Genomic DNA, 72,089 nt, shown 5'->3' on the forward strand with positions numbered 1-72,089 from the left:
TGTGGGCCTATATTCACAATATGATGAATGAATTGTTGCTTATTTGGTAGCATTTTGTAATGTGTCAGATTTTACTAATTGCATGACTGTACAAAGTTAGAGGTGCGCTATTTGATAGATTCCCCCATTCCCCCTACCTCGGGCTTCCAGTGGGGAGACCTGAGGCCTACATATCCCCTCCCCCCTCCCCCTCTCGTACTTCTGAGTGGGAGACCTGCAGGCAGCCTGCCTAGCTCCCAAACTAGATTCAGGGCGCCCACAACGACCAGGTGAATTGACCCACAGTCCCACACGGTGACATTATATCATTTTGACGTGACGTGCAAATGAGCGATAGAAAAACTGATGTGCAAACTTCACCATTCCCCCCCAAAAGATCTGCGGTCGGCTTGTGTCGTTCCCGGCAAAATATGGCACCCTATGCCGAAATCCGCCACTGGGGCCCACACAGTATACATAAAACACTTCTCCTTACTACACAGAACGTCCGCACTCACAAAGAGAGTAAAAGGGGTGAGAAGAAAAGAGTAAGACAATGTATGGAGGGAAGGAAATTAAAACAAGACCAAAAGGTGGAGGAGAAGAGAGGCTAATGAAAAATCATACTCATAAGAGTTAATTTGCCTTGTTTTATTGTCTTCTGTTTTGACTGAAAATACAGCCATCTCAACACAATGATGTTTCTTCCTTCCTCTACTGCATCTATCACAGGCTCTCTCTCTGTCACTTCCTTTATGTCTTGCTCTCTCACTTTTTTCTCTGCCTTTTTTATCTATTTTTCCCTGTCTCTCTCTCTGTGCCCCCTCACACATTCACGGAAAGCACACAAGCCCACACACTCCCTCTGAAACTCAGACTCACATTGACATTATTTTCTTCTACCTCAGTTATGTGTGTCATGGCAGTGTGTGTGTCAGTGTGATGCATATTAATGGTGTGTGCTTGTAGGGATGTGAATGTTAGTGTGTGTGTTGGTAGTGAGTGGATATTCATGCACAGCAGAGAGAGGAAGCCAGCCTACACAGGAAGAGTAGGAGGCTGTGTGGGGCTGGCTACACACTATCATATTAACACGCTCCAACACACCCACACCCACAACTTTAATCAATGCATCCTACAGATTCAACTAATTCCTGCTAGAATTATTTAGGGTCATTTACGAAGTAACCCAGTGCAGTAACTGCATAATATAATTAATCTGATAAAACCTTCTTTATTTGTCACATTGCAACAAACACATCTTCTGAATATACAGAGAATAATGTGTTAATTTAGGGAGTCAGGTGGCTGAGCGGTGAGGGAATTGGGCTAGTAATCCGAAGGTTGCCAGTTCGATTCCCGGTCATGCCAACTGACGTTGTGTCCTTGGGCAAGGCACTTCACCCTACTTGCCTCGGGGGAATGTCCCTGTACTTACTGTAAGTCGCTCTGGATAAGAGCGTCTGCTAAATGACTAAATGTAAATGTAATTTAGCAGATGCTTCTATGCAAAGTGACATACTGGGGGTATTTGAACCTGGGAGCTCTTGATCTGAAGTCAAATGCTCTGACCACATAACTTAACCCTGCCATTTTGCAATGCAATGTAACAAATCAACAACAAAATTATATCCAAAACAACAGTCCACCAGACTGGTTTGATAAATTCGAATCCAAGATTTTCTTTTTTACAATTTTCTCATCATCACAACAATTCATTTATTAACTCTATTTTGCACAGCCTCTATCTGTACTAACAATGTATATGTGTGTAATGACCTGAGGAAGAGCACAGCTCTTTAATGACAAGACACAAACAGCGGAACTCCATCAAGCTCTCTGGCTGCAAAGCCGATGATGTCATCAATTGTGTTGCTCTGTAGCAGTGAGGATCTCCATACACAAATCTCACATCCTTTAACTCCATTACAAACTACCTCAGTCCTGGTATTCAGTATTAAATACAATCTACAAAATGTCTCTGCACAATAAAAACATAAGTAATTTGTTGTCTGTGTATGAAATTTCAAAAGAAACATTTTATTGTATCCTATCACTTAACCTCTGGTTTTGCAGTACTTACCTTGGTATGTAAAAATGCTGATGATACTCTATGTCCTGGCTTACTTTGTCCTCTCTCTCCCCTCTCTCTGTTGAGCTTCTGTTTGCTGTACCAGCTCACAGCATCAGCACCACAACCAGCCCGGCAGCATGACATCACCTACCAGAGCTCCTATTGGTGGGGCAAAACTGCTCCCTGATAGGCTGTAGAGCTGCTGGAGGAAAGAGGGAGAGTGGGCAATGGGGGAAGGGGGTTGGGGTGTGTGTGCTGGCAGTGGAGGGGGTGAGTGGGTGCGTGCGTGCAAGGAATTAACCCTTTGTCTGCTGCTAACTGTGAAGTATGATGCAGCCCAGTCTAACAGATAGAGCAGAAGAGACAGTAGTACATGCAATCTGCATTAACACAAACAATCTAAAGGAAGATTCGTGAATTGTGGTTATTTCCTTCATCTTTACGGACGCACCCGTGGTGGGTGTTCTGTGTTTTATCATTCTAATGTACAGTATTTCTTTGTTAGTGCATTTCTTCACTGTGCTTTGATTAAAAAAATGCTGCAACATCTTGTTGCAACAAAATAGATATTGTTCTTGTTTAATTGTACTTTGTGAAATAACATCTATACAGGTTGATTGTACATCAACATATTGCTTAAAGCAATTAACTTTGGACTTTATTGGACTTTACGATTAATCTGGGCAAATAAAGACATGGAAGATGAGGGAAATCTATCATAGTATTTGCATGTTTTTCTCGTCAATGAACAAACAAATAACAAACAACTGTATTGTGATTATTAATCAGGTTCAATGTAGGATTCAATATATTCTTATTGTGCCATGACAGTTTCTCATACCTGCAAATATCATGAGTTTATTTGTATACATGTCAAAATGTTATCCTATACAAAGAATGTAACCATGTTCATACTGGTTTGGACTGGATTGTTCAGTCAGGTCTAACATCGGTAAATGTCAGATCTAAAATTATCCAGTCAGTTGGAACTCTTACTCATCATCTTCTGTTCCAGGGATTATAAAACACTGGATGACTAGGCTGCATTCATGTCACCAGCACACACACACACACACACACACACACACACACACACACACACACACACACACACACACACACACAGTGACTGGGATTAGCTATCAGCTGTCTCTCCGTTGAAACTGTCAGTTGCAATGAGAATCAATCTGCTGCTGTGGGGAACGGCCAGGTTCTCAGGGGTTCTGATGGTACCTTAGGTTACAGTGTGAATGAATGCTGCTACACTATATTTCCTACCACTGCCTAAAAGCATACTTTGAACCCAATGAAAATTAAAGTTGTTTAAGTGTTTTGGGAATCGTTAACTATAATGTGTATATGTGGGGAGTGAGCAGAGCTGGAGGACTAGTTGGAGAGAATGAGGGGGCTTCTAGGAGGGTTCCCTATAGGAACAATTTGTCAGTCAAGAGGATGTGATAGTTGTTGGTGGTCATTTGATTTGTACCATTGAACCCAAGAAAAAAGCAATTGTATTCCTGCAATAGGGCAAGGATAGATACATTTTCCACACTGCACCATTAAACTGGAGATACCATAAGACTACATGTCCCATGGTGCACTGAGGTAGGAACAATTCCTGGAAGAGAACATTGAGTGCTTTCTGATTCTGAGAGCACCATAGTGAGGCCTTAAAAGACGCACAGACAAATACACATAAAGCGAGAAAAAAAGCAAATGGCAGAAAATAAATATTTACAAAAATATTTGTACCATTGAACCCAAGAAAAAAGCAATTGTATTCCTGCAATAGGGCAAGGATAGATACATTTTCCACACTGCACCATTAAACTGGAGATACCATAAGACTACATGTCCCATGGTGCACTGAGGTAGGAACAATTCCTGGAAGAGAACATTGAGTGCTTTCTGATTCTGAGAGCACCATAGTGAGGCCTTAAAAGACGCACAGACAAATACACATAAAGCGAGAAAAAAAGCAAATGGCAGAAAATAAATATTTTGGGAAAAAGTCACCATACTAGAAATATAAAGGTAAAATCACAAGGATTTCGTCATTTTGTCAAATATTGTAGGAAGTTGAGAAATCAAATACACAAATTTGTGTAAAGTTATTGATAGATTTCATAATTACTAATATTGTATTTATAAGTCATGATAGTTGAAATATATAGGGTGGGGAACAGCAAGGCAGCAGTTCAGTGTTTTGAATCAAATAAATGCATGATCAACAATGCTGGTGTGAGAGGAGAAGGGATGATCCTTTCATTGTCTGGTCAGCTTCAGATGCAATGTGTGACACCGGCACCAACACACACAAATACACTCATTTGATATTCTTCTCACCAGCCTAGATGATGTAATGCAGCTGAAGGCCATCAGAGGAGACATGTGCACACAGAGAGAGAGAGAGAGAGAGAGAGAGAGAGAGAGAGAGAGAGAGAGAGAGAGAGAGAGAGAGAGAGAGAGAGAGAGAGAGAGAGAGAGAGAGAGAGAGAGAGAGAGAGAGAGAGAGAGAGAGAGAGAGAGAGAGAGAGAAGGAAGAGAGAGGAAGGGTAGAAAGGGTGGTGAGGAGTGGGAGAAACAAAGAGGGGAAAAGGGAATGGTTTGTGAGGACTGTAGCAGGAAGGAGGGGTAGGAAGAAGAGAGAGAGAGAGAACTATCGCTGTGCTCTCACACATGCAAAAGCAGCAGGGTGAAGGTAATCCCCCTTCATTCTAGATGCACAGAGGCACATCTGCACACAGATCTGGAGTGAGATGAGCTCACTCCCTCCATGCAGCTGGCAACGCCCCCATACCTAATAACACAATACATTATTCATGAACCTCTAGCGCTATCTCTGTGAAATAGCAAGTAATGCTTACCCCTCTCATCTCTCTAAATACTTGTCTAAATACTCTCTGTCTCCTTGTCTTTAAGCTCCCATTTACTCAATCATTCTCCCCCCTCTCTCCAACTGTCATTTAAGGTTGCATGCATCTTAACTGAAACTCAGGATTTCTAGGAACCTCTCTCTCTTGGACTGGTATGACATAAAAGTGACATCATTTAACCTCACTTCAAAGCCAGAGACCAATGATGTCATCATAATGGGTCATGCATTTAATGAGAGGATGAATCATCCACTGTGTGAGGCCTGACTATTAGGCCACATGACCACTGTTTAAATAGATAACACTTTCTAAATCCCCAGACAGGGAAATGTTGGTGTTTCAAAAACAGAGAGAGCAGCAAAAGATACAGATAATCCAGTAATGAATAGAAAAAACTAATACAATAAATGTTCACAAAACATAACAAACATAGCTCTATAGGTCTACAGTACAAACAAACAATTACAACATTCAAGCAATGAGTGTGTTTACATGCACACTAATACGCCGATCATAACCCGATAATGGCAATAATGCGATTATTAAACTGATCATGTGAACATCTTTATCTGATTTCCAAAGTCGGGGTAAAATCTTAATCGGCGTATTCATAACCTGATAAAGACACCTGGATTTTTGCCCAATCTTTCGATTCCTTTCCAGCTAGCAAAATGAACAACCCCGAAAGTTATCAGGACGCTATCCCCTAAGTCAGTGGTTCTCAACCCTGGTCCTCAGGCACCCCCTGTCCTGCATGTTTTAGATGTTTCCCTGCTCCAACACACCTGATTCAAATGAATGGGTCGTTATCTAGTTATGCGGAAGCCTGTTAACGACCATTCATTTGAATCAGGTTGTTGGAGCAGGGACAATACCCCCAGAAATAAGAAATGAGCGTAGCAAGTTCAGGCATGGCACTCGGGCAGCACGCGCTATATCACCCATCGCCGTGTTCTCAGCCCATAGGCTTAGCTTGATAGGCGGCGCTATAAAGTCGCACACATGCACGCACACGCATCCTCGATTACCTTTGTGTTCTGCGCTTCTGCCATTGCTGGTAGCGCCCCGTTCTCTGTGTTGTGTTGGCCTGTCTGTCGCTCGCGTTTCCCTGTCCGTCTCTTCGGTCTCGGACGGCGTGTGCGTGTTTTGGGGATCTGAACGAAGGTTTTGAGCTGCTTCCTGATGATTCTCCATCCGAGGAGCCCTGCACCGATGGGGTCGGTGGAAACTCGGGGTGCCGAGTCAGGCGCAGTTCCCGTTTGGCCTTATCGGCCAACATTAAGGACTGTCCGTTGTACAACATGGGGTTCGGCCACTAGGAGCTGTTTGTTCCTCGAGTGCGGCAAGGCCGTTCCATCCACTCCCCTGCATGCTGCCGGGGAAGGCTCCGGCGAAGGGCGGCTCCGTTTCCCGTGCTGCTGTTGTGCTGTCCAAAAAGGGGGCTCGCGTTCAGAAGCCGACCACGAGCACTCGCGGCATATCTGGCATATCCGAGGAGCAACATTTGCAGGTACTGTCGTGAATCATGGCCTGTTGGACAGGCGTCTGATCGATTGCGGGGTGAAGGGTTGGCCATATCGTGCAAGGACAATGCAATGTGCACGCTTCTCAGTCTAATAGCAGTCAACAATAATAGGGGCATTAATTTGCTGCACAAGCCCACATTCGAAGAAGCAGCCAGAGTTCGCTAGGTAGCTACTTTAGCCATTAGTAGTGTAACGCCTGGGACACACTGGCTGCGAAGCGCCTGGACGCGCCGCGCAGCGCCACGATCGGCTACGATCGGCTACGACTGAGCAAAAGCTGTTCACACCAGACGCGCATTTCTCTGCACCGGTCACCAAGCCTTTCTGCTACTCTGAGCTTTCCTTTACGCTGACATGGTACATAAACATGGCATTGACTATATCCCAGCATTGATCCTTATCTAAATTGTTGCTGGGGGTCATACAACAACTCCCTGTGCTTTTCACCTTCGAGAATTCATTTGATGCTGATTTTAGAAATCGACTTGGGGGTTCTCTCTCGGTAGGCTATGTCTGCACGCGTGTGTGTTGTGTGCACCGCGTGACAACTCGTTTCTCTCAAACAAACAAAACGACTATGGGCATGCTAGCTCAACAGATCAATCCTTTTTTTTTTTTTTTTTTTCAGGGTAACCACATGTAAAGGCCGTTCGTTACCAACATTGTGTAATTATAAAGTCTACAACTTTACAAATGTTCACCGTAGTCTACAATTAATGGAGTAAAATCTTAATAACATGTTTTTTTATTCAAATATATCAACTAATATGGTGTATTTCATCATCCTGCAGCCGATTTCGCAAGCGTCTCACGAAAGAATTCGACCAGCTGCCGAAACGATCGCTGCAGATCGCAGGCAATCGCGGCGCTTCGCAGCCAGTGTGGTCGGCCCCATTTGATAACATGGGCGCCGAAAGAAAAAAGGCGGCGCTTCCAGGCGCATCGCAGCCGATTGCAGGCAGTGTGTCCCAGGCGTTACTGTTACTAAGCTGCCCTGTTTGTCAGGGCTTGACCGAGCCGAACAGAAGTGCTTGCTGTATTCGTGCCGTTTAAATTGGTTGTTAGAATCGTGGAGCAGATCCAATCTACGCGCTCGCATTTGATGACGTTTCATTCAATTCCGAGCAGCGGTATGATGAATACAGCGGAAGCACTGGAGTACATCGTCCTAGTGACATTTGAAGTAGCCTAACAATGGAGACAGCAAACGTTGTTGGTTAATAGCAGTAATAGTTTAATAGGATGTGTCCTGTAAAGGAATGAATCTATGATGCTAATCCTGCTGCTATTTCATATACTACTAGTTATGTCTCTTACTTAACCCTTGTGCTGCCTTCGGGTCACATGACCCAAAGGTTCATAACGAACCACCGTTGTTTTTACCCAATACAAAAACAAATAACAATTATTTTCTTTTAACCATTGCAATGTGGGGGGTCTGAGACAGCCCGACAGTTAAAAGAAAATGCTTCACTTTGTTTTTGTAGGAGGTAAATTTGTCGCAATACGACGGTGGGTCACAATGACTGATGGGTCAGAATGACCCGAAGATAACACAAGGGTTAAGAGACGCATCTTAAGGTCCCATGACATGCTGTTTTGGATGCTTTATACAGCCTTAGCGGTCCCCAAATATTGTAGCCTATCTGGTCTACGGTCTAAGGCTGGAGGAGAGACTTGGGCTCCGTCCCAATACTACCACTTCACCCTTCCCCTTCGTTTGCGCGTTCGCGTGAAGGGGTAGGGTGTCCCAATTATTTTAGACCGAAGGGGAAGTGCTGTTCAACCCTTCAAACAACCCCTTCAAACGGAGTGCGATCACAGGCAGACTACGGCTGAAGGGAAAGATTACATTTCCCAGGATGCCTTGCGAACACCTTGGTAACCGACTGACTCCAAACATTTTGAAGAAAGATGGCTGCCAGTGCAGAAAAAGAAGTTTACAAATATAAGTATATCTTCGCAAATAACTATTAAAAAAATGTGAAACACATCGGGATATCTATCTGATCATTATGCAAAATAATATTGCTTACAGTTGAGTAGAATACGATTGTGAGAAAAAAATCGCTATTTCACAAATGAACGTCTGTCTATGCTGCTGAGAGTAGCCGAGTAACGTTAACGTTAGCTAACATTCAGATGTAAAAAACGCCATTTTATTATGATAGGTGGGTAAATGTTTGCCAAAACCTGAAAACCTGACGTGTGTTCAAATTCGCAAACATAGGAACACTGTTTGCCTTGAGTTTTTGGCAAACGTAGACTACAGTGGAGCTGGATATGAGCTAGACAAAATGTTACCATTACAATGGTGTGTAACTAAATTCATTTAAATGTAACTGTTGAAAGATACTAGTAGTTTGGTTGCGAGCTAACAGACAGGTGTCTAATGTTACAATGTTAGGGACTCCCGACCAGACCAGGGCACTCATTAGGTTCAGGACAGAAAATGAGGAGCAATTTACTAAAAAGAAATATGCATCCAAGCAGCTATATGAGTGAGTGACCCGGTTGTTGTTTTCCAATGAACCATGAATATCTGATCATTCCTGTAACCAGAGCCTAATCTACATCATTGTTTGTTGTCTGAGACAGGACACTGATCAAACAGCTGGGCCTGGAGGGAAAGGTCAATGTACAGCAGGTTGGAAAGAAATGGGAAAATGTAAAAAAGAAATATAAGGTAATTATTTGGTGAGATATATGCTGCATGTTATCGCCATCTGCCTTTTCAAATGAATGCGTAATCTATATATCAGCTTTTCACGTGTGTGTGTGCACGCACATATATGTTTGCTATTGCAGGATCTGAAAACGCCAAAGACTGGTTCAGGGACCGAAAGCGGGGAGAAAACAGCTGCCAACTGGCCTTTCTACGAGGATATGCATGAAGTTCTCGGTGCCAGACCATGCATAGAGCCCCCTGTATTAGTGGCATCTTTTAATGAAGGCAGTGATGCCACAACATTACTGATGGTAAGTAAGGAAAATACACTAAAATTGATCACTTACATTTAACCGGCACCAACATATCTAAGGCCTGAAGTACATGTCATGTCTGTATATCTCCAAAACATTCAGTCTGAATGGACCTTCAGGCCCTGGTTTACTGCTGTGGCATGCTTGCAGTGTGCACAGGATGTTACTGTGTATGGTACTGAACCAATCTGGTTATTCATTTTCTATGTACAGAACATCATTGAACCAAGAGAAGATTCTGCCTCCAGTCCTGGTCCTCCAACCACTCCCACTGCTCCTGATCCCACAACACTGTCTCCCAGGAAGAAACGCACGAAGACCACTCATATACATACTGGAATTTCTCAAACAGGAATCCGCAAAGGAGCAGAAGAGGCACGAGGAGACTGAAGCCAAAACGGAACGTTTCCTCAGCCTATTTGAGAAGCTAGTTAATAAAATGCCAGAGCAGTAATTTCTTTGTTCTATTCTGTTTCTTACTTATTTATATATGTTATTGCAGATGTGTAAAAACCTGTGTAATAGCAGACCCAAAATCCCAAACAAGTTGTCCAAACATCATAGGAATGACATTATTTACATACCTGTAAAACAAAGAACTTGCAACATGTTTTGCAAATGTTTTATCTGGAACAAATATAAAAACTATAAATAAGAAAGTACAGCACAAAATTATTGAATGAGAACATGTGCATATGAACTATTTACAAGTTTATAGAAGCATTCCTACTGAGGCACTTCTATATTGTTAGTGATCAGGGCAGCAAGCCTGTCCCTCGTGGCATTCCCTGGCCTTTCATGTGGTGCAGGGGCTTCCTGCAGAGGTCCTGGAGCCATGATGTCCTGTGCCACATCATCATCAGGTTCAAGGACATCCCCATTGTCTATGCACACATTGTGGAGGAAGGCACACGATGCGATAACCCGAGGCGCAAATGTGGGCTTCACCTCCAAGGCCTTGAAAAGAGTAGACCTCCATCGGGTCTTCATTACACCAAACGCTCTCGACTATCGTACGCCCCTTTGATTGATAATTAAATCGCTGCCACTTCCGTCCATTCACTGGTTCCTTGTATAGCGTGATTAGGCAGATTGGAGTCTCCAAACAAGGATACCCACCATCGCCAAGCAGAAAGTATCCATCGGGAGGGTACCTTTTAGACAGGTACAAGGGGCTATTTTTTTTTAAACCGGGTGTCATGTACAGATCCTGGGTATCCAACAAATACATCTAGAAATTTCCCAGATGCATCACAAATGGCCTGCATGTTTATAGAGAAAAAGCCCTTGTAATTCAGATAGTCCAACCGATGTAGTGATGGGGGCTTAATTCGAATGTGACAGCCATCAATGGCACCCACAGCTTTATTGAACACTGGATTTCTAGATAGTTGGCCAAATCCAGTCCAATATTGTCCAGATCTGCAGGTGTTGGGAAAGAGATGGCTCGATGTAGGTTGCTCCAAATGTGTTGAGCGGTTTTGTGTATGACTCGGTGGACTGTTGATCAGGGTACATTGAATACCCGTGACACTACACAATACGACAGTCCATGAGCAAGCCAGTAAACATATATGAGTACCTCCAGTTCATGGCCCCAGCCATGATCCAGCTCGCTTTTCAGCAGTCTCTGCAGGGCATGTATGGCCCGTCTACACAGTCTGAAGTCCTCCATTAGCTCCAGCTCTACATTCAACCACAACTGCAGGATGGGCACGTTGATATTCAGATGACAGTAGGTCATCATACGGCCACTCTGAAGAACAAACAATAATCAACATTATTGGACAAAAGTCACCAGCTTCAACATTGCACAAACAGAGGCCTAGGCTAAACTTCACAGTTTTTACCAATGAATTGTGATGTCTCAAATGAAAAATAAGTAGGCCTAATCTAGTTGAACTGTTTGTTGAGTGCTTGTGTTTATGTTATTTTTACTTCATTTCCAACACAGGATATGGCAATAATAACATAGAAGAACAAATAACTTTTTGTTTTTATTCACATTAACCATGAACGTCACTAGGATAACGTTACTACTAAACAATATCTCTTCGCGAGAAGAGAAGGATAATAGCTAACGTTACGATAACTAGGCTAACTGTTTACACAAAAGTCATTCAAATTTTAACTGTAACTGTTTCAACAGAAACGTTCGCAAAATGTGTTCCATACACTGTAACGTGATGATGTGAACGCACCTCTTGAGCAGGTTAGACTAATGTTAACACATCGACATCATACCAGCTAAGTTCAGTACAACGTTATATTTCTAAAACAAATTTACATACCTGAAAGACATCCACCATCGCTAGTTGGTGTCGAAGCCGTCTTCTGTTCGCCTCATTTCTTCTCCGTTGGTTGGTTAAACGGAGAAGGATGATAAAAGCTAACAGAACAGCTGGAGCCGGCATTTTCATGAATGGAATTACAACTACTACTTTCGTTGATGCGTGTGACGTAGGTGAACTTGTTGGCTACTAATGACGCAATGACGCATCGAGTGGTGTCCCATTTCGCAGGTAAAGATTTCAATCCCTTAACACTTCTCACTCCGTTGTGAAGGGGCACACCCCAGTGAAGGGCACTTCAATGAAGTGGTAGGGTGAAGGGAAGATAATTGGGACAGGGCCTTGATGTAGTCGGGTGCAGTCCCGTTCACTGCTCGGAAGGTCACTACCAGAGTCTTGAATCTAATACGGGCCGTGATGGGAAGCCAGTGGAGGGAGGTGAGGAGCGGGGTTACATGGGAGCGTCTGGGTAGATTGAAGACCAGACGGGCCGCCGCGTTCTGAATCCTCTGGAGAGGGCGGGTTGCGCATGCTGGGAGACCGGCGAGCAGCGAGTTGCAGTAGTCCAACTTTGAGAGGACAAGTGCTTGGACTAGCAGCTGGGTGGAATGCTCAGACAGGTATCTCCTGATCTTCCGGATATTGTAGAGGGTGAATCTACACGCCGGGGAGACTGCAGCAATGTGGGCAGTGAGGGAGAGCTTGTCATCCATGGTAACCCCGAGGTTCCTGGGAGAGGATGAAGGGATCACTGTCGCCGATCCCAGGGTGATTGAGAGATCGTGGGAGATGGAGGGTTTGGCCGGGATGATGAGGAGTTCTGTTTTGGCGAGGTTCAGCTGGAGGTGGTGCTCGGTCATCCAGGCGGAGATGTCTGTGAGGCAGGCCTCGATCCTAGCTGAGATCCCCGGATCAGTCAGGGGGAACGACAGGTACAGCTGCGTGTCGTCAGCATAGCAGTGGTAGGAGAAGCCATGGGTGGTCCAAGCGAGGTGGTGTAGAGGGAGAAGAGGAGGGGTCCAAGGAAGGAGCCCTGTGGGACACCAGTGGAGAGCTGGCGGGGCCTGACACTTTGCCTCCCCAGGAGACCTGGTAGGATCTTCCCAACAGGTAGGATTAGATCCACTGAAGTGCAGTTCCAGTGATGCCCATCTCAGAAAGTCTGGCCAGCAGGATTTGATGGTTAACCGTATCAAACGCTGCAGAAAGGTCCAGCAGAATGATGACGGATGACCTCGAAGCCGCTCTGGCAGACTGGAGGGCAGTGGTGACTGACAGGAGGGCAGTTTCTGTGGAGTGGCCAGTCTTGAAGCCTGATTGGTTGGGGTCAAGCAGGTTGTTCTGAGAGAGGAAGTTTGACAGTTGGTTAGATACAGCGTGTTCAATTGTTTTAGAAAAGAAGGGTAGTAGTGATACCGGTCTATAGTTCTGGAGGACGGCTGGGTTAAGAGAGGGTTTTTTGAGTGGAGGGCTAACTGGCCTGTTTGAAGGCAGAGGGGAAAGTGCCGGAAGTAAGAGAAGAGTTAAGGACATGGAGAAGAAAAGTTATGATGGAGGGAGAGATGGTTTGAAAGAGAGGGGAGGGGACTGGATCAAAGGGACAGGAGGTGGGGCGATGAGAGAGAATGAGGTCAGAGATCTCTGCCTCGGACAGGGGAGAGAAAGAGTTTAGACATTTAGTTGGGTCAGTCATAGAGGGTGAGTGGGTAGGAAAGGTGGGTTCAGGGAACCGACTGCTAATGTCAGCAACTTTTTTCTCAAAGAAGGAGGAAAGTAGTCTGCTGTCAGGGTGGAGGGGGAGGGTGGGGGAGGTGGGTTAAGAAGGGTGGAGAAGGTAGAGAAAAAGTTTGTGAGGGTTTGAGGCAGAGTTAATTTTGTTCAGGAAGTAGTGGGTTTTAGCATCAGTTATGCGGGCAGAGAAGGATTTGAGGAGGGAGTGATACTTATCGAGGTCCAGACCGTCTTTGGACTTGCGCCATCTCCTCTCAGCTGCCCGAAGGATGGACCGTTCTTCACGAATCACATCCGTGAGCCACGGGCAGGAGGGAGAAGATCGCGCAGGCCTGGTTGACAGGGGACAGAGAGTGTCGAGTGATGCAGTTAGTGTGGATAACAGGGTGTTGGTGTCAGTGTCAGTGGGGTGGCACATAAACTTGTCAATGGGAGGGAGGATGTTACAATGGAGGAGAAATGGGAAGGGGATAAGGAGCGTAGGTTGCATGTACACAGGGTGAAATGTATTGTGCTATAACATGTATAGTAGGCCTACAAAATGATGTAATTAGTATGTGGATACAAGAATGTATGTATGTGGTACGTAATAAGATGGCTCAACAAAATAAGTCAAGTTGTGACCATCCTTGTCGTCTCATAGAAACAACAATAAGACAGGGGACAGTTTCATGGTTTGCAGATGAGCAGTACTGAGTCTACAAATGTTGTTCAGATGTATGAGGATGTAGTTGATCGGTTTGCCTCGAAGAACGACAACTCAACAGTGACTTTGACTAGTTTGTTTTTTTAAAGGCTTCTCACAGAACAATGGCAACAACAAAAAAATTGAGACTGGAGGGTTGGATGCTTTTCAAGCAGGACCAGTCTTGGTATGGCCATCAGAACTAGACATTGACTGGAAAGCACAAGTATGCTACTATAACTAGAGCTTGTTTGTGGGAGCAGAGATCATTTAGTCATTCTCCTTTTTTAATTCAACCTAATCAACACAATAAAGTAGGCTTGTTTTGTCCTTGGCTAATGCATGGACCAGGGGCGTCGTTAGACCCTTTTTACTGGGGCACGTGTGCTGTGAGCACAGCACACCGTCACTTCAGGAGTAGCTGTGTACAGGATCGTGAAAGCGACATTATCAGCGGTGGAGCCTACATGTAAAGATGTGTTATGCCAAAGCAGTATCCCAAATCAATGCTTGTAAAATCAAACCAGTTAAACCGAAAACTCAAACCGATGCCCACAGAATTACATGTCAGTGCGCTCCTCTGAGCTTGCCAAATAGCCACTGCAGCATGCACACGGAAGTTCAGGTGTCGGACTCGGCACACAAGTCAGAATTGAGGTACGCTAAGAAAACATTACAAAACTAAACGTTTCTAAATGATAGGCCTACCGATCATCTTATTTTGACTAAACCATAAAAACAATATTACATGAAGCTCAAAAAAAAGTATTTGTGCTCAAACGAATGCGAAAAAAATGCACACGCTTGCATTAACTGTTGATGTCCCTGCTAAAGCTGTTATCAAACTTGCGTCTCTGAACAGTTGTATAGTGAGTTAAGCAAGGTGAGTTTCTATATAGGAGACTAGTTTCCGGTTGGCGACCAGGTCCAGCGTTGGCAAACCGAGGACCAGGCAGGTGTATCATACTCACTCATCATGTCTTTGTTTTATTAAATCTTTCTCAAAAGATTCCTACCAGTGCTGTAGGCCTGTTGTAGATGTTGACAACACCTGTTTTGTGTCTTAGAAGAGGTACCTTACACCTTAGAAATGTGTACTGTAGCTACCATCACTGCAGTTACACTGGTGTCTGTCTAGTGTGTGATTCAAAGTGTCGTTTCCTAAGCAAACTAATACAGCATATTTGAGACTACACAACACAGATGTAGTGTCGCTATTTAACCCTTGTGTTATCTTCGGGTCATTCTGACCCATCAGTCATTGTGACCCTTCAACCTCATACAAAAACAAAGTGAGGAATTTTCTTTTAACCAATGATGGTTCGTTGTGAACCTTTGGGTCATGTGACCCGAAGGCAGCACAAGGGTTAAGCAAATCCACCAAAAAACTCAAACGTAGAATTCCATAGTTGTTTAGGAAGCTATAGCACGGACAAGCTAGCACACCCACTTCTTGAGTCAAAAGTCCCAGATCAGTTTTTCAATTGATGAAACAAACTATCACTCAAATTAGAGCCAATGCCTGTGTGAATACCGTCCCGAATGTGGCACTGGGGTTTTAACAGTTTAAGACGTCTGTAATTAGCCGAGTGGTCTTTACACCCTTGGCTACTAACCTGAACTTCAATGCCACAACCTTAACTTGATGTCAATCTCTTCAGGAAAATTTCCTCTACAGGACTGTGAAACCACTAAACACTTTCCAGTTGGGACTTTTGAGATATTTGAGTTTATGCCCGATGGGTGCCCCCACCCAGGGGCGCCGTATAGGGGTGAAAGGTTAGGACGATTCTAAGGGCCCCTGACTGACAGGGGCCCCAAAAAATAGGCAAAAAGTAATATAAAATTATATTATATAAACCATCATCGAGTATATAATACATTTAAAATATAATAATACAATGAATGATCTCTTTGTTTTTACTTGTGTTTGGCAATAAAGGTTAAATATCCCTATTGATCAAAAAGTAAACATCCATATTGACCGACCATCCCCCTGTATCTGCATGAAATGGTTTGATCCTGCCTAGCGCACTTATCGGTGACGGTGTTTAGTTGCAGTCAGTAGATGCGCTAGTCGCTAGAATGTCGGGCCGTAAACACAAATCAGGGTTTCGGAAAAGATCAGAGGAAAAAGAAAGAGAGGAGGTGGGTAGCCAATCTGTGAGTGGTATTAACCTGTTGGTTTAATGTCCATATAAGCTATCTAACTACCCAGCTAACAAGGGACGTCCTGGGGACTCAAATCAAATCAAATGTATTTGTATAGCCCTTTTTACACGCAAGCATGTCACAGAGGGCTTCACATATGCCCATAGAACTGCCCCTCAACCAACCTAAACCCTCAAGGAAGACAAGGAAAAACTCCCAAAAAACTCAACAGGAGAAAAAAATGGAAGAAACCTTGGGAGGAGCAATTCAGAGAGGGATCCCCTCCTCCAGAGACGGTTGGTGAGAGAGAGGAGCAGAACACAGGCTAAACATAGTCATACAGTGTCGATGGGTTTTTAAAACACCAAAATCCATTATTCAACTTTATAGATGTAGGACAGGACCGGGAGACTCGCGACCAGGTCCAGCGTAGGCTGACCGACGACCAGGCAGGTGCTGACAACTCAAACCCCCCACACCACAAGGGATGTGTGTAGGGGGGGGACAGAGAGAGGAGAGCAGGGATTAGAGAATGCCAGGAGCAGCTAACAGTTACAGTCATAATAGAATGAGATCCCCACCGGTCAAGTGTGGACAGCAATTTAACAGAGCAAAAAAGGGGAATTTGATGCAACCCCACACACCAAGACAGCGACAGCCCCCCTCATTTGGAACATGAAATCTGTTCCAGGGGAAGAGAACTCTAAAATAAGTTATACTTAAAGAATAAGGATGGAAACAACCCGTCCCCCGTTGCCTCCAACTAGTAACATACTTACCTTTAACAGTCGTAGAATTGACTAAACAATAACGTTTTTAGCCTAATTTTAAATGTCGAAACAGTATCAGACGGGTAGTTTATTCCAGAGAAGAGGCGCTCTATATGAGAACGCCCTACCTCCAGCTGTTTTTTTCTTAATTTTGGGAACCACCAGATAGCCGGCATCTTGAGATCTAAGTGTCCTTTGGGGCACTGTGGGACGTCATTTTGTTAGCTGGGTACAGTGTTAGCCTACATTTCATCAACAGTTAATCAGTGCATTGAAACATTTAGCAAGATATTCAGATTAAATCATTGTCCCGACTCCCTGCCCCTTTTAACAGACCTAACAGATGAGTCAGCAGCACCCCAGTCTCCCCATTACTATCGAACTCCAAGAAACAATCCATTAATTAACCCTCCCGCACTACCAGCAGAGGGCGCCAACCGCAACACGTCATATGTCCGCCCACTTTGAATTTTTGCCATGGGGCCCGAAATTCCTGGTGGCCCCCCTGCGCCCACCCATTCACTGCAACGAAATAGCTTCATGGAACTCCGACTCGGAATCTGAGCTTCAGGGACGCTTGACAAAAAAAGACAACATTTGGCGTGTCAGGCATTTCAGAATTGTTAATGTGATGTGTTCCCATCGTATTTAAGACGAAATATTTTACAAACAAGAGGTTTGGTAATGTAACTGTATACATATCTCACTCATACTGGCTAATCAGCTAACATGTTAAAGTAGTCTACGTCCAAAGTCGCTGTCGTGAAACTAGCCTCTTTTTCACAAACTGCTGATTAACGGAAGTAGCTTCGAGGTAAAATTAAAGGGGTCATTGATTGCAGAACCGATTTTACCTTGTCACAGTTTAATAACGACAGTTCAGTGGGTAAAATGGACATACAGTGAACCTCAAAGTCCATTGACACCTCTTTCCTATGTAAATCTCACAATTAAAAAATGTAGCTGTAAAACGGTAGGTTTTGAAAAACATTTTTTGGCTCTAGTCTGTACCTTGGTCAAGCCCCAAAATTTGCTGCGCGCTGTTCTGTGTACTTCCACAGAATTACAAACGACCCAGACAGCAAAATGTGTTTGGGCCAGATTTGGACCAGGTCTTCATTAGCATTTGGCGCAGATCCGCTAAACGGACCTGGATCGGGCTCATCCTTTCCAACGGCCCAATACCGGAACAGGTTCGAATTACGGATCAGAGACAGATCTGGGCCAGAAGTGGCCCAGTACAGTCATTAATGCCATGACGTGTGGTGCGGATCTGGCCCAGATCCGCGACTCACATCAAGAGCTCATCTGGCCCTGGTCTGTGATTCATACTTAGGCTATTATGGGCCAAACAAATATCCACGCAATTTGTAATTTTCAAACGTTTTATTTTATTTTAAAACAGGCAAAAGAGAACATTACAGCATTTAAAAAAACACGGGAATTGTTACGGGAATATGCACCGGTTCATTTAAATTTAATTTCATAGTGTGTTGATGTTGAAGACTATATGTGTATAATACAGTGAGACTTTAGATATGGTACTGACGTCCGAACTAGTTAATGTATTTGGACGTGAGAAGTTGGCGCTAGCAGTAGCTAGCAGCGATCCCCGCAGGCTACTAGCAGCTATGCTAGCTACAGACAAAATTGTGGGTATAGTGGCTAGCGCTAACATGGCTACGATGTTGCAGCTAACACACAATGGACACGATATTCAGCAATGTTGGTAAATAATAAGCAAAGATAACCGTTTTGGCCTTATGTTCACATTAGTTGTGTAGTTGTGTTGTGTTAGCTAGTTGTGTTGTTTAAAAGAACCTACTGTACCAGCTAACCGTATATGCTACTAGCTTGTCTAGGCACGTACGTCTGAGGTTGTCAGAATGTGGTGTAAACTAAGTTTGTAAACTTTTATGTTTAATATAAATATTTAACAGACTAACATGACATCAACACCAGTTAACTTTTACATTTTTATATAATGCACTTACCAACAATCACAACAATCACAAAGACGGTGCAGCCTGCGGTCTTCCACTCTACAGTCAGATAGAGTGGCAGGTTTATGTGGGGGAAAAGCTTTCCGTTAGTTGTGGCGCGTCTGGTCTGCCCAGGTCCCGCGTATCCGGCCCACACCCGCCGGGCGGACTCGATTCAGTTGTGGCGCGTCTGGTCTGCGCAGCTCCCGCGGATCCGGCCCAGAGCCATAGAAAAATATTTGTTATCGTATTTGTATATGGCTCTGATCCGGCCCACACCCGCCAGGCGGACTCGATTCAGTTGTGGCGCGTCTGGTCTGCGCAGCTGCCCCGGATCGGCGCCGCAACCGCCGGACGGAATGTTACAGCCAGAATTGCTATAGAGGTCTGGCGCAAATTTGGTGCAGATCTGCATAGTGAGTGCGACTGCTGCGCGAATCTGCTGATTCGAAAACGGATCTGGCACAGATGTAAATGCTGTCTGGGGAACGTTTTTCTAGCATATTGAAAATGGACTATGGTGGTAAATGAAGTGTTCCAGGCTGCACAGGGAATGCTGACACTTTTCAGAGTCTTCCTAAGGAACCAAACACTCGACGGGCTGTGATGTTTGTCTGTGAGAAGATCCCTGTGCAGTTCGACCCTCAATTACAAATTTGCTCGAACCATTTCACCGAGGACAGTTTTGAATGAAAACCTTGGACAATTTAACCCTTGTGTTATCTTCGGGTCGTTCTGACCCATCAGTCATTGTGACCCACCGTCGTATTGCGACAACTTTACCGCATACAAAAACAAAGTGAAGCATTTTCTTTTAACCGTTGGGCTGTCTCAGACCCCCCACATTGCGAAGGTTAAAAGAAAATTTTTATTTGTTTTTGTATTGGGTAAAATTGGGTAAACACAACGATGGTTCGTTATGAACCTTTGGGTCATGTGACCCGAAGGCAGCACGAGGGTTAAAGAAGGATTTGCTAAGCCGCTGTTGCTGAAAAGAGGTGCTGAAAAGAACGGTATGCTCATCACAAACGCAAGCTGTAAGTAACTAACAGTTAGCCTATTAGCAATCATACTTACAGTGTAAGTATGATTTTGTCAATAACAGTTAGCAATGCTAACGTCTCCTGTATCTAGCATAGGTAGAATGCTAAATACGTTTCTAAACACATCAACATACCTTAACCCTCGTGCTGCCTTCGGGTCACATGACCCAAAGGTTCATAACGAACCATCATTGTGTTTACCCAATTTTACCCAATACAAAACCAAATAAAAATACTTTTCTTTTAACCTTCGCAATGTGGGGGGTCTGAGACAGCCCGACGGTTAAAAGAAAATGCTTCACTTTGTTTTTGTATGCGGTAAAGTTGTCGCAATACGACGGTGGGTCACAATGACTGATGGGTCAGAACGACCCGAGGAGAACACAAGGGTTAATTAGCAAATGACTCTAGCTAGACTAGCTGTAGTCGGCATTAGAAGGGAAGCTTCCGAAAAAAATTGCCAGAAAACGAATAGCAGTCTAGCCTATTGCTAACGCCTGATTATCTATTTGAAAGAACTGGAGAAAGGCAGGTGCTAGATACAGGATACGTTAGCATTGCTAATAACTGTTACCAACAAAATCATACTACAACTTGCGGTTGTGATGAACATAAGGTCGGAACGCACCTCTTTTCAGCAACAGCAACAAATCCTGCTTTACATTGTCCCAGGTTTTCTAAACCGTCCTTGGTAAAATGGTTCGCGCAAATGTGTCGAGAGTGGAACTGTACATGGATCTTCTACGCTACGGTATAGACAAACATCATGCCCGTCTAGTCAATGTTAGCTAGACTCTAGCTCATCTGCTTTTTATTTACGCTGATTTGCAAGGAATGCAAGAACAGCTAGATAGTGAAAACACCTAGACTGTAAACTAGTGTAGCTTGCTAACGCAAGAGCATAGGTAGAATGTGTGATTATTTAGCCTAGTTTATTGGCAATGGGGCTAACGTTATTTCATGTTCCTGACTGTTTCATTCAAATAAATAAAACGTGTTGTCATGTAAATCTACAATTCAAGATGCATGTTTGTCCAGATCTATTTTTCAGCAAGATAGCTAGAGCTAACTGAAGCTGAGTTGAATCACGATAGTTTGTTTGCTAAGCTGTAGTGCTAACGTTGCCTAAGCCTATAACATTTCACTGGGTTTGCAGCTGTTTGATTAACTTAAATTATTATGAAATGTTATGTTCTACTAGCCATTTGCTTACTTTAGCAGGTCACTGTATTTCCAAGCCCTGATAGTGTAACTGAGAAAACAGTAAATAATTCCTCTTTCAAGTAATAAGCCCCCGTTCAAGTGTTGAGCATAAAATTAGCTGCACGGTCAGTAGAGATCCACTTTTTTGTTCTAAAACCGGACTATAAGCCGCTTTGAAATATAAGCCGCACAAGCACAAGAAAACTGTAAAATCGGAGTACAAGCCGCGGCTTTTTTTACGTAAAATATGGTAGTGCTGACGCTTGACTGCCTCGTTCAGGTTGCAAGGATCCAAACACACCCTTAACCCTTGTGTTATCTTCGGGTCATTCTGACCCATCAGTCATTGTGACCCACCGTCGTATTGCGACAAATTTACCGCATACAAAGACAAAGTGAAGCATTTTCTTTTAACAGCTAGGCTGTCTCAGACCCCCCACATTGCAAAGGTTAAAAGAAAATTATTTTGTTTTTGTATTGGGTAAAATTGGGTAAACACAACGATGGTTCGTTATGAACCTTTGGGTCATGTGACCCGAAGGCAGCACAAGGGTTAACCCTTGTGCTGCCTTCGGGTCACATGATGGATCAATAGTTGCAATAGTCCAACGTGGAGAGGACAAGTGCTTGGACTAGCAGCTGGGTGGAGTGCTCAGACAGGTATCTCCTGATCTTCCGGATGTTGTAGAGGGTGAATCTACACGACCGGGAGACCGCAGCAATGTGGGCCGTGAGGGAGAGCTCGTCGTCCATGGTAACCCCAAGGTTCCTGGCAGAGGATGAAGGGGTCACCGTCGCAGATCCCAGGGTGATTGAGAGATCGTGGGAGATGGAGGGTTTAGCCGGGATGATGAGAAGTTCTGTTTTGGCGAGGTTCAGCTGGAGGTGGTGCTCGGTCATCCAGGCGGAGATGTCTGTGAGGCAGGCCTCAATCCTAGCTGAGATCCCCGGATCGGTCGGGGGGAACGACAGGTACAGCTGCGTGTCGTCAGCGTAGCAGTGGTAGGAGAAGCCATGGGAGGTGATGATTGGTCCAAGTGAGGCGGTGTACAGAGAGAAGAGGAGGGGTCCAAGGACGGAGCCCTGTGGGACACCAGTGGAGAGCTGGCGAGGGCCTGACAGTTTCCCTCCCCAGGAAACCTGGTAGGATCTTCCCGACAGGTAGGATGAGATCCACTGGAGTGCAGTGCCAGTGATGCCCATCTCAGAAAGTCTGGCGAGCAGGATCTGGTGGTTAACCGTATCAAACGCTGCAGAAAGGTCCAGCAGAATGATGACGGATGACCTGGAAGCCGCTCTGGCAGACTGGAGGGCAGTGGTGACTGAAAGGAGGGCAGTCTCTGTGGAGTGGCCAGTCTTGAAGCCCGATTGGTTGGGGTCAAGCAGGTTGTTCTGAGAGAGAAAGTTAGACAGTTGGTTAGATACAGCACGTTCAATTGTTTTCGAAAGGAAGGGTAACAGTGATACCGGTCTGTAGTTCTGGAGAACGGCAGGGTTAAGGGAGGGTTTTTTGAGTAGAGGGGTAACTCTAGCCTGTTTGAAGGCAGAGGGGAAGGTGCCAGAGGTAAGAGAGGAGTTTAGGACATGGAGAAGAAAAGTTATGATGGAGGGGGAGATGGTTTGAAAGAGAGGGGAGGGTATAGGATCAAGGGGACAGGAGGTGGGGCGATGAGAGAGAATGAGGTCAGAGATCTCTGCCTCAGACAGGGGAGAAAGAGTTTAGACATTTAGTTGGGTCAGTCATGGAGGGTGAGAGGGTAGGAAAGGTGGGTTTAGGGAACCGACTGCTAATGTCGGCAACTTTTTTCTCAAAGAAGGAGGAGAAGTCGTCTGCTGTCAGGGTGGAGGGAGGGGGTGGGGGAGGTGTGTTGAGAAGGGTGGAGAAGGTAGAAAAAAGTTTGTGGGGGTTTGAAGCAGAGTTAATTTTGTTCAGAAAGTAGAGGGTTTTAGCACCAGTTATGTGAGAAGAGAAGGATTTGAGGAGGGAGTGATACTTATCAAGGTCCAGACCGCCTTTGGACTTGCGCCATCTCCTCTCAGCTGCCCGAAGGGTGGACCGTTCTTCACGAATAACATCCGTAAGCCACGGGCAGGAGGGAGAAGATCGCGCAGGCCTGGTTGACAGGGGACAGAGAGAGTCAAGTGATGCAGTTAAAGTGGTTAACAAGGTGTCGGTGGCAGTGTTAGGGGGGTGGGACGAGAACTCGTCAATTGGGGGAAGGGAGGATGTTACAATAGAGGAGAAATGGGAGGGGGATAGGGAGCGGACGTTGCGCCGGAAAGTTACAAGGGGAGGGGAGGTAGAAGGAGTTGGAGGGAGAGAGATAGAGAATTGGATAAAGTAGTGATCAGAAATATGCAGTGGGGTTACAGAGGTTAAGTCAGTGATACAGTTACGTGTCAGGATGAGGTCTAGCTGTTTGCCTGCCTTGTGGGTCGCCGGTGTGCTCAGCAGCGTCAGGTCGAAGGAGGTCAGGAGAGACAAGAAGTCGACGGCCTGAGTTCTTTGGAGGTGGATGTTGAAGTCCCCAACGACTATCAGGGGGGTTCCATCATCCGGGAGGACGCTGAGGAGCATGTCCAGCTCCTCCACAAAGTCGGCTAGCGGGCCTGGTGGGCGATAAAGAACAATTAAGCATGCTTTGATAGGATCAGTTAGCATCGCACAATGGTGTTCAAATGATTTGGCAGTAACAGGGAGTGGTGTGGATGTGTATTTAATATGTGGGGAAAGAAGCAACCCTGTCCCACCACCCCGCCCGGTTGAGCGGGGTGAGTGAGTGAAGGAGTGGTTGACGGAGAGAGCAGCTGGAGTTGCGGTGTTCTCAGGGCGGATCCATGTCTCTGTCAGCGCAAGGGCATGAAGAGAAGCATGAGATGCAAACGCTGGGATGTAGTCTGCCTTGTTCACAGCAGACTGGCAGTTCCAGAGCCCTATAGAAAGAGAGAGGGCAGGTGGAGAAGATCTGGATAGGTAGTGAAGGTTAGAAGTTGACCGTATATACTTTGTGATATATCTACGTCTACGAGTAGTGTAATGAACGGGAATGCTGAAGAAACACATGCTAGCTATGAATATGTTGTAGGTAGAATAGAATACAAATAGGGTGATACTTATCAGAAGAGGTGATCCACCTCGTCGGCCAACCTCGGTGGACTCCCGCAGGTAGACTCCCTGTCTTTGTTCGACCGAGTCTTTGTGCGCCGAGGCTGCCTCTGCAGTGCTAATCGCCTAAATATGCTAAAGGCGCAGCTGACAATGGTCCTAATTATGTAAACAAAGCCAGGGTCTCACACGGCGGCAAGTACCCTGAAACTCGATCTCTAGCTAGCTACCTATTGACCAATTTAGCTGCTATACCCTTACCCTCTGTCCTTGAGGCAAGTTTTAGCAAAACACAAATTAATGAAACAAACTCTGGTTACTTACAGTCAGATGGCAGTCACGAAGTACACTCAGTAAGACACTATTAGCTCGGACAACATGTGACGTCTGCATCGCTTGTATTTGTGACATAGCGAGCTCTGCTGATCTACATGTTTCTATGGCTCTGTGCAAAGTAAGCGTATTATCACGCAACAGTCTCTCAGACGAATGTCATTTATGCAAAACACTAATTTACAGGGTTTTTCCTGCATAGAGAAACATTTTTTTTTAAAGTTGTGTTCATCACGCGTGCAATGCATGTCAGCGAATATGTTCTCGATAGTATGTTTCAAGTAGGCTACAGCCGAACCCTCGTTCTGTTTTGATCAATAGTAATCGAGTTGATAAGCGTGTCTTCTTGTCTGATCAATACGCAACTTTGAGGTGCGCGAATGGACAGAGCGGCCAGTAAACTGTCGTTCCGCTGCGAGGGCCAGCCCGACGTGCACGAATACACCTGTACAAATGCAAATGAAATTTCCACTCAAAATGCTGACAAAAGTTTGTTTTAGCCTACGATTTCCAATGCAGCCTCCATTGGTATTCTTAACCTGGAGTGATAATATATAGTGCAGTGTTTCCTCTATGGCTACATTTCTGCCGCCACAGTATCAGAAATCAGGCTGTACAACATTTTAGGCCGTCTATCAGCAGTGATTGTTAGAGTGCATGTCGGAGAATTGCACGGACACGCGCTTCACACCGCAGTTGAGATTGCGTGTGTGCGTCCTTGAGAACTGTAACAGTGCTTGTCCACTGCAGCAACGCGATGCGAGCGACAACATGTTTTCAATTCATTTTCAATGGAGCCAGGCGAATCGCTTGCGTGGTGCATTGTGGGTAGCGACGCTACCGAGTTGAGATTTTCTCAACTTTATGCAAATGAGGAGCGTTTTTCGCTAGCGATGGCCAATCGGAGTGTTTTCTTATGTCTCGTAACGTAGCAACCATGGTGAACACTTCTAGCTTTCTAGGTTTCAAGGTGGAGGAGAAACTAATCGTTTGTGTGGCTGCTTACCCAGTCCTGTACGATACATAGCTGTATTCGTACAGAGATGTTAATAAAAAACGATGCATGGCGCAAGGTTGCCGAAGTTGTTGGTGCTTGTACTTTCAAATTCAGTCTAGTCACATTACGTAACTTCGTTCTGTGGTAACTACAGTAGCTAGCTAGCCCGGCTGGAACTCTATCGTATCGACAGATTAGCAGACTTTGAGTAATATAATAAAACGTTTTTTACACATGTCAACGTTTATGTCTATTAAACAGTTTCGTATTTTGTATACAAGTTGTATTTTGATCGATGTTGCGAGTACGTAAACCCAAGTCTGCACACTTGGCCATGACAACTACAACAGTGACTTTAGAGAACTACATTTTACATTAATCTGTTTGAAACACCCCCGAGCGTGGTGAACTGTGGGAAGGCGAGCGATGGCAAGCGATTTGCGTCGCTGCAGTGGACACGCACTGTAACAGTGCGTTCACACTGCAGCGGAGCGGGCGGCGCAAAGCGTTGCAAGTTGGATTTTCTCAACTTTATGTAAATGAGGAGCGTGAAAACGCTAGCGTTGGCCAATCGGATTGGTTTCTTGTTTCTTGTAACGTAGCAACTGTTCGTCATGGTAAACATTTCTAGGTTTGACAATTTCAAGATGGAGCAGAAACTTTTCGTATGTGTCTGCACACCCAGTTCTGTTCAGAACAAAGTTACTAATGTGACGAGCCTGAATTTAAAGAATACATTAAACTAATAATGCATGGTGCATGGTTGCCGATGTCGTCATTGTTCCTAGTGTGTTTTTATAGCCTACTTTTAAATTTAGTCGTCACATTACGTGACTGTTCTGTGCCACTGCTAGCTCGCTAGCCCAGCCTACAAACGACTGGTTGAGTGACCGGTGGCGTAACATGTATTCTACTGTAATCTTGCACTAGTAAAATCTTGCACTTACATAAATGTTGTGTAAAAGTGGTATTTTGATCGATATTGTGAGTACATGAACCCAAATCTGCACGCTTGGCCATGACTACAACAGTGACCTTAGAGAACTACAACTCTGTATTAACTTGTCTAACACGCCCCCGAGCGTGGTGTACTGTGGGAAGGCAAGCGATGCAGAGCGTTAAAAAACGCTGCAGTGTGAACGGAGCGTAACGCTCCGTTCACACTACTAGTGCAAGATTACAGTAGAATACATGTTACATTTTACATCAGGTGATTGACTTGGCCATTGCAGAACATTCCACTTCTTTGCCTTAAAAAACTCTTTGGTTGCTTTCGCAGTATGCTTCGGGTCATTGTCCATCTGCACTGTGAAGCGCCGTCCTATGAGTTCTGAAGCATTTGGCTGAATCTGAGCAGATAATATTGCCAGAAACACTTCAGAATTCATCCTACTGCTTTTGTCAGCAGTCACATCATCGATAAATACAAGGGAACCAGTTCCATTGGCAGCCATACATGCCCACGCCATAACACTACCTCCACCATGCTTCACTGATGAGGTGGCATGCTTTGGATCATGAGCAGTTCTTTCCCTTCTCCATACTCTTCTCTTCCCATCATTCAGGTACAAGTTGATCTTGGTCTCATCTGTCCATAGGATGTTGTTCCAGAACTGTACAGGGTCTTTTAGATGTTTTTTGGCAAACTCTAATCTGGTCTTCCTGTTTTTGAGACTCACCAATGGTTTACATCTTGTGGTGAACCCTCTGTATTTACTCTGGTGAAGTCTTCTATTAATTTTTGACTTTGACACAGATACGCCTACCTCCTGGAGAGGGTTCTTGATCTGGCCAACTGTTGTGAAGGGGTTTTTCTTCACCAGGGTTTTTCTTTATAAGAATGTACCAAACAGTTGATTTGGCCACACCTAATGTTTTTGCTATCTCTCTGATAGGTTTGTTTTGATTTTTCAGCCTAACGATGGCTTGCTTCACTGATGGTGACAGCTCTTTGGACTTCATATTGAGAGTTGACAGCAACAGATTCCAAACACAAATACCATACTTGAAATGAACTCTAGACCTTTTATCTGCTCCTTGTCAATGAAATAACGAACTCCCATGAGGGAATAACATACACCTGGCCATGGAACAGCTGAGCAGCCAATTGTCCAATTACTTTTGGTCCCTTAAAAAGGGGGGGGCCACATATCAAATGTGTTGTAATTCCTACACCGTTCACCTGATTTGGATGTAAATACCCTGAAATTAAAGCTGAAAGTCTGCACTTAAAGCACATCTTGATTGTTTCATTTCAAATCCATTGTGGTGGTATACAGAGCCAAAATTATGAAAAATGTGTCAATGTCCAAATATTTATGGACCTAACTGTAAATGTATTTGTAAGTAGTTTTAATTAATAAAAAGTGGGTTTATTGTTATTTCCTACAGAATGCTTAGCCTATCAAGATCAAATGAAGCAAGCAGTGTACATGCTTCAGAGTGGCCTACCTTAATCGATAGGCTAGGCTACTGACCATTTACAATAAGTTGTTACGTCAATTATTAATTGGCAGCATTTATGCCATTTAGAGCATACTTTATGAGTGTAAGGTGTCTTTAAGTAGCCTAACTTTATTGCTTTAGGGGAAATATGACGAAAATATGTGCAATATTACATTAGCTATTAGACTATTACAGGGGGGGATGCAAAACACCTGGGAATAAATACATTGATTAGAAAAAAGAAGAAAAAAAAGAATACATATATTATTATTTTTTGGAGCACCGAAGACCCATTTTGACACAGGAAAAACCCTGATTTATCCCTAATCATGTCATCTTCATTTCTGCCAAACTCAGTCTTTGCTCTTCTGACGTAGCTCGGTGATGAATCTGTCCACCGATATTCCTGATGACCAGAGTATCAGGAATATCAGTATCAGTATGTCCTGAGTATCAGCGGTGGCAGCGGTTTAAACTGCTCCATTTTAGCGGGCGCTAGCACTTGTTAGCTGACTGCTAGTCTTCAGTTAACTTGTTTAAATACCGTCTTCGATTTATTCCGTAACACCGTCTTCTGACACCATGTTATGGCTTTATGTGCCGTAGACTATTGTAGTGCTACTATTTGTGGGTTGCTAACTTAATCACTGTTTATCACATATATACACGGAGACGAGGACGCAGTACAAGTCAGTTCTTTACTGGCGGCCAATCACAACTAGACCAAAACAGTCAATCCCCGAACCCAGTAGTATTGACAGTCCAACACACAGCCCGCAGGCAAATTATATTGCGCGAGAAGCCATCGATGCAGCCATAATTTCATATTCAATTTGTCTATGAGTCTATGTGCCACACAAAGTTAGGTCCTTGAGCAGAATACTGCCTCCTTCTGAAACGTCTGGTCTGGCGAGCTTGGGAGCTGATGGGGTCCATTAGAGAGAGGAGGATCCTGACGTCTTCTTTTCTTATAGATACCTTGTTGTATACACTTTGTATACATCCACCGGTAACCGTGATCCTTTCCAGGGCCTTTCAGTTGGTCAACAATGAAATCTATACCGGCGTCCAAGTCGAACCTTTGCCGGTAAAGCATCCGGGCTCTCAATATTCTGTGTAAAAGCCTCTCGGTAATAACCATGAATTAGCATTTCGTGGGCACGATTTCTTCTTTTTTTTCGGATGTCAGGTCTGGGGCTCCGTAATAAAGTGTTGAATATTGATATTATCTGTTTCTCACCTTGTTAAGACATTGTTATTGTGAGAAATCATAAACGTGATCAGTCTTCACATAGATGAGTATCATTAATCATTAATAATAATATATAACTAAAGCTAAACTGAGCACATTTGTTATTTCAGAAGTGTATCAAACTGGTAGTCCTTCATATGACTCAGTACCCATGAAGTAGCTCTCAGTTTCAAAAAGGTTTGTGACCCCTGCTCCAGACCATCCAGTTCTTGACCAACAACATAGCTGGCCATCCACCATCCCCTTCTCCCCCTTGCTGTCTGTATGTTATATCCACCAGGGGGATTATATCTCTATTGCTCCCTGCCTCATTTGTCATGTATGCATGCGTAGCATCGAGGAGGCAGGGAGTGCTTCCCTTAGATTATCCACTCAAACCTATGTCCATGTCATGGTATCAATAAATGCTCAAATCTAATACGTGATTGTCTTAACTGGACTGAAGTAGCCTTCTGCACATGTCAAAGGACCTTAGTGTTAACACTGGACTTAGTGTCCAGTGTTACTGTAAATGGAATGTTTGATTAGTCCCACACTGATATCCTCATCTGCTTTCAGGCCCAAGACTTAAAGATGGATTGGATTTTTGAATATTTAGGCCCACTCTTGGCTTCACTTCTTCCTATGGCTTTTAAACTGTATGGATTTTTATCACCATTTAATGTATGTTCTTCTAGTCGTGTAATAAGTCGGTGTTCTGACATTTTCCTGCCAAACAGCAAATTCCACACTTTATCCTACCCGTTTGTCTGGCGGCATTTGTAGCCCACGGTTGAGAAGAGGAGGCAGAAAAGGGTGACTGGGAGAGGTCTATATGTGAATGCCAGCACAGAGGTGACTCATCAGAGCTGGAACAGCAACATTCACGCTTCTGGCGGTGCCTGTCTCGTCAGTTGCTGAGAAGACCTCGACTTCCAAATTCCTCCTCCCTTGAGCCAGAGGTCATGTGTATGTCTATGTACAGCTGACGACTCAACAGCCCCAAAATATTTCCTCATTCATTGTGGGATGTATTTCTGAACCGTTTGATCAGAAAACTGTAGGCTACATGTTTTCTTCAAGTCTGTGTAAATCCAAGTGTATCGACTTGGATGTAATACAACACAAGAAACACAGAATTGATGAAGAATTATTGTTAGTGCATTCAGACCCACTATATGTAATGAGTGAAAGAAGGATACAGAATGAAGCTGAAGCTCTTTTCAATGAACCCTCCCGCAGAAAGAGAGAGGGTGTGAATGTGGGCAAGCTTGCTTGGATGTGATGACAGAAGGAGAGTAGGACGGTACAATCCTGCTGTCCTCCATTCCCTCCCTCTAGTTCCCATCACATATACACACACACACACACAGAGATTTTGCCACTTTATTCTGCTTTGTGAATTTGGAAGCCATGCAAGCCTTTTTACAAATGAAGCCTTTTCAATGAAAAACAAAAGGAACACAATTATTCAGTTCTACATAATATAAAAATAGATATTTCTTGAACACATTTACCCTAATTAAAAAGCAAAAACAAGCACATTCCATCATTGTTCTGCCATTCAGTCCTACAAGTTAGTAGTATCCCTGACATCAACCTCTTTTAAGAGCTTCTGGCTGACAAAGGAAGCTTCTTTTTTTAATGGTAGATTGTTAGTCTCTACTTTCTGTCCTTCAGTTAAGGGATGCATTTCAATAATTTAACAGTTTATCTTCCGTGTGCATCCCATATATATGACAACTCTTCTGTGACTGGCCCAGGGGACAGATAATCTGTTTTGCCACGCCATCTCCTTGTTGCCTCTGAGTTATCTGAAGAGGAAGAAGTAGTCCTGGGGGCCATGGGACAGTGGTTAAAAGGCAGGTGCTTCTGTATAGGTCACTGCGACTTCCTGTTCCGGACTTGCACCACTTCCTTCCTTTCCTTGAGGAAGTTCCCAAAGGCTGGCTCTTCTTTGCTCTCTTCAATCACTAGAAGTGAATCACGGGAAAAGGAAGGGAATGAACTTAGGACTACAAACGTACCACAAGCAATTAACCAATCAACAACAGGCAATTCAATCAACTTATTACAGTGCAGGTCAACATTATTGGCAAACTAGAGTAAATTGTACATCTTCAGTATATGTTCTATATATCAGACATATTAGATTGATCATATACATCATCAGTGACGGCTGGTAGTGATATTGGGTGGGTGGGCTAAAAAAAGTGTAGGCTATTCATTCATCAATAGTTCACGCTGCAGCAAATGCAGAACTACATCCAAGATACGAAGTTGCAACAACCAAATGATATGGTCTACCTTGTTATAGTAAGTGCTCTACAACAATAAGCTACTATAGATAGAGCTAAATAACCACAAGAATAGCCTGATTAATTCTACTTCAACCAGGCTGCAGCCGACACGACAGCAGGCAACACATGTCCAATCAATAAGTTTGTCAAAATCTTGATATTGATTTGGGGACAATGACAAGCCGTGTCTCCTCCAAAAAGCAAGCACTGGAAACAGAAAAGCGCATTTTTAGCTACACTTGCCCTTAGCTAGTCCTTTCTTTCCTACCAACTTGTGTGTCAATGTGTCATTTTTAGATATTTTAACCTTTGGACGGTGTGTCCCACCCCACGTTTGTTTACCTCTTCTTTCTACCTCTTTTTCGAAAGAAAACGAATGACAAAGTAAACTAGAGAGGGTACAATTTCTGGGGAAATTGTAGGGTGTGCTCGCTTGCGTCGGTTGCAGGTAGGGTTGCCACCCGTCCCGTATAATACGGGACTGTCCCGTATTAAACAATACAATTTACCGTCCCGTACTGAGTCAATACGGGACGCAATATGTCCCGTATTTTCGTGCTAAACCTACTCTAATGCTTACGTTACGTTTTCACATGCTCCTACATGAGAAATAATATAATAAAACCAAGAGTTTCACGAGACATGGTAACAATGACGTTGAGTGACAGTGACTGCCTGTCATTCTGATATGTCTGTCTCGTGAAACTCTTGAATATCAGAATGACAGGCAGTCAAGCAATGTCATTGTTACCATGGTTACGTAGACTCGGACGCAGGGCTTTTAAAAATGTCGGCTAATAACCCTACCTTTGGCCCATGTCCACCTGTCAAAGCGAAAGAGGCTTTCAAAATATAGAAGTGAATGGCAGACGGAGAACGAGTGGGTGAGTTCCGTCATGGGAAACAAATTCAAGGCAAACTGTAAAGTTTGCCACAGGATATTTTCTGTCGCCCATGGTGGCCTGTCAGATCTGAAACAGCACTCAGAAGGGGACTATCACGTCAGGGAAGTTACAAACCCAGTATGATGAATTAGATAACTAGCTAACCATTAATTCCAACAGTATGCAACACAGTATTTTTAAAACTCAATGTGGCATATAGCTACTAAGAACACTTAATACATAACATTTAACTTACTGATTGGATGCATGCAAACATTTAACTAAACTGACACATTTGAATACGGTAAACCAAAATAAGAAGTCCCACGTGTAGCACGGTCGATGATGATTGTAATGACTTGGCATTCTAATAATCAAGTTCCTGCCTCGATCTCTTAAAGGAGCCCTGCTCTTTTAACAGTTGTTCTGATCGGCTTGACAGCAAAAAATATTCTGAACTTAATGCATTTATCTTCACAACTAATTGTATTGTTAATTTAATTTCACAAATAAATTAAATATCCATCATAGTGGTCTTTGGTGGTCTACCAGGTAATTTGCTATTTCTGAGTTTATCAATGGTTTCTTGCTTCTTCCAAACTAAATAGTTAATTTTGACAGACCAAACATATTGCACATGTCCAGGATCTGATGTTTTAATCCTTAAAGCCCCCACAAAAAATAAAATAAATACTTTACTGTGATTCATATTTTGTTCAACAGTAGACTTCCAGTATAGGATTCAGTATAGGATTGTGAAAGAAAACTCTTCAAACTGCACAGATGCCAGTTTAGTTATGTTTAGTCATAACTAAACTGGGGGTCAGATGGCTGAGCGGTTAGGGCGTTGGGATATTAATCAGAAGGTCGTTGGTTCGATTCCAGGCCGTGCAAATTGACGTTATGTCAAAGAACTTCACCCTACTTACTCGGGGGGAATGTCCCTGTACTTACTGTAAGTCACTCTGGATAAGATCTGCTAAATGTAAATGTAGCCACTGCCAAGGTGTCCCTTATTTGACCACATTGGAGGTGGCAACCCTAGTTGCAGGTGGGTCCGTCCCCTTAAGTTTTTCCCATCTAGTGATATTTTCAAGCATTTAGCCTACTCAAGAACCCCCTTTGAAACAAGCGAACCCCCTTTGAAACAAGCTACTGTAACAACGTTGTCACCGGCAGTATTTCCGATGGAATCGCGATTCAAACAGTACCATCTGCTAACTGAAAATATGCCCCCAAAAACGTAAATAAGCTTTACATCTATTTAGAGAGAAATGGCTAATTCAAAAGAAGTTTGCTACGAGCAAGCTAGTTGCAGTGGCTAGCCAAACTTCACTGAGTGAGGGGATTGTTTGAAAGCGCCGGAAATGAGAACGTTTGTTTTGACAAAGTTTAGGCTGTGGCACTGAAGCCAGCGACGCACCACACAAGCTTGAGTTTAAACTTTACATTCTTTAATGTGACATTACTTACTGTACATGCAAGTCTTGATTTGCTTAAATGTACATGTATGATGCTGCTAGTAGTAGTACACCACGGCACGATACGATACTCGCTGTGCAACATCACATCAATCCATGTGTCGTTGCTAACGTGTGCTGACGTAGCTAGCACTGATTACCCTGATTGCCACAAAAACGTTGTAACCCCCTAAACCGTGCAACTGAACGTAAATAAAAATACAAGCAACGCAATCGAGACCAAGACGAACATTTTGACACAGGCGTTGTCTATGTAGTCCAAATATTGACTGATCCTTAGGGGGGCGAAAATAAACAATAACTAGAGAGGGTACAATTTCTGGGGAAATTGTAGGGTGTGCTTGCTTGCGTCGGTTGCACAGGGGTCCGTTTTTGAATGACATTTTTTTTTTGCTGCTCATTTACAACTGAAAATACGAGTGAAGTGTAGAATGAAATAGATGTCTTCTCATTTCCCCTGCAAGAGGCAGCCTCATCGTTGAATCAAAACGAATACATTTGGCAGACCGGTGTAAAAATTGACCTAATCTCTATGACTTAAACGTCATTTTAAGTTTTTCCCTTCTCATGATATTTTCAGGCATTTAGCCTACTCATTGCATTCATTCATTAATAAAGAACCCCCTTTGAAGAATTATTCTACGACGTTACCCGGCAGTAGAAGATGGAATCGCGATTCAAACAGTACCATCTGCTAACTGAAAATATGCCCCCCAAAACGTAAATAAGCTTGACATTTATTTAGTGGAAAATCGCTCATTCATAAAAAGCTCACTGGTAGCGATCATTGTCAGTAACAACGCAAAATGCGATATAGCCCTGTGTGGAGAAGCTGCCCCGGTAAATTGTACTACTACGGTACAGTACTAGACTACTGCTGTGTTCGTCTTGGTAGCGATTGCGTTGGTTGAATTGGATTTAACGTTCCGTTGTACGGTTTAAGCTGAAATTAATTATTTTCATGAACAGATTGACAACGTTTAGGCTGTGGCAATGAAGTTCAGGTTAGTAGTTAGATAGACTTTTGATTTAAGTAAGGGGAGTGCCGATTGACTTCCTAAACAGCTGTGTAGTGTAGATGTTTTTGTAGTGTGTCTCGGGTAAGCTACAGCGTTGCAGTGAGCTACACTGGTTTGAAACCACAGGTAATGGTAATTTCACCAACAAATCGTTTACTAATGTCAGAATAAATCCTACAACGAAAATGTATATGTGAGGAATGTTTATTTTAACGATTGAAAACAGATAACGCTACATCATAGACCACTGTGTTGCCCGGGCAACACAGGCTAATGTCATGATGCTAATACTTCAGTGAAATAGTAGACTACTGTTTCCGAAAGTAGATGTACTTCCTTAATAATATCAGCTTATACTGTACATTACACATCACAATTGTGTGTCATATCACAAAGTAAAATGAGTAAATAGTTATCACCCTGGCCTCTTTGCTTGTGGCGTTTCTGCAGCTGCCTTGCAGTAAAGCTATAGTTAGCCTAGCTATCCCCCAAGTTAACAGATGCGAAACGAATGTTCTGCCAAAGGTAGTCACGCGTGTTTTCGTGACGTTAGTGACGTAAGTAACGTCAGTGACTGTGGCTAGCAACTTAGCCACCGTTAGCTTCACTTTTCGCCACAAAAACTTAACTTGAGCCTAAACCATGCAACGGAACGTAAATTCCAATAGAAGCAACTCAATCGCTACCAAGACGAAACTTTTGACACCTACGTTGTCTATGTAGGCCAAATATTGACTGAGTTTTAGGGGGGCAAAAAAATAATAATAATAATATATATGTGAGAGAACAAAGGTTGTGCCCTTGCCGAAGGCAAAGCACACCCAATAATAATATATATATGTGAGAGAACAATGGTTGTGCTCGCCGAAGGCGTGAGCACACCCAATGATCCACCTGATCCAAAATTATGCCAACACCAGCCATCTCAACAATAATGTCCATCACTCCATCCCACACAGTGGCCACTAGCACCTGATGTCCGCTGTCATTGGTCAAAAAAGTAAACGGCCTCTGAGGACGTGCCAGACAAATCGACAAAACACCGGTTCAAAGCCTTGGTGAGCACTGATATTTTGTCACAACTAAGTCAAATATTATACCAATGACATTCCAGTTCTTCTTTTCAAACTCATTAGAATTTTTAAAGAGAATGTAAAAACGTGTCATTGCTATTTTTACCCTTTTCCCTCCCCTTTTCTGTATATAGGAAATATACTATTTTCCTGTACATATACCTAAAGCTGTTTAATTGCACAAGAGATAACGTACATAACTTACAAGACATTCGAAGGTGCCAATGTGACGGGTATGTAACAGACGTAGCCACGCTCCGTCACGACAAGGTATCGTTCGCCAATCGCGGTATTCGAACGCTCGACCTCCGACTTGCCAAACGCGACCACTACCAACTACGCCAAAGAAAAGCTAGCTCTTCGTTGATGCGGGTGGCCTGCTACATACCTGAGGAGTGAGTTTCACGGTTTTCACACCGTTACACTCACCCCTCTGACACTCACTCCGGCAATTACCGTATTTTACAGAAAATAAGCCGCATCGTGTACAAGCCGCACCCCCCCAGAATGAGCACTTTGCATTTGTAAATTTGAGTATAAGCCGCACCGGAATACAAGCCGCACTTTATAAGCAAACAACGTTGCCGTTGCGCGGACCAATGCTGACAAATGATTACTTGCACATTCATGCTATAGCTGCGGACAGCTTGGATAGCGATCTAACTAGACAACATTCCCAATCAGGGTGAACACTCAAATTATCTAAATTATAGACCATAGCATTACACATATCAAAACAGAACGAACACAACAATAGAACTCCAAACAATGCTTATTTAACTAAGCTAATGCCCTTAATTTAGTAGCTTTTCATCTTGCCGTAGGGCATTCTGGGTAAATGGTAAATGGACTGCATTTATATAGCGCTTTTCTACCTTAGCGGCACTCAAAGCGCTTTACAATGTTTGCCTCTCATTCACCCATTCATACTCTCACTCACACATACCGACGGCAGCGAGCTACCATGCAAGGCGCCGGCCTGCCAATCGGGAGCAACTTGGGGTTCAGAGTCTTGCTCAAGGATACTTCGGCACATGACCTAGGAGGAGTCGGGGATCGAACCGCCAACCTTGCGATTAACAGACAACCCTCTCTACCCCCTGAGCCACAGCCGCCCCAAGAGGGTAAAGGGTACCAAGAGCAATGCACGAGTATAGGCGATCTTACAGCATTGTGTAACTGATACACACTTCGGTTGTGGATACTATGTACAGAAATAAAGCCAAGTCACTCATTTAGTGGCAGAATCCATTGTTAAGTCTACAAAATTATTTTAGATATATTATAAGTTTAGCTAGCTTGCAAATCCTGAGGATAGCCTACTGTAGCAAACCTTTCTATGTGACAACGGACAAGAGTGTTTTGTCCCTCGGGAGTTGCCGTAGGCTTGATGCTGAAAGCATTACGTGAAATCAATGAGGGCTGTTCGAATGGCGATGTCAAGAAGAGCAGTGGTAAAATACAAGTTATGAAAAGAGATCGCGTCCGTGTCTTATTGTCCACACGATCATATACAATTATATCTAAAACGAGCTTACAAAGAGCTCGGTTAGACTACCAAAGTTGAATTAGTAATTTTGTTAGCGATGCTAGCGTTATTTTGCTAGCTAGCCTAGCCAATAACATTTCACTGGGTCTTGCAGCTGTTTGATTAACTGAAATGTTATGTTCTACTAGCCATTTGCCTACTTTAGCAAGTCACTGTATTTCCAAGCCCTGATAGTGTAACTGAGACAACACAGTAAATAATTCCTCTTTCAAGTAATAAGCCCCCGTTCAAGTGTTGAGCATAAAATTAGCTGCACGGTCTGTAGAGATCTTGAGACGAAGACACTTTTTTGTTCTAAAACCGGACTGTAAGCCGCACAAGCACAAGAAAACTGTAAAATCGGAGTACAAGCTGCGGCTTATTTTCGGTAAAATACGGTAGCTGACGATAACCTAGTGAATCCGGGGCACGGCACCAATGTGACGGGTATGTAACAGACGTAGCCACGCTCCGTCACGACAAGGTATCTTTCGCCACTCACGGGATTCGAACGCTCGACATCCGACTTGCCAAGTGCGACCACTACCAACTACGCCAAAGAAAAGCTAGCTCTTCGTTGATGCGGGTGGCCTGCTACATACCTGAGGAGTGAGTTTCACGGTTTTCACACTGTTACACCAATTAATTTGACCCAAACTATATACAGTTAGGTCCATAAATATTTGGACATTGACACAATTTATCATTTTGGCTCTGTATACCACCACAATGGATTTGAAATGAAACAATCAAGATGTGCTTTAAGTGCAGACTTTCAGCTTTAATTTCAGGGTATTTACATCCAAATCAGGTGAACGGTGTAGGAATTACAACACATTTTATGTGTGCCCCCCCCCCTTTTTAAGGGACCAAAAATAATTGGACAAACTAACATAATCATAAATCTAATTGTCACTTTTAATACTTGGTTGCAAATCCTTTGCAGTCAATGACAGCCTGAAGTCTGGAACCCATAGACATCACCAGACGCTGGGTTTCGTCCCTGGTGATGCTCTGCCAGGCCTCTACTGCAACTGTCTTCAGTTCCTGCTTGTTCTTGGGGCATTTTCCCTTCAGTTTTGTCTTTAGCAAGTGAAATGCATGCTCAATTGGATTTAGGTCAGGTGATTGACTTGGCCATTGCAGAACATTCCACTTCTTTGCCTTAAAAAACTCTTTGGTTGCTTTCGCAGTATGCTTCGGGTCATTGTCCATCTGCACTGTGAAGCGCCGTCCTATGAGTTCTGAAGCATTTGGCTGAATCTGAGCAGATAATATTGCCAGAAACACTTCAGAATTCATCCTACTGCTTTTGTCAGCAGTCACATCATCGATAAATACAAGGGAACCAGTTCCATTGGCAGCCATACATGCCCACGCCATAACACTACCTCCACCATGCTTCACTGATGAGGTGGCATGCTTTGGATCATGAGCAGTTCTTTCCCTTCTCCATACTCTTCTCTTGCCATCATTCAGGTACAAGTTGATCTTGGTGTCATCTGTCCATAGGATGTTGTTCCAGAACTGTACAGGGTCTTTTAGATGTTTTTTGGCAAACTCTAATCTGGTCTTCCTGTTTTTGAGACTCACCAATGGTTTACATCTTGTGGTGAACCCTCTGTATTTACTCTGGTGAAGTCTTCTCTTAATTTTTGACTTTGACACAGATACGCCTACCTCCTGGAGAGGGTTCTTGATCTGGCCAACTGTTGTGAAGGGGTTTTTCTTCACCAGGGAAAGAATTCTTCTGTCATCCACCACAGTTGTTTTCCGTGGTCTTTTGGTGTTGCTGAGCTCACCAGTGCGTTCTTTCTTTTTAAGAATGTACCAAACAGTTGATTTGGCCACACCTAATGTTTTTGCTATCTCTCTGATAGGTTTGTTTTGATTTTTCAGCCTAACGATGGCTTGCTTCACTGATGGTGACAGCTCTTTGGACTTCATATTGAGAGTTGACAGCAACAGATTCCAAACACAAATACCATACTTGAAATGAACTCTAGACCTTTTATCTGCTCCTTGTCAATGAAATAACGAACTCCCATGAGGGAATAACATACACCTGGCCATGGAACAGCTGAGCAGCCAATTGTCCAATTACTTTTGGTCCCTTAAAAAGGGGGGGGCCACATATAAAATGTGTTGTAATTCCTACACCGTTCACCTGATTTGGATGTAAATACCCTGAAATTAAAGCTGAAAGTCTGCACTTAAAGCACATCTTGATTGTTTCATTTAAAATCCATTGTGGTGGTATACAGAGCCAAAATGATGAAAATTGTGTCAATGTCCAAATATTTATGGACCTAACTGTATAACCCGAATCCGTATATAATTGTGATAATCAGCCAATTTCAATGTTGCTTTTACACATAATTTTTCTCTCACCCGCGTGATCAATGTCATCTGTGTCACTGTCCACTTCCTCCTCTACATCATCAGGGTTACCCCGCATGAAAATTAAATCACTGGGGCCTGCCACGTAGGCGCTGCCTGGGGAGGAAGAGACAAAAAAAACGTAAACACGTGAACAGACACATTTCAACAAGACTCATGAGCGTGCACACACACACACACACCTGTCTGAGGTATGGTCTGTATGGAGACTGCTCCCATATCTTTCTGTAGTTTCTCCAACTGTTCCTGCTGCTTCCTGGTCTGAGCATTAGTCTGAAACAAAACACAAATGATTATACAGACACGATTAACAAGATTAAAACACACACAACAACAGTAAAAGTATTGCACTGCGTGAAGACACTTACCAACTCTTTATGAAGCCTATCATATTCTGGCCGATATTCCCTGTGTAAAATGGAAATGGACTTCAGATCCAAATACGACCACTAAACCCACTACAATCTGTGTGTGTGTGGTGTGTGTGCAGTATGCCAGCGTGAGAGCATTGTCCTACTCACGTCTCGTACTCCTTTGCTGCATCTGTCACCTGCACAAAGAGTTCATCCAATCCACTACCTGTGACCGCAGACACGCCCACAACCTTTGAATGGAAGACACACAGGGCAAATCAGAACTGAGCAGTATGATGTCCTACCACGGAGGAAGGCTACCTGAGTACAACGGTACTTAGGAATGATTTGCTGGACCTGATGTTATCTTCCTCCAGGAACACAATGGCTCTTATTGAGGGACTTGTTGCTCTTGTTGGTTAGTTGTAACTGATTTAACTTCTTGTACTCGCTGTGAATTATATTACTGAGTGTGCTCATGCCTTTGGCGAGCACAACCATTGTTCTCTCTCATATATATTATTGGGTGTGCTCAAGCCTTTGGCGAGAGCACAACCATTGTTCTCATATATATTTTTTCTTATTTATTTTCCCACCCCTAAGGATCCGTCAATATTTGGACTACATAGACAATGCCGGTGTCAAAAGATTCGTCTTGGTCCCGATTGCTCTGCTTGTATTTTTATTTACATTCCGTTGCACGGTTTAGGAGGTTACAACGTTTTTGTGGCAAAAAGTGCCTTTTCTGCACAAAGGGAACTCAGTGCTAGCCTACGTCACAACGTCAGCACATTTTAACAACGCATAAATACGACATGCATAGATGTGCTAGTAAGACTATTGCACATAACAGCGTATCTTATCGTGCCGTGGTGCACTAGCAGCATCATACATTTAAGCAATTCAAGACTTGCATGTACAGTAAGTAATGTCACATTAAATAATGTATTTAAACTCAAGCTTGTGTGGTGTGTCGCTGTCTTCAATGCGACAACCTAAACTTTGTCAAAAGAAAGGTTTTTCTTTTCCGGTGCATTCAAACAATCCCCTCAGTGAAGTTTGCCTAGCAACAGAAGCTAGGCCAGCCTGCTCGTAGCACAATTTACCGAGGTCAGCTTCTCCACGCAAAATGAGACCAATAGGTCGCATTTGGCATTGTTACTGACAATGATCGCTTCAAGCAAACTTCTTTTGAATTAGCCATTTCCCCCTAAATAAATGTCAAGCTTATTTACGTTTTTGGGGGCATATTTTCAGTTAGAAAATGGTACTGTTTGAATCGCGATTCCATCTGAAATACTGCCGGTGACAACGTTGTTAGAATAGCTTGTTTCAAGGGGGTTCAGCTTGTTTCAAAGTAAAAAAAAAAAATGAATTAATGCAATAGGAGTAGGCTAAATGCTTGAAAATATCACTTGAAGGAAAAACCGAAGGCAACGTTTAAGTCATAGAGGTTAGGACCATTTGGATTGCCCAAGATTTTCATTTGATCCACCTTTTCAACTGAGGCTGCTATAGCTTATCACTATTCCTTCTTGCAGGGGAAATTAGAATACAATCGTTTCATTATACACTTCACTTTTTGTATTTTAAATTGTACATGAGCAGCAACAAATGTATGATTTTAAATCAAAGCAATCTTCATAAATAATAAGTAGGCATTTTTATATAAAATATACAGAAATATCAGTTGTAAAAATTACAGTTAATAAACAGCAACCAACGCAAGCAAGCACACCCTACAATTTCCCCAGAAATTGTACCCTCTCTAGTTGTTACTTGCTTTTTCTACAGGTACACTCTTGCACCTTTTGAGGTTCATGTTGTTTAATTTGTAACTTGTATAACTACATGCTCTTATGGTTCTTTCCATTGGCACTTATTTGCTTTTCACAATGTATGCTTCATATTTGGCTACCCGCAATGTTCTCGCTGTTATGATCAGTGACCTATGCACTTTTGTAAAGCTCTCTCTTAAAGCTCTCTCTTGGAAGTCGCTTTGTAAAAAAGCATCTGCAAAATGAATAAATGTTCCTGCACGTGTGTGTGTCATACTGTAAGACAAAAAAACATTTCTTCTTCATTAACAACCAAACCTCAAATGTTCTCTTTATAACCCTTTGTGGCTTTCAACTCCTCCTTCTCTCCCACCCTTTCTCCCCTCCTTCCCCCTTGCACCCCCTCGTCTACCTCCCCAATTCTCTCTCACCCGCAGGTTGGTGTAGAATTCATCAAGTACAAGGCTCATGGATCGGGTCAGATTGCTGACATATGAGGTCTCCTGGTTCAGCGCATCCTGGAACACCTCAAAGTCCTGCATCCACTCCACGGCAAAGCTGTGATCAATTATGTCTGTCTGAAACACAACAACACCAACAGTTATATAGAGCTTAAGATCCTACGTTTGATCCAAGCTGTGGTTGATTAGCTGCGCCTGAAGACTAAATCCAACTTAGTTAAGGGTTGCTGATTCCACTCTTTACCTTGTTCATGGCTACAATGAAGGGAAGCTTGGTCTTGTAGAGAATACTGTGGAAAATAAACAGAAACACAGCATTTTACTCAAATCCCATTTGGTTTAAGTTGTTTTCCCACATACAACAATAGCAGTTAGACCTGGATTAAATACTATACTATAACTTACCATGCTAATTACTATTAGCTAGTGCTGTCAAACGATTAAAATATTTAATCGCGATTAATCGCATTAATGGCAGTTAACTCGCGATTAATCGCACATTTTTATCTATTCTAAATGTCCCTTGATTTATTTTTGTCCAATTCTTTTTTCTCATTTTAATGTTCTTGTCAACATGGAAAAGTGGATCGGATTGCTTGGTGCAAATGTTTTTTTTTTTTTTTGAAAACAACATTGCAATTGCCTGGCTTTGACGAGGGGGTGGAGAATTCGCATCAGCTGTGTGCTTGGCCATCAAGTGGTATTTCAGATTTATTTGGATGTGCTGCGATGATAGCTCAGTTCACAACGACAATGCACAGAGATCACTTTGGTCTTGTCAATGGAACCATTTGGCAACTTTTTAAAAGTAAACTTTCCATTCAGAATCTTATTGGCATCCATTTCAGCGTCTCACGCTCGCCATCCACTCAAAACGTAACATTAGCCTACTACTCTTTAGCCGGCTCGCAAGCCCAAACAAGTGTGTGCGGCGTGCCTGTTGTTTTGTTTCCGGTCTAGCTAGATCCGGTGTGGTGTTGTAGTTTTTCTAACGTCAGTAGTTGTTGCAACACCATGTGAAAAAAAACTACAACGTTTGCTAGGCCAAAAAGAACGTTAATCGCGCAATAAAAAAATTGACGCTGTTAAAACGGGTTTGCGTTAACGCCGCTAATAACGCGTTAAACTGACAGCACTACTATTAGCTAATATACTGTCAAAAGTTTGGGTACCCTTGATTTGACTGACTGCTGTAAAACCATTGGATTAGTACCAAAAGTTCCAGCTTTGGAAAAAGAAAATGAGCCGAGTTTTATTGGCGTCACTCGTAGCACTTATGAGGCTGATCCATTGTGTTCAATGCAGTGGGTGAGACAAATTAAGCTGTCTGATGGCAGTAAACCTGAGTGTGTGACTTACCTGCAGGCATAGAGCATGTTGGACATGAAGGTGACAGGGTTAACGCTGCGAGACGTGTCCATCACGTAGATGACCACACAAGGGAAGGACGAGGCCTGTAGATGGGAAAAATAATATGTCACAACAAGCAGAACAATCTGACACAGCAACACAACAAAGTTGCCAAAATACTGAGCCACAGATACTTTAGGATTGGTGACAATGTTCCTATTAAAGCATTCAATTGAGTTTTAACTTATATTTTAGACATTTTGTAAGCCAAACCTAAGATTTGCTCAAGGGCTATATTACATTCTGTCTTTCATTCACTCTCTCTCACACACACTCACCAAGGCTTCAGTGATGATGGTCCCTGAGGCTGACCAAGTGAACACCTCTATCTGTCCTGGAGTGTCAATCAGAACATACCTGTCACAAGAGTCAATGGTCACCACAGATCCAAACAGGAGGTACAAAGGTCACAGAAAGGACAACATACAAAACTTACGGAGATCATGTACAAGTGTCTAAATCAGGGCTTTGGTTCTGGACAGGCACACTCCTATAGGCTTAGAGTTTTCTCATGAGTTACGCCGTGGATACACCAAGCGCGGAAATTCAGCCTTGCGAATTTTTATTATTTTCCGCGAGGTTTGCGTGGCCCTTTTTACATGGTCTGGTAATAAATCTATGAAATGTAATGAAAATTATTATATATTTTGCTGTAAATAATGAAGGAAGCAATAAATCTGATTATTTCCCAAACCCTCGAGAGCTGTTTCCGTGGAGATTTAACATTTCTAACAATTTTAACGTTGCTTTTCTATTTGAAGATACGACAGTGATAGTAAGTAGATAGATTCAAGTAGTTGACAGTGTTTATAAAATAAATAAACAAAGACACAAAACGGATTCATCTTCAACGCGTCCAGTGTAGCCGGTTAAATAAAAGATCCGCTCCGTGAACGTTCTATTTCCGCACGGCAGAATTTCCGTGGGGCGTTAGGGTGCAAAATTCACACTAAACTACACATTGAAACTTGTTAGTATGATATTAAAGCTCTGTCGATGTTTGGTTGCACCACAGACGTAAGGTTAATCTTAGCTACACTGGCATCATGGGCGGATCTACAGGGGGGCAGCTGCCCCCCCACTCTAGAGCCTTGCCCCCCCAGCTGCCCCCCTAACTTTGGTGATCCAAAAACTGTACTTGTAAAAACAAACCGCTACTATGTCCACAAGCTCCTCAAAACATTGAACTGAACAATACATTAACCGAAAGTGAACAATTACATTTTTTATTTTAAATGTATTCTTAGCCCCCTGCCCCTCGAAGACTTAGCTACGTCCCTGCATCAAATGTGCAGAGCGGCGTTCACACAGTCTGGCTCGCACACAGCGAGTCTGCTGCGGTGCGGTGGCATTGCATCCCGGCAAAGACTGAGCTGCCCCCCGAGCCTCTGAAGGTGAAGTCAGTTTAAACGCACATGTTTAACTTAAAGTTACATTTGTAATGTATGCTAAAGACGATTCAGCATCAGCAAAAACAACGAGTCTATTACGTTAGTCAAATCGCTTCCTCGTGATTAAGAGCACTCTGCCCTATGATTAGTTTTGATTATAGTAAAGACAAGAACAGCTTAATATAAATCTTGTTTGAATCCATAACGTTTAGGCTACTGATGGTCGCTGTTTCGCCGACGTTACAACAGTGCCTGTTGGGAGATCGATCATTTTTATATGACTAGCTAAGCAGTCCTATAAAATCCACTTACTCTCATATCGTTTGTGAAACGTTTTGCTGCAAAGCACAACAACTGTCGCCTTAAAGGGGTGATTGATTGCAAAACCGATTTTACCTTGTCATAGTTGAATAACGACAGTGCGGTGGGTAAAATGAACATACAGTGAACCTCAAAGTCCATTGACACCTCTTTCCTATGCAAATCTCAAAATGACAAAATTTGAATGTAAAACGGTAGCTTTTCAACAAAGCCACCGGACTGACGTCAGTCCGGTGGCCCGCCTTTTTTGGCTCTGGTCTGTATCTTTGTCACGCCCCAAAATTTACATCCAGACCAGCCCACTCACTGGTGTTCTTGCCCAGTCCGAGGTAGCGTAGATCTCCGATGCTAGTTTAGCTGCGCGCTGCTCTGTGTAGGCTACTTCTAAGCAATTACAAAAAATAACCTTTTGAAGTATAACAAGGATATTGAAAATGGACCACGGTCATAAATGCTGTGTTCCAGGCTGTACAGGGAAGCCTAACACTCAGTCTTCCCAAGGAGCCAAAACATTCGACGGGCATGGCTGCTGTTTGTCTATGAGAAGATCCCGGCGAAGTTTGACACAATTATTCATTTGCTCTGAACATTTCTCCCAAGACAGTTTTGACAACCTTGGACAATTTCAAGCAGGATTTGCTAAGAACCTGAAAAGATGTGCTGTTCCGACCGTACTTTCATCGCAACCGCAAGCTGTAAGTAGGCTACAGTATGATTTTGTCGGTAACAGTTATTAGCAATGCTAACGTCTCCTGTATCTAGCATAGGTAGAATGCTAAATACGTTTCTAAACACATCAACATACTTTACTTAGCAAATGACTCTAGCTAGACTAGCTGTAGTCGGCATTAGAAGGGAAGCTTCCGAACAAATAGCAGTCTGGCCTATTGCTAACGCCTGTCTAGATTATCTATTTGAAAGAACTGGAGAAAGGCAGTTGCTAGATACAGGATACGTTAGCATTGCTAATAACTGTTACCGACAAAATCATACTACAGCTTGCGGTTGTGATGAACGTAAGGTCGGAACACACCTCTTTTCAGCAACAGCTTCATAGCAAATCCTGCTTTAGCTACATTGTCCCAGGTTTTCAAAACCGTCCTTGGTGAAATGGTTCGCGCAAATGTGTCGAGGGTCAAACTGCACAGGGATCTTCTATGCTACGGTATAGACAAACATCAGCCATGCCCGTCTAGTCAATGTTAGCTAAACTCTAGCTCATCTGCTTTTTATTAACGCTGATTTGCAAGGAATGCAAGAACAGCTAGATAGCGAAAACACCTAGACTGTAGGCATGTAAACTAGTTTAGCTTGCTAACGCAAGAGCATAGGTAGAATGTGTGATGATTTAGCCTAGTTTATTGGCATTGTTTCATGTTCCTGACTGTTTCATTCAAATAAATAACCCGTGTTATGTAAATCTACAATCTACATGTTTGTCTAGATCTTTGTCAGGTTATTTTTCAGCAAGATGTCTAGAGCTAGTTAACTGAAGCTGAGTTGAATCACGATATAGTTTGGTTGCTATAAGCTGTAACGTTCTACCCACCTAAGTCAATCGAGTTTGCTTCGACAACAGAAGTGGAAACAACTAACGTTATCATTTCAAATGATATCTAGTCAATCTGTTGAAAACAGTGTTGTGTAGACACAATAGATTTATTTGCGCGTTTTTATTTCAAGTCTCCACCTTCGGTGTTTCAGTGAGTGCTGTTGGCCGTGTTGCGTTTTTGCTCCCCAGCTTCACTCGTTGAAAACCAACCAATCAGCGCGCAGCTTATCTAAATATTAATGAGCATACCATAAAAGGAGAAAAGCTAGTGTTTTTTCCCAGGAAAATTTCAGAGGATCTATCAGGGGGCATAGAACAGCACCCGGGCCATTTTCAACCCAACCAATGTTAAATACTCTATTCGGAGACATTAAGGAACAGTGTGAAATACCCCCAAAAAACAGTCAATCACCCCTTTAAGGTTTCCTAAAAAAGATGGGTGATCATGGGTAATTTGTGGACTGTAGGCTAAATATACGTTTTTAATTATAATACTTGAGTATTGTCTGCTGTTTTATACTTGTAGTCCACTGCATCTTGGAGACAATTATTGTATTTTTAATTGGGTGTGCTCAAGCCTTCGGCGAGAGCACAACCTTTGTTCTCTCACATATATATTTATTATTATTATTTATTTTTGCCCCCCTAAATCTTTGTCAATATTTGGCCTACATAGACAACCTAAGTGTCAAAAGTTTCGTCTTGGTAGCGATTGAGTTGCTTGTATTTTTATTTACGTTCCGTTGCATGGTTTAGGCTGAAGTTAAGTTTTTGTGGCGAAAAGTGAAGCTAACGGTGGCTAATTTGCTAGCCACAGTCACTGACGTTACTAACGTCACTACGTCACTAACGTCACGAAAACACGCGTGACTACCTGTAGCAGAACATTCGTTTCGCATATGTTAACTTGGGGGATAGCTAGGCTAACTATAGCTTTACTGCAAGGCAGCTGCAGAAACGCCACAAGCAAAGAGGCCAGGGTGATAACTATTTACTCATTTTACTTTGTGATGTGAAACACAATTGTGAAATGTACAATATTAGCTGATATTATTAAGGAAGTAGGCCCACATCTACTTTCGGAAACGGTAGTCTACTATTTCACTGAAGTATTAGCATCATGACATTAGCCTGTGTTGCCCGGCCAACACATACTACAGTGGTCTATGATGCATCTGTTTTCAATCGTTAAAATAAACATTTCTCACAAATACATTTTCGTTGTAGTATTTATTATGACATTACAAGTAAACGATTTGTTGGTGAAATGATCATTACCTGTGGTTTCAAACCAGTGTTGCTCACTGCAACGCTGTAGCCTACGCGAGACACACTACAAAAACATCTACACAGCTGTAGGAAGTCAAACGGCGAAAGAACATGTTCGGCATTCCCCTTACTTAAATCAAAAGTCTTTCAACAGGTGAAACTATCTGACTACTAACTTAAACTTCATTGCCACAGCCTTAACTTTGTCAATCTGTTCATGAAAATAATGAATTTCAGCCTAAACTGTACAACGGAACATTAAATCGAATTCAACCAACGCAATCGCTACCAAGACGAACACAGCAGTAGTCTAGAACTGTACTGTACAGTAATAGTAGAATTTACCAGGGCAGCTTCTCCACACAGGGCTATATCGCATTTTGCGTTGTTACTGACAATGATCGCTACCAGTGAGCTTTTTATGAATGAGCGATTTTCCACTAAATAAATGTCAAGCTTATTTTGGGGGCATATTCAGTTAGCAGATGGTACTGTTTGAATCGCGATTCCATCTTCTACTGCCGGGTAACGTCGTAGAATAATCTTCAAAAGGTGGTTCTTTATTCATGAATGAATGCAATGAGTAGGCTACATGCCTGAAAATATCACGAGAAGGGAAAAACTTAAAATGACGTTTAAGTCATAGAGATTAGGTCAAATTTTACACCGGTCTGCCAAATTTATTCGTTTTGATTCAACGATGAGGCTGCCTCTTGCAGGGGAAATGAGAAGAAATCTATTTCATTCTACACTTCACTCGTATTTTCAGTTGTAAATGAGCAGCAAAAAAAAAAATGCTTTTAAATCTATTTAATCTTCATAAATAATAAGTATGCATTTTCATATAAAATATACAGAAATCTGTTGTAAAAATGTCGTTCAAAAACGGATCCCTGTGCAACCGACGCAAGCAAGCACACCCTACAATTTCCCCAGAAATTGTACCCTCTCTAGTTATTATTGTGAGAATGCTGTTAAGCATTCTCACTATTGTTTTCCTGTTTCTCTTTATTGTGAGAATGCTGTTAAGCATTCTCACTATTGTTTTCCTGTTTCTCTTTATTATTGTGAGAATGCTGTTAAGCATTCTCACTATTGCTTTTCAACTTCTCAGTTCTTCCGCCGTTTTTTGGCCTTTAACTCGTTCTGCATACTTTAACCGATTCCTACAACTTTTGTATCAAAACGTTCAGCTCCTTCAGGAGATGATGGCTATGACTTTTGGTATTTCTCACTTTTATACTTTTTAAGACATTAAGGTTTTTGTGCAAATTATTCTCCCATTAAAAGTAATGGTAAATCCTTTCAAATCATTAAAAAGCTTCCTCCTCTTTCAAACGTAACTACTTCAGCTTACTTTCAGCTAGAGACACCATTCAACCTTTAAAATGTTCACAAGACATTCAGCTATTCCCAAATGATTCAGCTTTTTCAAATGTTCAGCCAATTTTGAATTATGACAGTTTGAAATACATTAAAATGTTTGCTCCTTCTTGATTTTTATGAATGAGCAGCTCTTTTTCTGATATTCAACTAATTTGTCAAACAAATTCCTCTAACGTTCATATAGTTTAACTTACAGAAACAAGTTATACCTTAAAATGTAGGAAAAATTGTCCTCTTTCAGCCAATGTAACTACTAAAGAGCTCACATTTACAGATTTTCAGCTATGAGCCTTGAAGCGAGAGCAGCCTTTCAAATTCTCTCACTAACTTCAATGGAGAGGTGAGTAAAAACAGTCAGAGAAAGCAAGAAGGAACAAGATTTTGAAACTGCCTATAGAGTCGTATTTCTGACCGCACAGACATATAAAGGACATCTCTGGTTTCGGCAGAGTCTTGGGTCTCGGAAAATATCCTTATATTTTGGATTGGACGTATAGTTTTGCGTCTAGGTCAACTTGTTTGAGGTGTGGGTGCTAGGTAAATGTTCGTTTTTCTCTCTGCCTAGCTCGTTAGCTATCACAGCTGCGCCATCACCGTGGCAACCAAACAAACAAGCACCAGGAAAGCAAAAGGAACACGTTTTTGAAACTGCAGGTAGAGTCGTATTTCTGACTGCACAGACATATAAAGAATATCTCTGGTTTGGGCAGAGTCTTGGGTCTCGGAAAATATCCTTATATTTTGGATTGGACGTACAGTTTTGCGTCTAGGTTATCTTGTTTGAGGTGTGGATTCTAGCTACATTTCTCTTATTCTCTGCCCTCAGCGCGTTAGCAATCATAGCTGCACCATCACCGTAACGACAGACACGCACCACTCAGTCTCTCACACAGGTGATTGGTACGTTTACTTGACCATGAGAAACACGATTACTAGCAATTGACGGTTTATGCCAATAATACGATTACTCCGTTTACATGTGTAATTAGTTATGCGATTACTCAATAAACGCGTCTACATGATTCTTTTTTATTAATCGTTGTATGCTCCACGGACAAAACTTGCACCATCATCCTTCTGCAACAAAGTGTCGCCGTGTCTTCCTGTATCGGCTCTACTGCTGTATGTTTCATTCCATCAACACATTGAATCCTACTAAGAAAGCCGAGTAAACGCACTCAATGGTAGGACACATCTGCTACTGCTATTACTATCCCAACTATAATTTCAGCTGTTAAAACGATAATATTCTTGTTCCGACTAGCTAGCCTACTTCTTCTGTTTAACAGTTCAGCTTTCAGCTTCTCCCGCATTGTAGGCTATTTGAGCTCTTAGCTTTGTTAAGATGATGCAGATGATGCAGTTCAGCTTCCACATTGCCTCTTTTGTGTGACTCACACATTTTTTTAATTCATTTCAGCTTGCGGGTATTTTCTCATTTCTCACTTTTATACTTTTTAAAATATTAAGGTTTTTGTGCAAATTATTCTCCCTTTAAAAGTAATGGTAAATCCTTTCAAATCATTGTTGGAATGCTGCTCCAGCCCCTTTCAAAAATACCTTTCGGTTGCTTTGAAGCTTCAGCTTATAACTTTCTACTAAATTTTCACTATTTTCAGCTTTTTTAGCATGGTCAGCTATCCCCATTCAGGTTTTCAGCATTCTCACTGCTGTTTCGCAGGAACAGCCGTTTCTAGTTATTGTGAGAATGCTGTTAAGCATTCTCACTATTGCTTTTCAACTTCTCAGTTCTTCCGCCGTTTTTTGGCCTTTAACTCGTTCTGCACACTTTAACCGATTCCTACAACTTTTGTATCAAAACGTTCAGCTCCTTCAGGAGATGATGGCTATGACTTTTGGTATTTCTCACTTTTATACTTTTTAAGACATTAAGGTTTTTGTGCAAATTATTCTCCCTTTAAAAGTAATGGTAAATCCTTTCAAATCATTGTTGGAATGCTGCTCCAGCCCCTTTCAAAAATACCTTTCGGTTGCTTTGAAGCTTCAGCTTATAACTTTCTACAAAATTTTCACTATTTTCAGCTTTTTTAGCATGGTCAGCTATCCCCATTCAGGTTTTCAGCATTCTCACTGCTGTTTCGCAGGAACAGCCGTTTCTAGTTATTGTGAGAATGCTGTTAAGCATTCTCACTATTGCTTTTCAACTTCTCAGCTCTTCCGCCGTTTTTTGGCCTTTAACTCGTTCTGCATACTTTAACCGATTCCTACAACTTTTGTATCAAAACGTTCAGCTCCTTCAGGAGATGATGGCTATGACTTTTGGTATTTCTCACTTTTATACTTTTTAAGACATTAAGGTTTTTGTGCAAATTATTCTCCCATTAAAAGTAATGGTAAATCCTTTCAAATCATTAAAAAGCTTCCTCCTCTTTCAAACGTAACTACTTCAGCTTACTTTCAGCTAGAGACACCATTCAACCTTTAAAATGTTCACAAGACATTCAGCTATTCCCAAATGATTCAGCTTTTTCAAATGTTCAGCCAATTTTGAATTATGACAGTTTGAAATACATTAAAATGTTTGCTCCTTCTTGATTTTTATGAATGAGCAGCAAGCAGAGTGGCACACTCTGCTGGCTGCTCTTTTTCTGATATTCAACTAATTTGTCAAACAAATTCCTCTAACGTTCATATAGTTTAACTTACAGAAACAAGTTATACCTTAAAATGTAGGAAAAATTGTCCTCTTTCAGCCAATGTAACTACTAACGAGCTCACATTTACAGATTTTCAGCTATGAGCCTTGAAGCGAGAGCAGCCTTTCAAATTCTCTCACTAACTTCAATGGAGAGGTGAGTAAAATCAGTCAGAGAAAGCAAGAAGGAACAAGATTTTGAAACTGCCGATAGAGTCGTATTTCTGACCGCACAGACATATAAAGGACATCTCTGGTTTCGGCAGAGTCTTGGGTCTCGGAAAATATCCTTATATTTTGGATTGGACGTATAGTTTTGCGTCTAGGTCAACTTGTTTGAGGTGTGGATGCTAGGTAAATGTTCGTTTTTCTCTCTGCCTAGCTCGTTAGCTATCACAGCTGCGCCATCACCGTGGCAACCAAACAAACAAGCACCAGGAAAGCAAAAGGAACACGTTTTTGAAACTGCAGGTAGAGTCGTATTTCTGACTGCACAGACATATAAAGAATATATCTGGTTTCGGCAGAGTCTTGGGTCTCGGAAAATATCCTTATATTTTGGATTGGACGTACAGTTTTGCGTCTAGGTTAACTTGTTTGAGGTGTGGATTCTAGCTACATTTCTCTTATTCTCTGCCCTCAGCGCGTTAGCAATCAGAGCTGCTCCATCGCCGTGGCAACCAAACAAACACGCACCAGGAAAGCAGAAGGAACACGTTTTTGAAACTGCAGGTAGAGTCGTATTTCTGACTACACATACATATAAAGAATATCTCTGGTTTCGGCAGAGTCTTGGGTCTCGGAAAATATCATTAGATTTTGGATTGGACGTACAGTTTTGCGTCTAGGTTATCTTGTTTGAGGTGTGGATTCTAGCTACATTTCTCTTATTCTGTGCCCTCACCGCGTTAGCAATCATAGCTGCACCATCACCGTAACGACAGACACGCACCACTCAGTCTCTCACACAGGTGATTGGTACATTTACTTGACCATGAGAAACACGATTACTAGCAATTGTCGGTTTATACCAATAATACGATTACTCCGTTTACATGTGTAATTAGTTATGCGATTACTCAATAAACGAGTCTACATGTTTCTTTTTTATTAATGTTGTATGCTCCACGGACAAAACTTGCACCATCATCCTTCTGCAACAAAGTGTCGCCGTGTCTTCCTGTATCGGCTCTACTGCTGTATGTTTCATTCCATCAACACATTGAATCCTACTAAGAAAGCCGAGTAAACGCATAGGCTACATCTGCTACTGCTAATACTATCCCAACTATAATTTCATCTGTTAAAACGATAATATTCTTGTTACGACTAGCTAGCCTACTTGTTCTTCTGTTTAACAGTTCAGCTTTCAGCTTCTCCCTCATTGTAGGCTATTTTAGCTCTTAGCTTTGTTAAGATGATGCAGTTCAGCTTCCACACTGCCTCTTTTGTGTGACTCACACATTTTTTAAATTCATTTCAGCTTGCGGGTATTTTCTCATTTCTCACTTTTATACTTTTTAAAATATTAAGGTTTTTGTGCAAATTATTCTCCCTTTAAAAGTAATGGTAAATCCTTTCAAATCATTGTTGGAATGCTGCTCCAGCCCCTTTCAAAAATACCTTTCGGTTGCTTTGAAGCTTCAGCTTATAACTTTCTACTAAATTTTCACTATTTTCAGCTTTTTTAGCATGGTCAGCTATCCCCATTCAGGTTTTCAGCATTCTCACTGCTGTTTCGCAGGAACAGCCGTTTCTAGTTATTATTATTGTGAAAAACTATTGTTTTTCAACTTCTTAGTTCTTCCGCCGTTTTTTGGCCTTTAACTCGTTCTGCATACTTTAACCGATTCCTACAACTTTTGTATCAAAACGTTCAGCTCCTTCGGGAGATGATGGCTATGACTTTTGGTATTTCTCACTTTTATACTTTTTAAGACATTAAGGTTTTTGTGCAAATTATTCTCCCATTAAAAGTAATGGTAAATCCTTTCAAATCATTAAAAAGCTTCCTCCTCTTTCAAACGTAACTACTTCAGCTTACTTTCAGCTAGAGACACCATTCAACCTTTAAAATGTTCACAAGACATTCAGCTATTCCCAAATGATTCAGCTTTTTCAAATGTTCAGCCAATTTTGAATTATGACAGTTTGAAATACATTAAAATGTTTGCTCCTTCTTGATTTTTATGAATGAGCAGCAAGCAGAGTGGCACACTGCTGGCTGCTCTTTTTCTGATATTCAACTAATTTGTCAAACAAATTCCTCTAACGTTCATATAGTTTAACTTACAGAAACAAGTTATACCTTAAAATGTAGGACAAATTGTCCTCTTTCAGCCAATGTAACTACTAAAGAGCTCACATTTACATATTTTCAGCTATGAGCCTTGAAGCGAGAGCAGCCTTTCAAATTCTCTCACTAACTTCAATGGAGTGAGGTGAGTAGTAGCCTGTGTTGCCCGGGCAACACATACTACAGTGGTCTATGATGTAGCGTTATCTGTTTTCAATCGTTAAAATAAACATTCCTCACATATATATTTTCGTTGTAGGATTTATTCTGACATTAGTAAACGATTTGTTGGTGAAATAACCATTACCTGTGGTTTCAAACCAGTGTAGCTCACTGCAACGCTGTAGCTTACGCGAGACACACGACAAAAACATCTAACTTACACAGCTGTTTAGGAAGTCAAACGGCGACAGAACATGTTCGGCACTCCCCTTACTTAAATCAAAAGTCTATCTAACTACTAACCTGAACTTCATTGCCACAGCCTAAACGTTGTCAATCTGTTCATGAAAATAATTAATTTCAGCTTAAACCGTACAACGGAACGTTAAATCCAATTCAACCAACGCAATCGCTACCAAGACGAACACAGCAGTAGTCTAGTACTGTACCGTAGTAGTACAATTTACCGGGGCAGCTTCTCCACACAGGGCTATATCGCATTTTGCGTTGTTACTGACAATGATCGCTACCAGTGAGCTTTTTATAAATGAGCGATTTTCCACTAAATAAATGTCAAGCTTATTTACGTTTTGGGGGGCATATTTTCAGTTAGCAGATGGTACTGTTTGAATCGCGATTCCATCTTCTACTGCCGGGTAACGTCGTAGAATAATCTTCAAAGGGGGTTCTTTATTAATAAATGAATGCAATGAGTAGGCTAAATGCCTGAAAATATCATGAGAAGGGAAAAACTTAAAATGACGTTTAAATCATAGAGATTAGGTCAATTTTTACACCGGTCTGCCAAATTTATTAGTTTTGATTCAACGATGAGGCTGCCTCTTGCAGGGGAAATGAGAAGACATCTATTTCATTCTACACTTCACTCGTATTTTCAGTTGTAAATGAGCAGCAAAAAAAATATGCTTTTAAATCTATGTAATCTTTATAAATAATAAGTATGCATTTTTATATAACATATACAGAAATATCAGTTGTAAAAATGTCATTCAAAAACGGACCCCTGTGCAACCGACGCAAGCAAGCACACCCTACAATTTCCCCAGAAATTGTACCCTCTCTAGTTTTCATTTAGCTTTTTATACTTTTACTTTTTAAAAGATGCGCAGTATTGTTTTGTTTGAACACTGGGCTCAGGTTTTTTTTTATTGAAAACAACATTGTAATCGCCTGGCTTTGACGAGGGGGTGGAGAATTCGCATCAGCTGTGTGCACGGCCATCAAGTGGTATTTCAGACTGGATGTGCTGCGATGATAGCTCAGTCCACAACAACAAAACACACAGATCACTTTGGTCTTGTCAATGGAACCATTTGGCCACTTTTTAAAAGTAAACTTTCCATTCAGAATCTTATTGGCATCCATTTCGGCGTCTCGCGCTCGCCATCCACTCAAAATGTAACGTATATAACCCAAATATGTACGGCGTGCCTGTTGTATCAGTAGTTGTTGGAACAGCATGTGAAAAAAACTACAAAGTTTGCTAGGCCAAAAAGAACGTTAATCTTGCGATAAAAAAATTGGCGATTGATGGGTTTGCGTTAACGCCGTTAATAACGCGTTTAACTGACAGCCAGGCGATTGCAACTGACAGGTAAAAATTTGGGTTGTAATTTTCGGAAAATATAACAATATGAGTCCAATGTAATGTTTATATTACATAAAGATCAAACTATTTTGCACTGAAATTAATACGTATGGCTCGGCCCCTGGTGGGGTTGGGCTGGTTTTAGCCACTCCCGGGCTGAAAATGGGTCCCACTCCGGGGGAAATGCTAAAAAACGCTTGTAGTGTGTAAGGGCATGATTAAACAATAACTACTGTAGTTTAAAAGTATTTTTGTGTTTGTTTTGTTAAAGCCATTCACATATAGGGATTCCCACATACTGTTTACCCATGCCACCCTGCCAAGACCTCTTGCCACCCCATGTAACATTTTCTAGATCCGCCACTGACTGGCATCCACACTTACCAAAATATTGTCGCAGAAAATGACGTTTTAACTTTCAGTGGAAAGCACTATTCTTGATGCAGTGTCAATCATTGTTTTTAATTTACAATATTTTGTAGTTTAAAAGTTTCTAATGCCCAATTGTCTTTGAACACTTTGCTACACAATCGAGGTTAAATGTGTTTTGCTAGCCATATTTCGCAAAAATACATTTCAACCTTTTCACATTTACATTGGCCATATGTTACTTAGCATATACTAATTTACTGAGGAATTTACACCTACTTAGCCTGCGTTTAATCCTTGAATTGTTAGTAGTGAGCAAACTCCAACTAAAGTTAGAAATTACGTTAAAACTAGGCTAAGTTTGAATTTACGCACAACTAGTGTACAACCTTTTCCAGTAGACTTACTGGTGATTGTCTTGTTTCTTCTCAATGAACTTCATGACCTGTGGAAGCAAAACATAGTATGTATGTTGACTAACTGAGGTTTTCCTATCCGTGTACAAAGAAAAGGTGTATTAATGAACTAGGAATCTAAATGGGGACATCTACTGGACAATCAATGAAACACAATTTATAGAGCAGATCAATCTATTGTACTCAAAACTGACTGCCACTCACTTGACTCAAATGTCAGTGTTGCCAAACACCTCTCCTTGAGAGATGTACGGTGGCTCTGAAGTGCAAATCACAACAGCAAATAGAAAAACGCAACAGCAAATCATAAAACAACGGCAAATAGGAAAACACGACGACATTAACTTCTACCGGAAAAGGTAGGGCCTATCTAGCAGAGGACGGACCTTCCTGATTGGACAGACGGACTACCTGTCTTTTAACAGGAAGAAGAGCTCGCTGTAGTTCCAAAAACCCACTGCTGTCAACCTGTTTGAATGGTTTTCGACGGGACACACAGCAGCACCATCTCGATTTACTGACATTTTTGGTATATTAACACATAAGATCAATTGGTTATTGGTGTGTTGTATCTTGTATATGTCTCATACTTGATTAACCCTCGTGCTGCCTTCGGGTCACATGACCCAAAGGTTCATAACGAACCATCGTTGTGTTTACCCAATTTTACCCAATACAAAAACAAATTAAAATAATTTTATTTTAACCTTTGCAATGTGGGGGGTCTGAGACAGCCCAACAGTTAAAAGAAAATGCTTCACTTTGTCTTTGTATGCGGTAAATCTGTCGCAATACGACGGTGGGTCACAATGACTGATGGGTCAGAATGACCCGAAGATAACACAAGGGTTAACAAGTATGTATTACATGATTAACCTATAACAATAGGCAGCAATATTGTGAAGCAGAGCTGGAAATGGCTATGCTAGCTACCGTACTGTAGCCTAATGAGGACTATTGTTCTACTGAACATTTAACTTTCGACTGTTGAAGTAAATGAGACTTGTTAAACAATTTTTTTTATTCATCTGCCCACTTACAATTGACCATGTTAACAACAATGTATATTTGTAGTACCTACTTGATGCACGTTTAATCTAATCTAGATAGCAATCACACCAGCAACTGCTCAATTTAGGACAAGGAGTTTGGTAAATAGAACAGAATATACAAGGCAACCAATTGCAATACAATATGTCCAGTGAGAGGGTCAAGTTTGTTTTTAGTGAGTGGACCTGAAATACCTGCCAAGCATTGAGAGCTAGCTGGACGATAGGGGACCCCTTAATCTGCAATTGATTGTTGCTAGCTCTAATCAGATGTACTAACTAGGCTAATAAGAGAAGACTTAACTTTGTATGCCAACGAACACCAATAACTATAACTAATTAGACAAACGTGACTTCAAGTGCTTATACCCATCCTGATGTTGTGATTGGTTGACAACATATTAACTATCATGTCATATGTATGCCCTGCATCAAAATAATTCTTAAAAATTATTTTGAAAAAAATTATTAAAAGTATTTTCAGGGGATTAATGTTTTCAAAATAGGCGCTTTTCCGTGTTTTTCACCTCTCCTTCCTGTTAAAAGACAGACAGTCCGTCTGTCCAATCAGGAGAGTTCGTCCTATGCTAAATAGGCCCAACCTTTTCCGGTAGAAGTTAATGTTGTTGTGTTTTCATATTTGCTGTTGCGTTTTCCTATTTGCCGTTTTATTTTCCTATTTGCTGTCGTGTTTTATGATTTGTTGAAATGTTTTCCTATTTGCCGTTGTGTTTTATGATTTGCTGTTGTGTTTTTTTATTTGCTGTTGTGATTTGCACTTCAGGGCCAACGTAGAGATGCCCTCCTGGAAGTTTTTTTCCTAACACCAATTGTAAAAATAAATAATAATAATGTTCGTATACAGTCGCGGCCAAACATATCGGCAGTGACATACATTTTGGCTTGCAAAGTTTGTGCTTCAGTTGTTGTGTTGTTGATTTATATGGTTACTTAATTATTGTGCAGTGATCAGATGGATTTGAAATAAAAGCTTCATCAGCCACCCAAAAATGGGGGCCAATAAAAGCTTTTAAAACCTATGAAATGTGTATTCTTGTTTTCTAGTATTCCATAGAAACGTGATAAAATTATCCACAAATACTGAACCAGCAAAACACATAATTTGTCACTGCCAATACTGTAGGCAGCACAGGAATGAAACAGGTCACCTGATCAAAACGAGTTGCAAACAGGTTGAGTGATGTGACGATTCCGCCGTTGGGTCCCAGTCCGTACTGTTTCATAACTTCTTTGTAATTGACAGTGTCACGGATATCTGGGGGACGCAGGGGTCAAAACAGAATTCCAACCTTGTTCCGTATGGGAATCAGATTTAACTTTTTCACGGATCACATGTAGCTAGCTATCACTATCTTGCTGGCTTACTGTTTGCCAAGCAAACTGACTATTGTGTTCAGAAGGTGGCTTACCGATGTTGGCTGGGAAAGGTACTTCGTGAACTGCAGGGTCAAGGTTGATAACGTAGGGGGGAGATCTCTTCGTGTGAAGGTAACCGATGAGTCTCTTAATGTGAGAAAGTGTGGCATTTGAGCTGATTTGTTGTGGTAGATAGATGTGTGTGATAAAATAGGTAGAAAGATAGCTTGCCATACAACCAAAACATACACTGGGGCATGCGTACAGCGTAACTAGCGAATGTCCATTAGATACAACTAAATAAAATGTGTAGATCTTGTGAGCTACGCTAACAGAGTAACGCGCTTGAATTTCAATGCAATGGCTGGACAGCCTGTGCTAACTAGCTAGCTAGGCTAGTACCTGAACAAAAGTAGTTTTCCCAGACCCCGCCATCCCCAGCACAATGAGACAGACGGGTTTTGGTTGTGGAGCACTTCCCGAGGCTGAATCCGGACCCGTGGTTTCACTGTCATCTCCTCCGTTGGTAGCATTATCCTTATAATCGGAGGTGGCACCTGAGTTCCCAGATGCGGTCGCCATGCTTGCTTGTTGTCGTTGTGTGAAATCTGCCGTTAAGGAGCGGTTTCTGTCGCGAAGGGACTTAGATCAAGATTTTTTAATTTTTTTATGTAGAAACTATGGAAGCCCATTTCCGCCAGTAAAAAAAAGAAAAAGTTGACAAATTAAGTCATAATTATGAGATACTAAGTCATAATTATGAGATACTAAGTCATAATTATGAGATACTAAGTCGAAATTATGAGATACGTAAGTCATAATTATGAGATACTAAGTCATAATTATGAGATACTAAGTCATAATTATGAGATACCTAAATCGAAATTATGAGATACGTAAATCATAATTATGAGATACTAAGTCATAATTATGAGATACGTAAATCATAATTTTGAGATACTAAGTCATAATTATGACATACTAACTACAGCGTTAACTGCTTGCCTTCCCACAGTTCACGCTCGGAGGCGTGTCAGACAGGTTAATACAGAGTTGTAACAGTGCAAAACGTTTTATTATAGTACTCAAAGTCTCTGCTAATCTGTCGATACGACCAGGGAGTTCCATCCGGGCTTATAGTAGTAGCCCGGCTGGAACTCCCTGGAACGTAACTTTGTTCGAGAATACAAAGTACAAAAAAACCACCAGGAGCACCGACAACGTCGGCAAACCTGCGCCTGGCCTCATTCTTTTTATTAATGTCTTTGTACAAATACAGAGACGTATCGTACAGGACTGGATATGCAGCCACACAGGCGATTAGTTTCTCCTCCATCTTAACCCTCGTGCTGCCTTCGGGTCACATGACCCAAAGGTTCATAACGAACCATCGTTGTGTTTACCCAATTTTACCCAATACAAAAACAAATTAAAATAATTTTCTTTTAACCTTTGCAATGTGGGGGGTCTGAGACAGCCCAACGGTTAAAAGAAAATGCTTCACTTTGTCTTTGTATGCGGTAAATCTGTCGCAATACGACGGTGGGTCACAATGACTGATGGGTCAGAATGACCCGAAGATAACACAAGGGTTAAAAACTGAAAGCTAGAAATGTTTACCATGGTTGCTACGTTATGAGAAACAAGAAAATACTGCCATTGGCCATCGCTAGCGAAAATCGCTCCTCATTTGCATAAAGTTGAGAAAATCTCAACTCGATCGCGTCGCGTCGCTACCCACAATGCACCACGCAAGCGATTCGCCTGGCTCCATTGAAAATGAATGGAAAACATGTTGTCGCTTGCATCGCGTCGCTGCAGTGTAAACGCACCGTTAAGCTTAATTTATACTTTTGAAATGGCCGCCGACGAAAAAAAAAAAGTGTTGCTCAGGCTGCTGCATTTATACTTCGGAAAACAGTCGCCTGTGCTCAAGATTCGCGTGACGTAAACAGAATCATTGTACCATTTACATTCATAGCTATGGTTACATTGTTAACGCTTTGTAGCCTAGGTGATCAATCGGAGAAACTGACAATTTTAATTTTTCACTATGTGACGACATCCGCGCCAGTAGAAATTTCTCCTGGTAGGCGACACTTCTAAGCGACGGTTAAAAGTGTCGACCGAGACGTCATTTCTGTCGGCGACCTTTTCAAAAGTGTCTGCGACCTAAGTATAAATTGGGCTTAAGGTCACTATTGTTGTAGCTAGTCATGGCCAAGCGTGCAGACTTGGGTTCATGTACTCACAATATCGATCAAAATACCACTTTTACACAACATTTGTGTAAAAATACACAATATTTTACTAGTGCAAGATTACAGTAGACTACATGTTACGCCACCGGTCACTCAACCAGTCATGTGTCTGCTGGGCTAGCGAGCTAGCAGTGGCACAGAACAGTCACGTTATGTGACAAGACTAAATTTAAAGTATAAAAACACACCAGGGACACTGACAACATCGGCAACCCTGCACCATTCATTATTATTTTAATGTAATCTTTAAATTCAGGCTTGTTACATTTCGGGACTTTGTTCTGAACAGGAACGCCCGGCTTCATTGAAAATGAATTGGAAGCCGACGCCCCGCGCCGCCCGCTCCGCTGTAGTGGACACGCACTGTATCTCATAATTATGACTTAGTATCTCATAATTATGACTTACGTATCTCATAATTATGACTTACGTATCTCATAATTTCGACTTAGTATCTCATAATTATGACTTAGGTATCTCATAATTATGACTTAGTATCTCATAATTATGACTTAGTATCTCATAATTATGACTTGCGTATCTCATAATTTCGATTTAGTATCTCATAATTATGACTTAATTTGTCAACTTTTTTTTTTTTTACTGGCGGAAATGGGCTTCCATAAGAAACAGTGGCGGAACTAGAGTTTTATACATGGGGTGGCCAAGGGTACTTCAGGGGGTCCATAGTCCAGAGTCTTGGGTCACTAAGTGCTGGAACATCCTAAATATTTTTTGGGGAAAAAGCTCAAGCACCAGGGACTTATTTTCTATTTTCTGTGTTACAGAAATAACACAGTGCATAGTTTATTTACAAAACAAAGTGAATTTACACACCCAACATTTTTTTGGGTGACAATTTGACTTGACAGGTAGCACACAGAACACACAGATGTAAACACAACGTTAGGCTAAATTGGGAACCGATCTGATTACCGTATTTTTCGGAAAATAAGCCGCATCTTGTATAAGGCGCACCCCCCCAGAATGAGCACTTTGTGTTTGTAAATCGAAGTATAAACCGCACTGGAATATAAGACGCACTTTGAAAGCAAAAAACGTTACCGTTGCACCGGTTAACGTTGAGTGGACCACTGCTCACGATTGATTACTTGCCATCTAACTAGACAACATTCCCAATCAGGGTGAACACTCAAATTATCTAAAGACCATAGCATTACACATTTCAAAACAGAACAAAACAATAGAACTCCAAACAATGCTTATTTAACTAAGCTAATGCCCTTAACTTAGTAGCTTTTCAGATTGCCGCAGGGCATTCTGGGTACCAAGAGCAATGCACGCATAGACTTATATATTAATAGACACAGCTAGATTTTTCTTCCAAGATGGCGTCCCCATTCATTTCTATGAAAAGTGCTCAGTGGCGCAGTGAGGCAAGCGAGAGCGCAAAATCACGCCATCTTTCCAGACTGACTCGTCCGGTCTTGCGCAGAAGCTTGTTCCTAGCTCCTTTTTTTTCAAAATACATTATTATTCAAGTACAAAAACACACTGAAAACATTAAATGAACACATACATACATGAAAAAAGGGGCGTATGAGATTTACATTAAAGAGGTTGTAAGGCATTGTAAATGTTCAGAGTCCGGATGGCTTTCTTATTTGTCAGTCCTTTTAAAGTTTCAAAATATAATTTCATATCACTTTTAAATTGGTGAATATTCGGTTTTCTTTCAGACCATTTACATAACATTTTCAAAATAAAATTAAAAGATTCAAAATGAAAACATGGCATTTATCCAAATCATTAACTTCATAGTAAAAAATAATATGTCTATTTTGTAATTTTATCCTAGAGCCACACAATACATGAAATACATCCTCCACATCAATCCAGAACAATCTGACATAAAAACATTCACAAAACAAATGTGCAATCGTCTCTGTGAATACACCACAAAATATGCAGGATTCAGAAAGATCAGATTTATATTTCTTTAAAATTTGATTTGTTGGGTAAATCAGACCCTACAGGAATTTGCGATGTTGCGATCGCACCAATTCACGCGAATTCAACGATTCCTGCAAATTCAGCGCGACATTGCAATTTTAACCAATCACTGCAATTTTCCCGCAACTTTGACCAATCATCGTCGTCTCCCACAACTATCTCCAGTAGGGGTTAAATCCAGTGTTGCGCCTGAACGCGTTCATTGAACGAAAGTTCATGAACTGGTTGATAATTTGGGTGAACGTGAACTGAACGTACTGTATTACTGCCTGATGAACGATACTGTGAACGTGTTCATTCTGATGTCTGTGAACTCTTTCACTCTTTTTAATTTCGTTCAATAAGGTGCCAGATTTCTAGAGACTTTCAGGCGAAAAACACACCGCTAACAGTCCTGTATCCAGGGTCCCCAACCAGTCAATTGCTGCTTGTGCTTTTTTCTACTGTCTAGGCCTGGCAAGCGTGAGAGCGCCGAGTTGCGTAGAGGCCGAGAGCGGTATTGCAGACAGATAGAGATTTCAATCTTTTTTGTTAAAAAAGGGAGATTCCTCCCTTCAATGCATGCGAATGTAAATCCTGGTTGCATAAGGATTAAAAATGGGATATGATGAAAATTGGCATGTTGGTAAGGTTATTTAGGGGTCCATTTCTCAATGGTTTTATTATTTGATGAATGTTTGTTAATTACTTAATTTTCAACCAATAACTCAATTAAAATTACAAAGAGGGAAATTCTCAACTTTTTATCGCAACTTTTACTTGCTCCCGCAATTTCATCGCAACAAACACCTAAAAAACACCACAACTTTCATCGCAACTTTTTGGAAAAGCTCCCGCGAAATCAGGAATTTTAGCCCGCAACTATCACAAAAAAGGCCCGCGAAATCCTGGGGGGACTGGTAAATGCAATGGACAATTTTGAAATATATTTCATTTATTTTATTATTGACAACATATTTATTATAATAGGTCCAAATTCCAATTGATATTCCCAAAGTGGTTATTCCAATAATGTTTGCATCGAGCAGCTGTGGGGCAATATATCAAATGTCTAAAATATCTATTATTGCACTTTTTATCCTTTATGTCAATGCCATTTAATAAAACATCTGTTCTAAATGTTGACTGGTCATTAGATACATTACTACCCTGCAGCACTCTTACATAACCCGTGGGTATAGCATCAAATACTATGCTATAATCACGTGCAATTATTGCAATATTAAACTTCCTTAAGAATTCTGAATATGTAAGTAAGTGACCGTTGTCATTAATCAACTGGGAGATCAATAAAATGTTGTTTTGGACCCCTTTGGGATAGAATATTGACTTGTTTTTATACATTAAGTCTTTATTATTCCATATCAAATGTTTGTGGGGTGAAAAATTGTGTTTATACATAAGAAGCCAACATACAAGAGCCTGTCTATGAAAGTTACATAGCTGAATAGCCGAAGAGGGATTTTATCAATACCAAAATTGCATTTTAGTAAGAATTCAATACCCCCAACTTTTTGAAAAATAAAGTTTGGAATGAAATACCACAGTTTATCTTTATTTTTTATATAATGTTTAATCCAGTTCACCTTGGAAATTATATTAGATGTATGGAAATCAAGAACATTCAGACCTCCTTGATTGTATGGATTACATAAAGTATTTTTGTTTAAATAATGAGGCTTATTTTTCCATATGAAATAGAATAATGTAGAATCTATTTTCTTAATAAAAGGTTTTGAAACATCTAATACTTTGGCCGGATAAACTATTCTGGATAATCCTTCAGTTTTGGACAAAAGTACCCGACCTTTGAGTGATAAATCTCTCATGAGCCATCGATCAAATTTATTTTTAACTTTTGGAATGAGAGGTTGAAAATGGGATTTTCATCCTTTCTGTCTGACTTTTACAAATATGAATTCCTGAGTATGTTACTTCCTCTTTAACAGGGATACCCTAAAATTCTGTTGAATGTATATTGCTTTCTTTGAGTGGAAAGATTTTATATTTAACGCTAATCCTGAAAATTTAGAGAACACATTAAGACAATCAATTACTTTTTAAACCTGAAATTCATCTTTTAAGAAAATGGCTGTATCACCAGCTAGCTAGCAAAATTTTATTTCTTTCCCTTCAACATTAATGCCTTGAAAGTTCTCATTATACAAATGTAGTGCCATTACTTGCATTACTAAGAGAAACAAGAACGGGGCTGCAGGATCTCCTTGTTTTATACCACGAGATATGTTAAATCTATGAGTTGTTCCCCATGGAAGTTTAACTGAACTATTGCAGTCACTATACTAAGTTTGTATTGCTCTTTTGAAGTATTGACCAAAACCAAAAAAATCTAACACATCAAATAAAAAACTATGCTTTACAGTATCAAAGGCTTTATATATGTCTATAAATAAAATGTAGCTGTTGTCTGTTATGTAATCCTTATAGTCAATCAAATCTAAAATCAAGCGAATATTGTTACTGATGTGCCTTCCTTGCATAAATCCAGACTGGCAGTCATCTAATTGTGTCTAGACATGCCTTGAGTCTTTGTGTAAAGATGTGAGAGAATAATTTTGTATCATTATTAATTAGGGTTATGGGTCTCCAGTTATCAAGCACAAGGTTGTCTTTATTAGGTTTAGGGATCAAGGTAATTATACCCTGACACATAGCTGGTGGAAGTTTGCCAACGTCTATAGCCTCTCTGAAAACGTATAGTAAAAATTCAGAAATGTGATCTTGAAATACCTTAAAATTCACCAGTGAGGCCGTCATTACCTGGGGCTTTATTATCTTTCAGTTTACTAATATTCTTTTTTAATTCATAGAGTGACAGCGCTTGATCACAGATGTCTTTTTGAGTTTGGTCAATACCTCGTGCCTCATTTGTTATAGAGATGAAAAAATCTGATGTGTTAAGACTGTCCTTTTGCTCGGAATATAATTTTTTATAAAATTCTTCCACAAAATTTGAGATTTCGGGGGGATGTTCAGATATCTGCTCTTTAATCTTAAGTTTATGTATATTATTAAGTCTGGTATTTGTTTTTTCTAAACTATGAACATATTTAGTGTTCCTTTCACCATGTTCCATCCATCTCCGTCTAGCCCTGATAAAAACACCCCGTACTAAATATTGATATACATTTTCCAACTCAGATTGTAATTCGGTTAATTTATTGACATCTGTTTGAGACATACTGTCTTTTTCATAAATATAAATTATATTCTTAAGTATTCAAACCTTTTCTCTTTTGCTAATTCTTTACCCCTTTTAATTTCCATATTCCGAATCAGAAATGTTGTATATTCCCAGTGTTTACCATACATTTTTTCTTCTTGAGCTTTCCTCCAGTTTTCATTAATAATTTCCTCTGCTTTTGCTCTAAAGATTCTATCACATAAAAGTGAATTGTTCAATTTCCAGAAATTTGGAAAACATATACTTAACTGGTTCTTTGTATGCAATGTTAAATATATAATTTTATGATCAGTGAAGATTGAAGGTTGTATTTTGACTTCTTTTACTTTATCTATTAAATCATTTGATATAAGACAAAAGTCAATCCTGGATCTTTTTGTTAAATCTTTGTTATTCCAAGTGAACTGGATTTGATCTGGATTATTTACTCTCCATATGTTACAACAATTAAATTGCAGGCATAAGTTATTAAATTCTCCATATGTGCCTTTTAAAGATCTTTGAGGGTGACAGTATTTTGTGGGATTGCTGATACTATTCCAATCCCCTCCTAACAGAAGTTTAGCATCCATGAAGGTATTCAGTAAAGTATATATTTCATTTTCAAATTCCTCAAATAAAATGGTGTTTCTTTGGCTGTTATTATACCCATATATGTTACCCAGAATGACAATATCATCCATAAATTCAGACACTAAAATAATCCACCTTCCAGAATCATGAGCAACTGTTTTAAGTACTTTTCCCTGAAAGGATCCTTCCAGAATAGCTACACCAGCAGAGTTATTATTACCATAAGCCATCCATATGTTATCACCCCACTGACTTTTCCAAAAATTTAAATCGGAAGCTAAGGCATGCGTTTCTTGAAGAAAATAAAAATCTGCCTTGAAACTCTTACATTTATTCATTTAGCAGACGCTTTTATCCAAAGCGACTTCCAAGAGAGAGCTTTACAAAGTGCATAGGTCACTGATCATAACAACAAGATAGCCACAAAAACATTGCGAGTAGCCAAAACATGAAGCACACATTGTGAACAACCAAAGTAAGTGCCAAAGGGAAGAACCATAAGAGCATGTAGTTAAACAAGTTACAATTAAACAACATGAACGTGCAAGTGTACCTGTGGAAAAAACAAGCAACAATAATAAAAACAATATATCACAGCGAGTACAACAATTTTAAATCAGTTACCACTAACCACAAGAGCAACAAGTCTCTAAGCAAGAGTCATTGTGATCCTTGAGGAAACTAACATCGGGTCAAGCGAACCATTCCTAAGTACCGTTGTACTCCCGGAACAAGTGCGTCTTGAGCCTTTTCTTGAAGGTGGAGAGACAGTCAGTGTCTCTGATGGAGGTGGGGAGTTGATTCCACCACTGGGGGGCCAGACAGGAGAAGAGCTTGTGTTGGGACCGGGCGGCCTTGAGCGGTGGGACCACCAGGCGGTTGTCTGAAGAAGACCGTAGGTGACGGGTGGGGGTGTAAGGCTGCAGGAGAGACTTGATGTAGACGGGTGCAGTCCCGTTCACTGCTCGGAAGGTCAATACCAGGGTCTTGAATCTGATACGGGCCATGATAGGTAGCCAGTGGAGAGAGATGAGGAGCGGGGTAACATGGGAGCGTCTGGGTAGATTGTAGACCAGGCAGGCCGCTGCGTTCTGAATCCTCTGAAGAGGGCGGGTTGCACATGCTGGGAGACCAGCGAGCAGCGAGTTGCAATAGTCCAACTTGGAAAGGACAAGTGCTTGGACTAGCAGCTGGGTGGAGTGCTCAGACAGGTATCTCCTGATCTTCCGGATGTTGTAGAGGGTGAATCTACACGACCGGGAAACTGCAGCAATGTGGGCCGTGAGGGAGAGCTTGTCGTCCATGGTAACCCCAAGGTTCCTGGCAGAGGATGAAGGGGTCACCGTCGCAGATCCCAGGGTGATTGAGAGATTGTGGGAGATGGAGGGTTTAGCCGGGAAGTTCTGTTTTGGCGAGGTTCAGCTGGAGGTGGTGCTCGGTCATCCAGGCGGAGATGTCTGTGAGGCAGGCCTCAATTCTAGCTGAGATCCCCGGATCGGTCGGGGGGAACGACAGGTACAGCTGCGTGTCGTCAGCGTAGCAGTGGTAGGAGAAGCCATGGGAGGTGATGATTGGTCCAAGTGAGGTGGTGTACAGAGAGAAGAGGAGGGGTCCAAGGACGGAGCCCTGTGGGACACCAGTGGAGAGCTGGCGAGGGCCTGACAGATTGCCTCCCCAGGAGACCTGGTAGGATCTTCCCGACAGGTAGGATAAGATCCACTGGAGTGCAGTGCCAGTGATGCCCATCTCAGAAAGTCTGGAGAGCAGGATCTGGTGGTTAACCGTATCAAACGCTGCAGAAAGAAATGGGATAGGGAGCGGAGGTTGCGCCGGAAAGTTACAAGGGGAGGGGAGGTAGGAGGAGTTGGAGGGAGAGAGACAGAGAATTGGATAAAGTAGTGATCAGAAATATGCAGTGGGGTTACAGAGGTTAAGTCAGTGATACAGTTACGTGTCAGGATGAGGTCTAGCTGTTTGCCTGCCTTGTGGGTTGCCGGTGTGCTCAGCAGCGTCAGGTCGAAGGAGGTCAGGAGAGACAAGAAGTCGACGGCCTGCGTTCCTTGGAGGTGGATGTTGAAGTCCCCAAGGACTATCAGGGGGGTTCCATCATCCGGGAGGACGCTGAGGAGCATGTCCAGCTCCTCCACAAAGTCGGCTAGCGGGCCTGGTGGGCGATAAAGAACAATTAAGCATGCTTTGATAGGATCAGTTAGCATCACATAACGCTGGGATGAAGTCTGCCTTGTTCACAGCAGACTGGCAGTTCCAGAGCCCTATAGAAAGAGAGAGGGCAGGTGGAGAAGATCTGGATAGGTAGTGAAGGTTAGAAGTTGACCGTATATACTGTACTTTGTGATATATCTACGTCTACGAGTAGTGTAATGAACGGGAATGCTGAAGAAACACATGCTAGCTATGAATATGTTCTAGGTGGATTAGAATACAAATAGGGTGATGCTTATCAGAAGAGGTGATCCGCCTCGTCGGCCATCCTCGGTGGACTCCCGCAGGTAGACTCCCTGTCTTTGTTCGACCGAGTCTTCGTGCACCGAGGCCGCCAGACGAGGCCGCCAGACGAGGCCGCCAGACGAGGCCGCCAGACGAGGCCGCCAGACGAGGCCGCCAGACGAGGCCGCCAGACGAGGCCGCCAGACGAGGCCGCCAGACGAGGCCGCCAGACGAGGCCGCCAGACGAGGCCGCCAGACGAGGCTGCCTCTGCAGTGCTAATCGCCTAACTATGCTAAAGGCGCAGCTGCCAATGGCCCTAATTATGTAAACAAAGCCAGGGTCTCACTCGGCAGCAAGTACCCTGAAACTCGATCTCTAGCTAGCTACCTATTGACCAATTTAGCTGCTATACCCTTACCCTCTGTCCTTGAGACAAAGTTTTAGCTAAACACAAATGAATTAAACAAACTCTGGTTACTTACAGTCAGATGGCAGTCACGAAGTACACTCAGTAAGACACTTCGCTCTGAATCTGATTACAGAAGTCAGGGCTGATTTAACCAAATTCTACAATGGCCCTAATTATGTAAACAAAGCCAGGGTCTCACTCGGCGGCAAGTACCCTGAAACTCGATCTATATAGCTACCTATTGACCAATTTAGCTGCTATACCCTTACCCTCTGTCCTTGAGACAACGTTTTAGCTAAACACAAATGAATGAAACAAACTCTGGTTACTTACAGGCAGTCACGAAGTACACTCAGTAAGACATTATTCGCTTACAAAAAAAAAAAAAATAGCCTTCCTCTTTATCAGTTCTCGTATACCCCTTACATTAAATGAACAAAGTGACAAAGACAGGTTCAACAATAAAACAGAAAAGTTTTCAAAAAACTACTGTTAAATGAGCCTTGTGCAAAATGCTTTTCTTCACCTTTTGAATATTAATTAGTGGTGGGCATAGATGATTTTTTTTTTATCTAGATTAATCTCACTGTAATCTTGGCGTTAATCTAGATTAATCTAGATTAAAATGGCTCATTTGAATTTCGCCGAAGGCATTCAGAATATGTGTGCTACCCAAATAATAACTAAAAGTAAGTCTTTGAGAACGGGTTTCTCAAGCCAGGTGGCGCATTAGACCAGGAGATAATATCCTGTTTCCAAAATGCATCACAAACTGCTTGAGAAAGCTGTTCTACTATGATAATTGGTGATGAAAATAAATTATGTTCAATAATATGTACTTGTGTTTATTAACTGTTTATTAGATTAACGTTAGTTAGCTTGGCTGATAGAGCTGTGCTGACGGACTTGCCTCGGTTGCACTCAAACATCGTAGTTTGACGACGACGACGACGACTCTTCCCCTGCGCTACTTCAGTGCTTGGCCCGGCATCTTCCGCATTAGCTAAGGGATGCTTTGCGTTTAGGTGGTATTTGAGACTGGAAGAATTAACTCCTACAGTAAACTAATTCCGCATAGCACAAGGTGCAAACAACCTTAGTCTTGTCAAGGTTTCCATTGGGAAGCTTCTTAAAAATACATTTTCCCTGAAGCAAACCAGACGGCTTCATAGCTGCATCCATGTTAGCACGTCACGTTTGATGTGATAATTTCATACACAAGGCATACACACAGGTTCGAAGACTCGTTCTTGCCCCCTACAGTGCAATTCGG

At 41.9% G+C, this 72,089-nt stretch overlaps 2 protein-coding genes across 2 annotated transcripts in view; both read right to left on the bottom strand.

Moving 5' to 3' along the window:
• The window catches only part of stmn4l (stathmin-like 4, like), a 5,668-nt gene extending 3,436 nt beyond the window's left edge, over nt 1-2,232 (bottom strand). The window contains exon 1 of the mRNA XM_062446433.1: nt 2,063-2,232. Within this exon, the coding sequence (XP_062302417.1) occupies nt 2,063-2,197 (135 nt within the window). The 5' untranslated portion in view covers nt 2,198-2,232. The remainder of the gene's footprint in view (nt 1-2,062) is intronic.
• Nucleotides 2,233-30,777: 28,545 nt separating this feature from the next.
• Nucleotides 30,778-60,566, bottom strand: gpn1 (GPN-loop GTPase 1). Its single transcript, XM_062446421.1, has 13 exons — nt 60,348-60,566; nt 59,999-60,092; nt 59,738-59,844; nt 57,511-57,548; nt 44,371-44,449; nt 44,042-44,136; nt 42,927-42,972; nt 42,653-42,799; nt 40,612-40,694; nt 40,459-40,498; nt 40,273-40,363; nt 40,082-40,186; nt 30,778-31,378 (listed from the first exon to the last, which is right to left on the bottom strand). The coding sequence occupies exons 1-13, from the start codon at nt 60,525-60,527 to the stop codon at nt 31,287-31,289; spliced, it is 1,197 nt and encodes a 398-aa protein (XP_062302405.1). The 5' UTR covers nt 60,528-60,566; the 3' UTR covers nt 30,778-31,286.
• Between the last annotated feature and the right edge of the window lie 11,523 nt (nt 60,567-72,089).

This window comes from Osmerus eperlanus, chromosome 21 (genome assembly GCF_963692335.1).
Source record: "Osmerus eperlanus chromosome 21, fOsmEpe2.1, whole genome shotgun sequence".
Classification (NCBI taxonomy): domain Eukaryota; kingdom Metazoa; phylum Chordata; class Actinopteri; order Osmeriformes; family Osmeridae; genus Osmerus; species Osmerus eperlanus.

What these genes read in the sequence shown, in the direction of transcription:
- gpn1 (XM_062446421.1), bottom strand. Translation starts at nt 60,527, where the DNA reads ATGGCGACCGCATCTGGGAACTCAGGTGCCACCTCCGATTATAAGGAT. An exon ending in GCAGCAAAGGAGTACGAGAC is followed by an intron (nt 40,499 to 40,611) that starts GTGAGTAGGACA and finishes CATTTTACACAG; the next exon opens with GGAATATCGGCCAGAATATG. An exon ending in ATAGGCTTCATAAAGAGTTG is followed by an intron (nt 40,364 to 40,458) that starts GTAAGTGTCTTC and finishes GTTTTGTTTCAG; the next exon opens with ACTAATGCTCAGACCAGGAA.